The 70,751-nt window shown below is 41.0% G+C and overlaps 5 protein-coding genes and 2 pseudogenes across 6 annotated transcripts; 4 read left to right on the plus strand and 3 right to left on the minus strand.

Annotated features, from left to right (window-relative positions):
* Window positions 1-1,023: 1,023 nt before the first annotated feature.
* Window positions 1,024-3,340, plus strand: LOC115744114 (protein NEN4). Its single transcript, XM_030679212.2, has 5 exons — window positions 1,024-1,734; window positions 1,822-1,868; window positions 2,004-2,067; window positions 2,497-2,685; window positions 2,925-3,340. Exons 1-5 carry the CDS (start codon window positions 1,276-1,278, stop codon window positions 3,009-3,011), a joined length of 846 nt encoding a protein of 281 aa, XP_030535072.1. The 5' UTR covers window positions 1,024-1,275; the 3' UTR covers window positions 3,012-3,340.
* Window positions 3,341-14,748: 11,408 nt separating this feature from the next.
* Window positions 14,749-18,235, plus strand: LOC115744115 (probable glucan 1,3-beta-glucosidase A). The gene is made up of 8 exons (XM_030679213.2): window positions 14,749-14,943; window positions 15,389-15,499; window positions 15,601-15,792; window positions 16,635-16,793; window positions 16,886-17,055; window positions 17,154-17,303; window positions 17,458-17,810; window positions 17,886-18,235. The coding sequence occupies exons 1-8, from the start codon at window positions 14,761-14,763 to the stop codon at window positions 18,065-18,067; spliced, it is 1,500 nt and encodes a 499-aa protein (XP_030535073.1). The 5' UTR covers window positions 14,749-14,760; the 3' UTR covers window positions 18,068-18,235.
* Window positions 18,236-20,215: 1,980 nt separating this feature from the next.
* LOC115744124 (probable glucan 1,3-beta-glucosidase A) lies at window positions 20,216-41,878 on the minus strand. The gene is made up of 9 exons (XM_030679224.2): window positions 41,547-41,878; window positions 40,968-41,087; window positions 40,671-40,862; window positions 40,247-40,405; window positions 39,977-40,146; window positions 39,701-39,850; window positions 39,261-39,613; window positions 38,973-39,159; window positions 20,216-20,324 (listed from the first exon to the last, which is right to left on the minus strand). Exons 1-8 carry the CDS (start codon window positions 41,847-41,849, stop codon window positions 38,978-38,980), a joined length of 1,629 nt encoding a protein of 542 aa, XP_030535084.2. The 5' UTR covers window positions 41,850-41,878; the 3' UTR covers window positions 20,216-20,324; window positions 38,973-38,977.
* Window positions 20,343-25,879, minus strand: LOC115744077 (annotated as a pseudogene).
* A 5,247-nt stretch (window positions 41,879-47,125) lies between the features above and the next one.
* Window positions 47,126-50,102, plus strand: LOC115744125 (protein SOSEKI 2-like). Of its 2 annotated transcripts, none has more exons than XM_030679225.2 (4): window positions 47,126-47,575; window positions 47,701-47,770; window positions 47,836-48,696; window positions 49,828-50,102. In XM_030679225.2, exons 1-4 carry the CDS (start codon window positions 47,386-47,388, stop codon window positions 49,952-49,954), a joined length of 1,248 nt encoding a protein of 415 aa, XP_030535085.1. In that variant the 5' UTR covers window positions 47,126-47,385; the 3' UTR covers window positions 49,955-50,102. The 2 variants fall into 2 exon arrangements, with proteins under 2 accessions (XP_030535085.1, XP_030535086.1); XM_030679226.2 differs by having other exon boundaries at window positions 47,128-47,575; window positions 47,857-48,696.
* Window positions 50,103-65,046: 14,944 nt separating this feature from the next.
* LOC115744116 (type I inositol polyphosphate 5-phosphatase 5) lies at window positions 65,047-68,433 on the plus strand. Its single transcript, XM_030679214.2, has 8 exons — window positions 65,047-65,113; window positions 65,897-65,984; window positions 66,067-66,171; window positions 66,603-67,203; window positions 67,333-67,526; window positions 67,651-67,759; window positions 67,859-68,007; window positions 68,112-68,433. The coding sequence occupies exons 1-8, from the start codon at window positions 65,053-65,055 to the stop codon at window positions 68,338-68,340; spliced, it is 1,536 nt and encodes a 511-aa protein (XP_030535074.2). The 5' UTR covers window positions 65,047-65,052; the 3' UTR covers window positions 68,341-68,433.
* A 544-nt stretch (window positions 68,434-68,977) lies between these two features.
* LOC115744078 lies at window positions 68,978-70,137 on the minus strand (annotated as a pseudogene).
* Between the last annotated feature and the right edge of the window lie 614 nt (window positions 70,138-70,751).

The following is a 70,751-nucleotide window of genomic DNA, read 5'->3' on the forward strand; positions in this document are numbered from 1 at the left end:
AAAAAGTACATAATCTTTTGACTACCTTTTCACCTCTTTGTTTATATATATATATAAACATTACTATAGTTTTATTCAAGTATGTTTTTAATAATAAAAAATTATGACCTCATTTAGAATTATATCAAACTCATATTCCTGCTATTTTGACTTCCTAATTTATATATTTAACTACATTTTACTTCAAATTCCAGAGTTCGGACGAAGCAGTTTAATGACTTTACTCGGGTCCAAGTTACTAATAGTTGACTGGAAAAAAGAAATCACTTATTAGATGTTACTTATTGATGACATTGAACATTTACTACATCATCTTGAAATTTATTATCACCGAACTCAGTTTCGCCTTTCGGCAAACGGAACCACGTCGAACTTTCAAAAGCGTGTACAATTTGCAATTTATAGTCGTTTAACATTTCTGTAGATTTTCTTGAATTTTTTTTTTTTTTTGGGTCAAAGGTTTTCTTGAATTCAAAGTAATGTTTCTCTTCAGACAACAAAATAAAATAAAATGTGATAGTTTGTCCGTAAGCGAGGGGCGAAAACCCTAGGCAATACATTAACCCTTTCTAAAAGGTGGTAATCCCTCCTGAGAAGGATATCCCCTTCCTCTTCCTTGGGATCATCATATGTCCCGTCCAAGCATTAACCTTTCTTTCTTCCCCACGAAGATTGGAATCAATTCGCAATCCAAGCCAAGAGTCGAGAGCTTATCTGTTATTACTTGCCCAGAGTTTCCTCCACAATGTTCATTTTGGCTCCGTTTATTGCGCGAAAAAAAGTCTAATTTGAAAAAAAAATTCCTGAGAATGATAGCTTATTTAGTTAAATAAAAATATATGGATTGTTAATATCAATTCATGTCTAAATATTTTCGCGACGTTCATTATTTTCGTAAACGATACAATGAGTCGTTTTTAAAAAATATATTTTTTTAAATCATTTGTTTTTTGCTAAACAAATTGAGTTTTCATGTAAATTTTCATGATGGAGGGGAAAGTATTCTTCTCTCTCTCTGATATTCCAGACATTGCACAAGCCATCACCTGTGAATCTTTCGGACAGCTCACATCAATGGCCTGAAAAAGATGTATAGACTTGAACTACAAGAAAATCAATCTACCATCCGAAGAATTCTCTTCTTCTACCCGTACATTTCCTCTCTTTCTCTTCTTCCTCCAACTTTGATCATGTAGCCTCATCATTAACAACTATTTAAGTACTAATGACATGAACGGGGCATGCAAATCGCAGAGCTCATAGAAATATATTCAGATGGAGGCTTCTACTTCCAACCCATGCATCGACTATGGCACGACCGAAATCGTCTTCTTCGACCTTGAGACGACTGTGCCTAGGAAATCCGGACAAGGCTTCTCTGTATTAGAATTTGGCGCCATCGTCATCTGCCCGTGGCAGCTCGTGGAGCTTGAGAGCTACTGCACTCTCATCAGGCCTCGGGATATCACGGCTGTCGGGACAAGATCGAGTCGCCAGGGAGGGATCACTCGGGATGCAGTCTCGGGCGCACCGCCGTTTGAAGAAGTAGCTGATAAGATATTCAACATCTTGAATGGCAGGATCTGGGCGGGCCACAACATCCAGCGCTTCGACTGCGTCCGGATCAAGGAGGCATTCGCCGAGATTGGGAGGGATGCGCCAGTTCCCGTAGGGTTGATCGATTCTCTAGGAGTCTTGACTGAAAAGTTTGGGCGCCGAGCTGGTAATATGAAGGTAGGTCCGTTCGTCTTCTCAAGTCCATTCATACCTGACTACAACCTTGGTCCTGACCAGCGCGCTTTGTGTTCCTGATTGTATCAGATGGAAACCTTGGCTGCTTATTTTGGGCTAGGGCAACAAAAGCACAGGTAACTAAGTAGAAAAAAACCAGCAAATTACAAAAATAAATAAATAAATAAATAAATAAGTTTACGATCGATCCGAGTCCATTCAAGTTATGATGTCCAACCCTAATCCAATCCAAGACATCTTTCCTCGATCAGGAGTCTCGATGATGTCCGGATGAATTTGGAGGTCGTCAAGCATTGTGCGACCGTGCTATTCCTGGTATCGACATTTCTTTCGATTTTGTCAAATGCTTCAATTTCAAGTTCCTTCCTACGGGCCACATTTAGTTGGAAAATTTGATTTATTTTATTAATGCTAGGTTTACTAAAACATTAACACTGGTTACCAAACGTTGTTGGAGATGTTTTTGATTTCTTAGTCCAAAGGTGGAGAAAATGATAATGTTGCTACTTCGTGTAATTTCACAATAACAATCGCGATAATTAAGCTTTTTTATCCAAAAAATTTAGATAAAATGACATAAACTCTGAACAAATCAACTTAGATAATAAAAAAAATTGGAAAAGTTTCCTGCTAAATTGGTTGCAGTTAACGGTGTTATTATTATTATTATTATTATTATTATTATTATTATTATTATTATTATTATCAACCGCGTGTTTTATTATTGCTGAAAAAAAAAAAAAGGAATCGAGCCTGCCTAGCTTACTGAGGGGAAAATGGCAACCATCGCCAAGTATGATTACAAGAAGCAGAAGTCACAACCAACATAAGAAGACTTGCAGAGGAGAGGGCAGCAACGTTATCAGCCGTAAATCTCCAACTTCTCTTGGATATCAAAGAGCTGTCCCCTCCGGCAAGGCAAGCCTTGGAAAGGTTCGATCATTTTCCTAGTTCCGGTTTTCCAAATTTCATCTTCTTCCTCGGAGATTAGTGCGCGATACGGTTTTCATTTCCGTGTCATCAAGTGCTAATCAATCCCATGTTGGGGCCGCCCACCAGGGCTTCGATTGGCTCGGGTTCTTACTATGGTGACAAAATTACTGAGATAAATAAGAAGACTAACAATGCAAGATTTGATAAAAGTTGTTTCGTCTTTCTGGATGTTTCAACAGATGACAGAGAAAATGAAGAGTCTCTTGTACACAGCCCAGGGAAATCAACCTCTCAAGAACTTGCTCAAGCACTCTCTACTCAGATAGCAGAGCGACAAGTTAAGTTCGACAGCGACGCACGCTGCTGCCTTCAACATCAGAGAGGCGAGAAGATGGAGAACTATTCAGCTTGATTGATGGAGCAGGTTGCTGAAGACGGCAGCATCGCTATTCATTTCATATTAAGATTACTTGTTGTATAGAATTCGTGCCTGTTTTGCCGTCTGGGAAAATAATCACAACAATGCGGCGTAAAATGGCACGAGATCATCCTTTTAGTTGCGTTATCGACTGACCCTTTCGAACAGCGGCTTCCCAATTGAGTGGCTAGTGCGGCGGAATGGGTCAATGGCATGTATAATCACATCCTAAAACGGTCTTGGGAGTTGTAAGCGACACTGCAAAGCCGAAGAAAATCCGAACGCGTTGAATTTACCGAAGAAAAAACTCAAGTCGTCCGAAAGTAAGGGTGAGCATCGGGGTCCGGAAACCCGGAACCGGCTTAGACCAAGATTTCAACAATGGTCTACCGATTTATAAACATCTCAATTGCCACTTGACCAAGGCGTAATGATCCGAGTTTTCCACCAGCTTAAATTACGAGCAGATTAGCACTCATCAGGCTCGAGTTAACGGTAAAGGAGCTCCAAAAAGATTATTACTATGGTGGATTTATTATTTTAGGGATATTATGTGTTCGATTTAGGCCCCACCGAATCAAATATATGCGAAATTAGGATAACCGAATGAAACAACTACACATGGACACGTGGCGACCAATGTGTCAGCACGTGGCAACATGAACGGCCACGTGTCACCGCCACATGACACGTGGCAGATGGCAGTGCCACGTGTCAACACGGCGTGACCCATGGCATGCACGTGTCATGCTCCTTTCCGTCGGCTATGCTGACTGGTCATCTTTGTCTTTCGCTATAAATAGTACCTTCCCCTTTAGTTTCTGACAATAACGAACGCCCTTTCCTATTCTTCATCGCACCGCGCCTCAAACCCGACTGTCCATCCATACAAGCCGTGCGTTTCGCAAGCCATCCACCAAAGCTATCACGCCGATCTCATTATTGCCAAGTCGGCTCAAGGAATTGTGATGCTCAAGTGTTCACGCCCACGCCAGGGCTATTCAAGCTCGTTCGTTCATCGTTCCTACTTTGATTTTCTTCCAATAAGGCAAGTGGATCTCTACTCCTTAGTAGTAAATTTGCTATGGTTCGTCATTGTGAGTGTTAAGCTCTGATACCAAGCTCGGCTGTGATGTCTCGGACACGCCACGGCCTTTTAGGAATGCTTGCTAACCTCACCTCAACGCTATTGGCTTTAATCTCTTACTATTATATACGAAGTATATCTGGTGCATGTGGAAAACTTGATCAAAAATGATCGGGACGGCCATACGGATTACAAGTGTATATCAATCATACGGCAGGCATGCCTAATAGGGTATAGCCTTGTAGGTTTCAAGACATACATTCATCTCATAAGTATTCAGTTTTCAACCAACCTCTCATTTCACATAGTCATATGTACATTAATCTTAGGGACATCATTAGTGCATGGGAAGATCTTGATGATCCTGATTTCCCTAAGATTAAGTTTGAGAAGTTGGTTAGTACCCTGTCTGTTGATTGAGGTCCGGGCACGGCTCTTGTGTCGTTCCGTTTTGTAGCTATGTTTGTGCGTGGAGAGAAGGGGAAACTTTTGGGCTCTCTCCCCTTAGTTCCGGATCTTGACGAGGGTGGAGCAGGAGGCGATCGGGAGTAGTTTGGGATGATAAGGATGGAGTCCGGGCATGAGGACCTTTTCGTGCGACGGCAGTTACTTTTTGTGTAGCCGTTTAGCAACCGATGTAAGATAATGGAGTTTGATGCGGGTTGGTGGGTTTTGGGTCTCTCCCGGATGGAAAAAAAAAACTATTATGGTTGTAAATATTAATGTACAGATGACCATGTGAAATGAGAGGTTGGATGAAAATGGACTACCTATGAGATGAATGTATGTAGTGAAAACCATAAGGCCATACCCTATTAGACGCGCCTGCCATATGATTCATATACACTTGTAATCTATGTGGCTGTCCGGATCATTTATGATCAAGTCTTCTGCACGCACCAGATATACTCTGTATATAATAAGAGATTAAAGCAGAGAGCGTTGGGGTGAGGTTAGCAAGCATTCCTAAAAGGTTGTGGCGCGTCTAGGACGTCACATAAGACTAATTCAGACATCGGTTTAAGATCTCCACCTTTCTCCCATCTTTACGAGAAAAATGGATGGAAAGGCCCTTGAGCATGGCGTGAGACTTTCGAGTACTTGATTTAGGCGGGATCGAGAACGCGAAAGAGGAGTCGAGATCGCCTCGACAGGCCCGGATGTAGGTAACAGCCTGGGTAACCCACATTTTAGTTGGTTTCACATCTATTATCCCTTGGGCTGATTCGGACTTGATTTGCTGTCGGCCAAGTAGTACCCCTATGCTACCTTTGTTTTGGAATGATGCGGGCAGATTAGGTACAATCTCATGGAAATTTTCCCCTCTCTGTGGAATGTCTAAATCTCTCTTCATTCGGGTGAGACTTCTCTCCAATCTTGGTCCCAATCTTCCACATGTCCTTCCCCCGAAATCCCTCCATCAAACCTCACTCCCTCTTTGTTTCTTTCCCTCTAGACCCGTCAAATTGGTTGGCCGAGACAGGTTCGGATCAAGCCACAAAATGGTCCTTACCAAATTGGCCCATTTGATCCGTTTATGACCCATTTATTGTAAAACAAATTTAGTGATCCATAATTGATGAGACACATACTCAACTTATATCCGACCCGATCTATATTCGTAAAGCACTTTCATATTTAATTCAATTTAAGAAAATCGGTACCCAAACCGTGATGAGAGTATACGGTTGGCGAGCGGCAAGGCAGGATCAAGTGAAGGCGAAAGAGAACGAAGAGAAAGTGAGATATGAGTTGGGTTTAAATAAGTTGTAAACCCGCCCATTGAACACTCATATTATGTATAATTTCATTTATGACGCATTCGAAACTTATAAATTCATTCATTCAATGAAAATAGTGCCCACCGTGGGAGGATTCCAAGCCGTTGGGTTTGGAATGAAGAGATGGACCGGGTTACACAGCGGGCATGCGGGCTTAAGGCCGAGTCACACGGCTTTGGGCTTCGCATGAAAAGTAATAAGTAGGGCCTCATTCCACCACACCTCATTAATCGAAAATAATTCCTTGCTTTGTGGGGAAAAAAAGGTTCAGATGCAATTGCATATCGGGTCGGTTCACAAAAAATCGCCCCGAGAAAAATTGGTAACCTAGAAAAAAAAAAAAAGCAACGAAAAGTTGTTAAGCAATTTATATGAGAGCTGCTAATTTCAAAATCAGTTTGTAATGTATCCGGACAGAAGTTAATAAATCACTCTAATTTAGGTTGGTGTTTATAGAATCTATTCATTTTTAAGTGATCCAATACTTTTTTCTTTCCCAAAATATCCTCACTAAGTTATTGTATAAATATTCATTTAATAGACAACTGCGTAAATCAATAATTTTAAATTTTAAATTTCAATCTCCCGTATTCTATAAACGAACATACCAGATAATGCAATGTTGAAATAATATTCACTTTCCTATGCGTGTGTAATCTTTTCGAGTTGTGTCAAATTCTTTCCACTATTTAATAATTCGAATAATTTTCAATAAAACAAAATTTTTTAAAATTTTTTTGAATGGCAATTATTTGCGTACACGGAATGCCCCGTGCACTTTTATTAGTAATTAGTTAAATTCGAATTGGAATATGTAGCTAAAAGTAAGGGCAATTTGCATACAATTAGACAAAAAAGTCGATGTAGAACAACCGGCGTGTGATTTTTTGGAAAAATGTGATAGTTAGAAATCGGGTAGATTTCACTGAATTTGGGGTCGGCGACCTTGGATTGCGCTCAAATTTGGTCGGTTGAAGCGAAACAACCTTCTGATTAATACTCACAGTTTTGCTGTGACATACGATGGATTTTTGTGTGTCAGAGTCGGTCTAGATAGGTTTTCGAGTAGTTTTCTATTTTAGGCAACTTTGCGATATATCCGATCGCGATATTTATTTTGAATTCTGTTGATTTAGATTTGATTCTTATTCGATTAGGATTGGATTTGATTCGTATTTAATTTCTTAAAGGGGTCATATCTATATAAAGGACGCCCACCTATGTAATCAGTACAATTTTCAATCAATTTTCAGTATAGCCTTGGGAAAGAGTTTCCTATTACTATTCCTCTACGTCAAAAGTTGACATAAGTTAGTAAACCAACAATCTTTTCACACTTACCAATACTTACTGAAATGTCGCACGAGAAAAAGATCCTTACTTTTGAGACAGTAAGACCAAAGAATCCTGCATTTCATTGAGATGTGCGTAACTTGTCATCTCTTACCAGAGAATATAACTTTGCCCTTTTTTTATTCCTTTCTTCATTATCCTTAAAAAAAAGAAAAGAAAACCATTAACAATTATTTCTTCCAAAAATAGCCTTTAACGGTGGAACATAATCAACATAATTGTCTGTGTCCCCCTCGAAAGAGGCAAACAATTTATTTAGTTGTTCTTGGGATGAATTCGTGGACTTTCACATATATAAACATCGACAGATTATCCACTGCAATGGAAAAAACATGTGCAGCTGTTTGAGTCCGTGCAGCGTCCGCTGGCCGGCTGTTTCGTAGAAAGCACTACGCTCCACGCAGTGCGGAGCGGGCATGGTCAGATGGAACAATTTGGATCCGTCCATCTCGGCCGAGACCATCTGATGCTCATTTGCCTGAACCATCGATGCGGTGAAAAGATTATTGAGGAGGAGATAGCTTATGATGCGAAACACTTTGATACATCGATCTTCTTAGCGAGCATACTTCGGACATTACCAGAACATATGACATGACGAGGCCGAACAAGATAATGCCGATGGTGATGAAGGAGTTCTTCACGATGCTTGATCAGGTGCTTGCTTTTTTTAACGCAATAAAAAGAAAGTTCTCACGTTTTTCAGTTGTTCCCTCAACAGCGTTCTTCCTTACTGACGAAAGAGAACATAAGAAAACACATATGTCGTTTTGTCTTCTCTCCCGAACGCAAGAACAGTAGACCTACAGGAAGGACTCACTCTCTCGAGGCTACGAAGGAAAGCATTTAATCTATGAAAATCAAGATATATTCCGTCACGTGATATACTAATTTCGATCAATGATACAAGATGTTCATGGGCATATTTTCATGTTTCGTATGTGTTGTTTTTGGAATACGTTTTCTACACTCATCTAGCGGGTCATGTCATCAACTCATCATGAATACTAAGAATAAAAGGTTGATAGCTTGTGTACGGAATGTATGTATTATCAAAAGTTGCCATTATGGTGGCACTAATCGAATTAAATAAGATTGAACTTGAGCATGCTTCAACTACATTCCTACTTTACCGCCTTCCAATAAGATTGAACGTAACTGATTAGCCCATTATCATGGTGAAAACGAGCACATTCACAGATAAATAAATTCGACTCTACTTGGATATATTTGATTCTAACTTTGACTTAGTGTGTGTGTGATCTAAGCATACCCAAATGACAAATTTCCCTTATCGAGTCGCGCACATAATTGAGGTTTCAATATTTATAACCAAAAATCGGTTCCCGATGACCTTTATTTCCTACTTTGGTTGTGACAAATATTGAATTACGTGGGCTTACGTATCGCGTGTTATTCATTTAATAAACTTTCCTATTATGAAAATACAAAAAATTACTGCATTGCATTTATGATAGATTGCATTCAATTAGTTTTGTAATTTAGAATTGCATATTGTCGGAACCATAGTAATTAGGGGATTACCTAATTCATATTAAGATTTAATATAAATGATTTCCTAATTTAAGTTAGGTCATCATACACATAAGTAGTTTCCTATTTTAACTCAAGAAAATCTCAAAAATATGACTTGCACAAGATTAAGTAGTTTGAAAACATCCACGTCATTTAGTAATAACATGTTTAGGGTCGCTTCATTTAGATTAGTAATTGTCTTTCATGCATTGCATATAGTCTCTTATTTATTGAAAAAAAAAACACAAAAAATATTCTCACACGTGATTTAATATCAGCGTTTATTTCATGATCAATCATGTACCTCATGACATTAGATTTGTGTATATGTGGCATCGCATACATGTCATTTAGATTGCATGTTTATATTATAATTCACATAGGCATTTTAGTTAATTAAATCACGTTCATGTTAAACCAGGGAAACCCAAAAATAAATTAATTTTCATGGCATTTAGAAACCATGCCAGGTCATACATATATTAGGAAAATTTTCAAATAAGGGCATGAAGTTCCTTTATTTTCTCAAATAAATGCCTAAAGTGTATGTTATTTCAAATAAGAACTAGAAGTGGCCAAGTCATCTCAAATAAGGGTCTGAAGTGGCTATATAATCTCAAAAAAGGGTCCGACCTCTACCGAAAGGCATTTTCATCGTTTACCTTTTTTTTGAATTTTTTCCTTTTGTTCTTTTTCTATTTTTTTCCTTTTCTTTTTTTCTTTTTTCTTTTTCTCTCTTCCCTCTGCTAGCCATCATCGGGCCTCATCAATGGTCGACGGAGGTTGCCGGCGAGGGTGAGGGTTGTCCTGTTGGCGTCGGGTGACCCACGCCGGATTGACAAGGGCGACTCTCGCCCGCCCAGCCCAAGTGATGGTCGGGGAGGGAAAAGAGAAAAAGAAAAAAGAAAAAGGACACAAAAGTTAAAAAAATATTTTATTATGAAAATAAAAAATTCTTAGATTTTTTTACTAACATACCCTTCCCGGAGTAGTTACTGGCTTGCCCGCCAACCAAAAGTCCTTATCTAAGACGATTTGCTACTTCAGGCCCATATTTAAGATGATTTGGGCATTTCGTGCCATTATTAGTAAAAAATGGAGGCATTTCAAGCCGTTATTTGAAATTTTACCTCTACATTACATCACTATTTTTTTTTTTTTTGGTCCAAACATTACATCACTATTTGCTCAGTTAATATTTTGCAGAACCCATGTTGCAATGGACGATAATGAAAGTTTGGCTTTTGCTTGCTTAGCGCATCAAGATTCTTCAAATCATCTGTGGCAATTTGCTTATCGCTTCGATTTGTTGAGTGTTAAATTCTTGTTTGAGCACCCACATGGTCGCCCATCAAGTGTTAGTGGCTTAAGCTTAGAACTTACCAAGAATGCTTGCAAAATATTTTTGAAACAAAGAGAAAAAGAACAGAAATGCGTTAGATTTATCCGGCGTAAGTAAGTCCCCGTATCCATGAAATCTCTTATTCGCACAAGTAGAATGTTTTCCCACATTTTACTTGATTTTCTAATCGACCCGTAATAGATGAGTGGAGATTCCTAATTAAATTAAACTGAATGTTAAAGTGATTTAATCAAAACTCCGAAGCTACAACCGGTAGGGCTTGGGAGAGTCTGTCGCTAAGTGTAAACTTAGTAATCTATTAGCTTTTTCTTGATGGTTCACCTCTGCAAAAATCCCCGAATAAGATTTTTTGTTTTTGCATGCTAGTATTTCCCACGCATAATGAAGTCCGCGACTTAAGATTTCTTGGTTTTCGTACACCAGTTTCCTTCAAACATGCATTTGGATTTCCAATCAGTTTTCTTCGAACATGCATTTGGATTTTCAATCGACATAATATTTTTGGATCAACGGGTGATAACCTTAATTTGGTGTTTTAACTTTATGATTAGATTATCTGACTTAAGATTTGGAAAAACCCTAAGAACTGGGCTCTACTAGCTGGTTACACCTAACTAGGGGTGAGCAAACCGGACCGGACCAGCTCGGATCGGATTGGATGGGCCGGGTTGGTTCGGTCCTTGAGGGGGCAATTCGGTCCCCGATTCCTTGGTGCATGGGATCGGACCGGACCGCCTAGAATTTACACACACACACAAAAATACACACAATTAGAAAAAAAAATTAAAGATTTTTGAAGAACTAGTTAATCTAATTTTTTCATCTTCTGCTCAACACTCATTCCTCTCCTCTTGTTCGACGTTCATGTTTCGCCTACGCAATGCAGCCTGCGATCTTCTTTGTCAATATGCAGTCTCCGATCGTACTTACCATTCTAAACTCATTTATGACTCATTTATTGAATATAACTAGCCGATATAACAACCTAACCATCAAATATGGGTTAAGCAATCGGTTTATTACCTATTTTGAAGTGACCACCCCCACCGAAGTGGTCCAATGCACAGCCGACCACCTAGTTGGTCTTCTGGATCTCTGAGATCCGAGAGTTGGAGAGGGAAAGGTGGCCATGACTGAGGGGTCGGGACCTCCATGAGTTGAGACGCGACAGCTAAGACTCACAATGCGAATGCTACGACTCGCTACACAACGGCCCCTGCTCAAGATGCGACTACAGCGACTTGCCCACAGCAACCTCTCGCATTTTACATCTGACAAGGGTGAGAGGGGAAATAAAAATTTAACGAGAGAGAAAGAATAGAAAGGTTTACATGCCTCCATTGTTATGGTCAACAGCGGTTTTGAAGAAACAATTTGCAAGTCAGCAAAACTTTTATCTGTTGGTAAGGCTTCCATTCGTTTCACGGAAAATGATTTCATTTTTTGAGAAAAGAAAAATATTTTCCCTAATCTTTCCCTTCTTCAAAAGTAGAGAAAATGATTTCCTGTTTTTGAGAAAATAAGCATATTGTTCCTCATCTTTCCTTCCTCCACTCATTCACATCCATTTTTGTTTTACTTTTTTTTTATTATTTATTAAATTTAAAAAAATTCAATTTTTTTGTTGTTTTTTAACTTTTCTCTCTTTTTTTTTTAATCTATTCCCTTTTTCTTCTACCAGTCGCTTGCCTCGGAGGAATTACATAGGGTCAGCCTGAGCTCACCGGCCCTTGTCATGGCAGGTCCCTAGCTTGCTGGATGTCAATGAGGCCTGCGGTTATTGGAGGAAGGAGAAAAGAAAAGACAAAAAAATTGAAAAAGAGAAAAAGCTAAAATTTTGCATATTTAAAAAAATAAAATAAAATAAAAATCATTAAAAGGGGTGTACGGAGGAGAATCAAATCTGATTTTCATATCGAACGGCGGATAATATTTTTCAATTCATTTTCAGGTTTTAACCAAACACTGAAAAATATTATCATTTGCCTTTAAAATGACTTTCTAAAAAGTATTTTCAAGAAGCACTTCAATTTTCCCAAAAGGAACGGAGCCTCTCCGTAGGAGAATCCTTGTGAAAATGCAATTGAACATCAGCCCTTTTAGTTTTCTGCTTACCATGCCCAGTGTACTGTAGCTTTTTGAGTAAAGAGACTAAAATCGCCTTTTGCCATAGTGTCTCTGACGGTTCAAATAATATTGAAACCCGTACCATGCAATAACTTTTCGCAATAGATTATACTAGTAACTTTACACATATATTGTACACTAAAAACAGATATCTGACGCATTTCCTCATTGATCTTCGTCACATTATTAATTTGAATATCGTTTCTCTTATGACCTATATCAATTCTTCCAGTGATTGAAACAACAGCATCTTTTCCCCTTCTTTTCACAAGATCAGGATCCATCGGTACTGTTCATCTGTCAATCGACCATAGGTTCATCTTCCTCTTGGCGTGTATTAGTGAGCTCGATTAGGCTCGCGGTATATCGAGTACAGCAAATCGGTTCCAAATTTTTGCTCAAGTCGATTTAAGTTCCGATTTGCTGTTCAAGGGAAATTTCCCGAGCGATGATGTGTGAAGGGAAAGAGATACAAAGGTAGAGATGTTGGACACAAACAAATTTTTAAATTCTGAAAACAAGACAAGAAAGTTAGTGCCAAATTGAATATCAAGTGATGTGGATACAAGCTCTAATTTGACAACTTGATTCCACCAAGTGTATCTCTGATTCTTTGCTTAGCAGAAACGTTAATTTGAGTTTCTAAGAAGTTGATCTCCAATCAAACGGTGGACAATTGATCTCTCGAAAATCTCTGTGTCTTTGAAGCTTGAGCCGATTGAATGCGGATAACCAATGAGACTATCACAATATGGGTTGATGGAAAGCTAAATGGAGGCAGATCTGTATTACTTTCTCATATTGAAATTGTATGAGTACAATCCTATTTATAGTACATAGAATCTAATTAATCTAGGTAAGAAATATTTAGATAAGGAAATAGACGATTTCCTGATATAAAGTGTTCCAATAAATCAATTGAGGACAATAATATCAAATGTACAATATCAATCAGGGACAATGGTTCAATGGTATTTTCATCATATCAATTAGGGCAATGGTGTCACAGAGACTTAGGTGTTATTCATGTTCTTCGAATTCTTTGAATCCGTTACTTTTTTTAAATTCTCTACGCTCTTGAAACTTGACACCATTGACTCCATTGCAATATTTATACTTTAATCAAATTTTCATTTAATAGTTTAAACTTTTAGAGCTCTTGGCTGTCGTCCACAAAATCTTTCACAAGAAAATCCTTTCAATCCCTTATTGACTTCCCATATCACGTATTTCCATGCTTTAGTTTTAAACCAAAGTCCAGACAAGCGTAAAGCTTTTCAAGCAGCAGGCTGTAATCTCACAAAATCTTTGGGATTCTTCTTTTCAAGAGTCAGGAGTCCTCGTATATGTCGAGAGCTCTTATTGCCTCTTGATATATCTTCTGAACATGTCTTTCGTCTCTCCTTTGAATAACCCTACCGCTGACTCTTTTCTTTAAGATAAATAATAAATTATCATTCCTCAATTTCACGTGCCGTATGACAAACCAATTTCGATATACATTGTTAACACATCCATAGATCGACATAGACGTGCATAGATAATAGAAGGCTGTGAGAAAGAGGAAATTATAGGGCTAGTGGTGATCAATATCCGAGCGTGATCCACAACCACGTAGTTTAGCTGCACAATGAATTAAAAATCGCATGTGCATTAGGCTCACATGTACCCCGCTCACGTGCTCTAGGATCATGCAATAGCGGCTCACAATAAACTCCCTACCCTTCACGCTCTTAAGTAGTTTTCTTTTCTTTCTTTCTTTTTTCCCAATGACAAACTTGAATATCCCAAGGTTGGAGCAGTTGATTGGAATGTTGGGGAATTTCCAATTGGAGGAACTAAATGTCCCTTATTTGAATCTCATCAACTATATGTAAATTACTTTAAGTCAGAACCCCTTACATAGGTCAAAGATTTAGGTTTTAACCGGTGATGGATCTAGCATGGTGTTCCATGAAGGTAGTCAGGTCTCAAACTCATGTCTCTAGATGACCAAAAAAAAAAAAAAAAAGAGCAATTTTTTCATGATTTATAAAGTATAAGAACATATATCATCTGCATCATAGTCATGCGGGTCCAATCCCGATGCCTATGTGATCGACGGTCCATATGATTTAGTCTATATAGTCTATATCTTAGTGTTTCGAGTGCGTTTCGCATATAAGGTTATTTAATAACGGCACTCGTCTCAAATGCGTCAAGCCGTCGCACTACTAAACTCTTCTTACACTCTCGAATGAGTCAAGTCAACGCACCACCAAAGTCCGGACCCCTCTGAAATGCGTCAAGTGATGAACGCACCACCAAATTGATCCTTACTCTCAAGACTTCTCTTTGAAGCCTATAATAAGTCCGTTGGCTCCCTCTCTCCGTCTCTCATCAAATCTCACAGCAACGAAGAGAGTCAGAAATGGCACAATGTCATCACCATCCATTGCTGCTGCTTTGTTCTCTCTGCGCCTTCCTTCCCTCGATCCTCGCCCAGACCGTCGAGTTCAAGTTGCCTCTCAAGGCTGTGAACCTCGGGAATTGGCTCGTCACCGAGGGGTGGATGATGCCTTCTCGGTTCGATGGACTCAATAGACAGCTCTTGGTAGGTGCTCAAAGATAATAAGAGAAAGTATGGGCGATCCTCGTGGATTGTTATTATGTTGTGTCCATAAAACTATACATTTCACTCTCTCTAACACTTTTTTATTACAGTTTGGCAATTAGTATTCTCGGGCGATCACAAAGTTTATTCTCGGATCCAATATGATGTATGCGTGCAAGATATTTCAGAACCATACGGTTACTAAACAACGATGCAATTATACATGCAAATTTTATTTGGCATGTCTATATGAGTGTTAGTACATGATTCTCACATGACAACTAGTACAATTTGCTTAAATTACGACCACCAAATATCCCAAAACTTGTTTCTAATCAAACATTGTTTTTCATCATATTGCTAAATGAACTTGACGTTGGCTTGATCTGTAAATACGAACTCAGGATGAGCCAAATCCCTTTTTTGACGTTTGTTTTAATGGTAGGATGGGACTCAAGTGCAGTTCAAGTCGACGAAGCTGAAGAAATTCCTGTGCGCTGAAGGAACCACCATCGTCGCCAACCGCGACCGGGCCGCCGGCTGGGAAACCTTCAGGGTATCGCTTTCTGTGTTACAAAATCGACTATCGACTTGTGGACAAGCTCAAAAGGTTCACACGTCGTCCACCATGACTTTTGCTCTCTTTGTATGGTGCAGCTGTGGAGGATTTCCGACACAAAATTCAACATCCGAGCTTTCAACAAGAATTTTGTTGGATTGCAAGGCAAAAGAATAATGGTTGTAGCAGTTTCCAGTACTCTGAGTACCTCGGAGACTTTCGACATTTTAAGGAACCCGAACAATCCCAATCGAGTGCGACTCCGAGCATCTAATGGGATGTTTCTCCAGGTAGTTCCCCCTATTCCAGCTTCTATATGATTTCCATAGTCCCCGTTGTAATATGGCGTACACGCCTCATTCTTTGGTGCCGGGGGGGTCGCACGACCATTTTGTCGTGGCCCATACAACCGTTTACGGTGAGTGGTGGTTATCGCTTCGACGGTTGACGGTGATTTGTCATCCCGTGGTTGACGATAATTTCTTCACTCCGAATGTCCGGATTTTGCAGGACTAAGTTGTTGTGCAGAACAGCACAACACGTAGAAAGTCCTTCTGTAGATTATAAGGTACACTGTAGAAGTCACACGAAGCTATCTGTTGCTGATTTATTGCACCCATAACCCTAATATTAGACAAAGACCGGAATAAACTTCGACAAACATAAGAAACTATGTCACATGAACATTAGTACATGGTGTTTCTATGAAACAGTCACATGGCACTCGTGTCGGCATATACAATTCTAAGACGTTCCAGCATGTTACATGAACACTTTCTGTACTTTGTCGACGCTGCGATGACGTGATGAACAGCCCTAGTTTGTTTGTCAAAGAACAGCGACACCCCATGCAATATGACCGATATACTACACATCCTCCACAGATAATATATCCATATTTTACATTCGAGAAAGGCGACATAAAAAGAAAGGAACAGTCATTTCCAAGACAACATTACTTTACTCTTTAATCAAAATGAACTTTTGGACTAACAAAAGCATTTCCACTCCATCATCCAAAATCCCAGACCAAAATATAACAGAAAAAATCGCGATGCTCCTCGATTATTAAACGGATGCAGTCACATTGATTGATGTGATTTTTTTTTTCTAACGTTGTATGGATGATCAGGTGAAGTCACTGACAGAAGTGACGGCAGACAATACTGGTGATATGAGTTGGGACGATAATGACCCGTGCGTGTTCGAAATGAACACTGTTGGTGGCTTACAAGGCGAATACCAGTTAACAAATGGCTATGACCCCAGTGATGCCTCAAGACTCATGCGGGTAATCCTTCACTGATTAGTGGCAAAGAAAGCGTGTAATAAGAATACAGAGACGAAGTAGATCAACAATCTATTAACAAATATGCTTGGCAGGATCATTGGAACACTTACATTACCGAGCAAGACTTCCAATTTATGGCGGCCAAAAGTCTAACTGCCGTGAGAATTCCGGTAGGATGGTGGATCGCATATGATCCGACACCGCCAAAGCCTTTTGTGGGAGGCTCGCTGAATGTACTGGACAAGGCTTTCACTTGGGCAGCGTAAGCGACTTTTCAATCCTTTACATCTTATGCAAATAACTCCGATAAGAAAGAATCCTGTGAGTCCGACCTTGGATAATTTAATGTTCTTTTTGCAGGAGATACGGTATGAAGGTAATAGTTGATCTCCATGCTGCACCGGGATCTCAGAACGGGGAATCTCATAGCGCGTCGAGAGATGGATTTCTGGAATGGGGTGACTCTTACATTCCGGACACTCTGAAAGTTATAGACTTCCTAGCAGAAAGGTCTAGGAAATGAATTCTCACTTGGGACATATCACTCATGACATTTATCTCATTAGTATTTCGACGGATCGGATTCCTTGATACTGGTATAAATCATGCTATACCTTATCTAGTTTGATTTTCTAAAGCATGCTCACTTGTGATTGTCAAGCAGATACTGCAACCATTTGGCATTGGTCGCGATAGAGCTGATGAACGAGCCTCGAGCTCCGGATGTGAAGTTGGAGGATCTTATTAATTACTACCGGTTAGGTTACGAGGCCGTGAGGAGGCACACTCAGTATGCTTATGTGATCCTGTCCAACCGCTTGGGACCGGCCGACCCACAAGAGCTCCTTCAGATGGCGAGAGGCATGAGCCGAGTGGTGATCGACGTTCATTACTACAACCTCTATGATCCGAAGTTTAAGCAGTGGAATCTGCAGCAGAACATTGGCTACATCTATGTCGATAGAAAAACTGATCTGAGCAAAGTAACACAACCAAACGGCCCCCTGAGCTTTGTTGGTGAGTCCTAACATGTGGTCCGAAAGCAACATGAGCATGTCATGACCTTTGTGAGCTAAAATGTTGTTTTTGCAGGGGAATGGACCTCGGCATTGGACTTCAGTGGGGCAACAAAGGAGGACTCGCGGAAGTTCGCCAAGGCTCAGCAAGACGTGTACGGGCAGGCCACTTTCGGGTGGGCGTACTGGTCGTATAAGTGCCAGTACGATACCTGGGATCTTAAACAGATGATTGAAGGCGGTCTCATACATATCTAGCTCGATTCTATTCGGTAGTTCGTCATGCTCGTCAACCGGGTCATGCCATCATGAATGCTAAGAATAAAAGGTCGGTAATGGTTTAGGGAATGTATGTATTATCAAAAGTTACCATTATGGTGACAATAATAGAATTAAATAAGATTCAACTTGAGCATGCTTCCACTACATCCTACCTTGTTGCCTTCCAATAAAGATTGAACGTGACTGATGAGCCTATTATTGTGGTGAAAACGAGCACATTCACCGATAAAAGGTTCGATTCTCTTTCTCAATTGCGAAGGAAAGTGAAGCCCATGCCATGTTCAAAATCATAATCAGTTAAGATAATGGTGTTAGGGCATACAATACAGCTTAGAGGGGTGAATAGATTGTTTGAGAACTATGAAAAACTTTTGCGGAATATAACAAGTTAAGATTCACCAACAACAGATAAAGATTAACATAATCAAGTGTTTTATTAAACAACACGACCTACTTCATCAGGCATACATATTTTCTTGATGAGCAGACACGGATAATTAGGTGTGTTATTGATGACCGGATAGATATAATAATAGATATATAATGTTAATAATGAAGAGATAGAAAGTAACATACAAAGATTCGGCTTTATCTCCAAGCCTCCGTCCACTTCCAACACTATCAGCCATAACAAAGCTGGAAGCCACTAGTAATCTTCAAAGCAAGTTACAATCAGCAAGTGTTTCTCCTATCATTCGATAGATTGCACTATCAAGACACAACTACTGCTCTTACACTTGTACACTTGACTTTATCTTGATTATAACTCGGTAACCTCACAGAGACATTAACTATTTCCATGCTCGAGTCCTAGGCCAAAATCCAGACCATGCGTAAAGCTTTTGAAGCAGCAAGGTGTGGTCCACAAAATCTTTTAAATTTTTCTCTTCGAGAGCCAAGAGTCCTCATACATGTCAAAAGGTCTTGATGCATCTCCGGGTATCTTTTTAAATATGTGTGCCCTCTTTCCTTTAAATAACCTACCAGTGACTCTTTTTCTTTCAGACAAATATAAACCTATGATTTCTCGATCTCAAGTGTCATTTGTCAAATTATTTTCGATAGACAGTGTACGCATTGCATAGAAAGCAACCATTTATTTCAATGGGGGGAATTGATGCACGCCGATGTAGGAAATAAATCAGCAGGTAAAGCTCGCACGAGCCCATTAACACGTGATGCAGTAAGCAATAACTACTTTATTAATAGATTGGCATAGATGTACGTAGATATAGACGAGTAATAAAAACGATACAAAGTTGTGGGAAAGAGGAAATCGCAGCGCTAGCGGCAAGCATAAATCTAGTACATGTTCGCATGAAATGTCATTTTATACTTAAATGGTATAAAGCTTATACAGTTCGTCACATAAATATCACCTTCTACTATGGCTCAGTTTGTTTTGTGAAAAGTGTCTTTTGGAAAAATATTGTTCTCATTTTTCGGCGTTTTGGGAAAAGGAGTCAACGAAAAATGTTTTCCTAATCAACAAAAATCAATGCTTAAATTCAAGAAAATGGTTTTTTATTTAAATAACTGGCGTCAAGCCAGGGTCCATCAAGGCGAAAGATTGGGTCCAAAGAGGCTAGGCTCGGAACTATAGTGCTTGGGCTTAAAAGAACAACGGTGTTTGATTCTTGATCTCAACGTATAATTATTGAGATGACTTTCACTATATAAAAATATTACAAAGTCTTACGTAAGAAAACAACACAACAATGGAAAATAATATAAACCCACATAATCCAATATTTGTCACAACCAAAGTAGGAAATTAAAGTCATCGGAACCGATCTTAGGTTTCAAAGATTGAAACCTCAATTATACGCACAACTCGATAAGGGAAAATTCCTATTTTGGGGATGCTTAAATCACACACTAAATCAAAGTTAGAATGAAATACGTCGAATTAGGTATCCAGATATTATAAACAAATATTTGCTATTCGGTTTCCTCCGGGAACCGACTTCAGCATTGAGAGGGAAAATTGAACTTTTTATCAGCGAATGTGTTCGTTTTCACAACAACAATAGGCCTAATCGGTCACGTTCAATCTTATTGGAAGGCAATAAAGTAGGAATTTAGTGGAAGCATGCTCAAGTTGAACCTTATTTAATTCTATTGCTGTCACCATAATGGCAACGTTTGATAATACGTAGATTCCGTAGACAAGCTACCAACCTTTTATTCTTTGTGTTCATGAGAACATGACCCGCTTGATAAGCATGAGGAACTACGGTATGGAATCAAGCTAGATATTGATGAGACCGTCTTGAATCATCCGTTCGAGACTCCAGGTATCGTACTGGCACTTATACGACTAGTACGGCCACCCGAAATTGGCCCGCCCTTGCACGCCTTGCTGAGCCTTAGCGAATCACCCCGAGTCCCCCTTTTGTCGCCCCGTCGAAGTACAACACCGAGGTCCATTCCCCTGCAAAACCCGTTTTAGCTCACAAAAGGTCATGTTTATCTGTGTGTTCTGTATAAACATGTTCCTATTGCTTCCTGACCATTTTATGTTAGGACTCACCAACAAAGCTCAAGGGGCTGTTTGCGGGGGTTACTTTGCTCAAATCCGAAGCTCTAGCGTTATAGATGAAGTCAATGTTCTGCTGCAGATTCCACCTTTTGAACATTGGATCGAAGAGGTTGTAGTAATGCACCTCGATGACTACTCGGCTCAAGCCTCTCGCGAACAGAAGGAGCTCTTGCGGGTCGGCTGGCCCTATCCGGTTGGACAGGATCACATAAGCATTCGGAGTGTGCCTCCTCTCGGCCTCGTAACCTAACCGATAGTATTTAATAAGAACCTCCAACTTGACATCTGGGGCTAGAGGCTCGTTCATCAGCTCGATTGCAACCAATGCCAGATGGTTGCAGTATCTACTTGACCATTACAAGTGAGCATGCTTTAGTAAATCAAATAGATAACATTTAGCATGTTTTATATCAATGCTAAGGAATCCAATTCGCCGAAATGCTAATGAGTTATATGTCATGAGTGACCTTGCTGCTAGGAAGTCAATAACTTTAAGTGTCCTGAATGTAAGAGTCCAGATATCCATCTCTCGAAGCGCTATGAGATTCGCCGTTTTGAGATCCCGGAGCAGCATGGAGATCAACTATTACCTTCATTCCATATTTCCTGAAAAAAGAACATTCAATTACTCAAGGTCGGACTCACAGGAGTTTTTCTGTCGGAGTTATTTACATTGGATGTAAAGGATTGAAAAGTTGCTTACGCTGCCCATGTGAAAGCCTTGTCCAGTACATTCAGCGAGCCTACCACAAAAGGCTTCGGCGGTGTCGGATCATACGCAATCCACCATCCTACTGGAATCCTCACAGCAGTTAGATGTTTGTTCGCCATGAATTGGAAATCCTGCTCAGTAATGTAGGTGTTCCAATGATCCTGCCCAGCACATTTGTTAATAGAATACTGATCTACTTAGTCTCTGTATCATTATTACAAATCAACTAAGTATTACCTGTGAGCCCCCGAAAGCGTTCATTTCGAATATGGATGGTTCATTATCATCCCAACTCGAGGCTCCAATATAATCTGCCGTCACTTCCGTCGGCGACTTTACCTGATCATCCATACCATGTTAGAGAACATTACATCAATCATGTGACTCTATCTGTTTAATAAATTGCGGAGTATCGCGATTTCTTCTGTTATATTTGGTAGTCCAAACGTTCGTTTTGATCAGTTGTCGCAGAAATAACTGTTCCTTTCGTCATATTGCATGGAGTATCGCTGTTGTTTGTCAAACAAATTTGGGGTGTTCATCATGTTCTCGTAGCGTCAACAAAGCACAGAAAGTGTTCATGTAACGTCTTAGAATGGTATATGTCAACGTGGGTTCCAAGGATCTCCCAATATTGGGTAGTAGTGTACGCTAGATATGGCCAAATGGAACCGGGGGTCCGGAACCGGCCCGGAACCGCCTGTTCCGGGCCCGTTCCAACCCCTTTTTTTATAAAAAAAAAAAAAAAGGCTAGGTGGCCCGGGGGGAAAGAATGGGTATGATGTCGAGAGGGAGAAATGGGTACGGTGAGGACGAGCCGAGGGAGAAATGGGTTTGATGTCAAGAGGGAGAAATGGGTATGGTGTCGAGAAATGGGTATGGTGAGGACGAGCCGAGGGAAAATGGGTATGGTGAGGACCGAAGGGAGAAATGGGTATGGTCGATCCCGCTCGCGTCTCCGCCTTCGCTGGCTCCCGCGAGCTCTCTCCTCCCGATGACGCCTCCTCCGGTCCTCCAGCTCTCCTCCCTCTCTCTCCTCTTCGAGGCTCGTGCGGTGGAGTGTTGTGCACGGTTTCGGTTGCGACCGTGAGAAAAGTCGTTTCGAGGTTGGGGCGACGTCGGTCCCCGGGCCCGGAACCGGCGGCCGAAACCGGGCTGTTCCGCCTTTTCTACGAACCGAATCCGCCGATTCTCGTATTGGAACCGGCGGTTCGGACAAACTCGCCATGTCTAGTGTACTCCATAACACAATAGGAATGTGGAAGTCATAGGGCCTTTTTCCAAAGCAGGAGTAAAAACGAAAGTAATTATCAAATCAATCTTACCACCAAACGGCACCTGGCTCAGCATTCTTACAGTCGTGCGAGGATCGGGGGGCCCGCTTAGCGCTTAAACCGCCGAGCAACTGTCTCCTTTTCTTAAAAATTTTTTTTTATTGTTGCTCGACAGTCAAAGTGCCGAGCAACAATCTTTTTTCCTTTTTGGTAATTTTATTATTATTTTTTTTTGATCATTTTTTAATTTCTTTTTCTTGTTTTCTTTTAATCTTTTTTTATTATTTAATTTGTTTACATTTAATTATATTTTTTAATTTCTTTTTCTCGTCACTCTGCTGATCTGTTGTCTCGCTCGCTCATGCACCACGATGACGCGCCTCGACTCCGCGGCCACGACACCTCGCTCGTTCGTTCGCTTCCTCATTCTTCTTTTTCTTGTTTTCTTTTAATCATTTTTTATTTTTCAATTTACTTTCATTTAATCATTTTTTTACTTTCTTTTTCTCATCGCTCCGTCCGCAGCCCCATCGCCTTGCTTGTTCGTTCACTCGATGACGCGCCTCAACTCTGCGGCCTCGTCGCCTCGCTTGTTCGTGGTGCACGAGCGAGCGACGTGATGGGGCTGTGGAGTCAAGGCAAGCGAACAAACAAGTGAGGCGACCGGGCCGTGGAGTTGAGGCGCGTCATTGAGCAAACGAACGTGCGAGGCGATGGGGCCGCGGAGCGACAAGAAAAAGAAATTAAAAATATGATTAAATGAAAACAAATTGAATGATAAAAAAATGATTAAAAGAAAACAAGAAAAAGAAGAACGAGCAAGCGAACGAACGAGCGAGGCAATGGGGCCGCAGAGTCGAGGTGCGTTATTTTGATGCATGAGCGAGCGAACGAGCGAGGTGACGGGACCGCGAAGTCGAGGCGCGTCATCATGGTGCACGAGTGAGCGAGACAACGGGGCCACGGACAGAGTGACAAGAAAAAGAAATTAAAAAATGATTAAATGAAAACAAATTGAATCATAAAAAAAGATTAAAAAAAACAAGAAAAGGAAATTAAAAAATGATTAAAAGAAAATAATAAAAAAATTTACAAAAAAAAAAAAAGGATAGTTGCTCGGCACTCAAAGTGCCGAGCAACAATAAATTTTTTTTAAAAAAGGTCAGTGTTGCTCGGCACTTTAATTGCTGAGCAGTACCCACTTGAGCGGCATCTGGTCTGGTAAATAATTTTTTTTTTTTACATCTGATTTGATAATTACTTTTATGTTTACTCCTACTTCGGAAAAAAGCCTGAAGTTATATAGAAGCTGGAATGGAGGGGAATTACCTGGAGAAACCTCCCATTTGATGCTCGGAGTCGAACTCGGTCGGGATTGTTCGGCTTCCTTATAATGTCAAAGGTCTCCGACATACTCGGAGTACCGGAAACTGCTACAACCGTTGTCCCTTGGCCTTGCAATCCAACAAATTGCCTGTTGAAAACTCTGAGATGGTATTTTGTGTCGGAAATCTTCCACGGCTGCACCATAGGAAGAGAGCAAAAATTATGGTGGACGACGTGTGAATCTTTTGATCTGTCTACAAGTTGAAAGTTGACTTTGCAAGACAGAAAGCCATACCCTGAAAGTTTCCCAGCCAGTGGCCTGGTCGCGGCGATGGTGGCTCCACCACTGTTTTCAGCTCACAGGAATTTCCTCAGCTTCGTCGACCTGAACTGTACTTGAGTCCCATTCTACCATTAAAACAAACGCAAAAAATGGGATTTGGTTCATCTCATTGAAGGGATAACAGCATACATGCACATCCTGAGGGGAGGTAATAGAGTTCATATTTACAGATCAAACCAACAGCAAGTTCATAGTTAGATCTGGCAATATGATGGAAAGAAATGGTTGATTGGAAATGAGTTCTGGGACATTTGGGTGTCTTAATTTGAGTGAATTGTACTCGAGTCATGTTAGAATCATGTACTAACACATATAGACATGCAAATCATCATATATTTGTATCGTTGTTCTGTAACCGTATGGTTCCTAAATATCTTAGACATTTAAGTAACAATCACAGTGCACGCATATACTATATTGGACCTGAGAAATAAACTTTATGATCACATAACATTACGAATCGCGATACTATAATGAAAAAGTATGTTAGAGAAAGTCAAGGAAAATTACTTGAAAAGTCTTAAACTTACTGCGATTGTGCCAATTCAGTTCTATACATTTTATATTTGTGTCAATTCAATCCTTCCGGCCAACTTTGATTGGCCGACGTTGGTGTAGACGCCGGCTGGCACCGATGTGGCACCGACATGGCAACATTTAAGAATATCTTGATATTTTTTCAAATTTTTTATGTTTTTTTCTTTTTTTTTTCTTCTCCTTCTTCCTCCAGCTGGTCGCCAGATTGGCAATCGGCCGGAGACGAGGGCTGGTGAGACTCGACCATGCCGTCGCTAAGCGAGCTCGATCTCACTCAGCCATGGCAAGGTTGACCCTCGCGGTCGTTCGTTGAGCTCAGCCTCGCGGGCAAGGTCGACTTCACAGGCCCTCACCTCTCATCAATCGTCGAATTGATGACTAGCCGGAGAAAGGAGGAGAAGGAAAAAAATAAAAAGAAAAATAAAACATAATTGAAATATTTGACAAAATATTAAAATTTTATTGAAAATTGTCACGTTAGCGTCGGTTAGCCAAAGTTTTCCGAAAGGACTAAATTGGTACAAATGCAAAAATTAAAGACTGAATTGACAAAAAAAAAGTTTAGGATTGAATTGGTACAAATGCAATAGGTTTGCGACTTTCTTGGTAATTTTTTCGAGAAATAACAAGGAGACTGCTAGAGTAACCGTCCACTGCCAAATGGTAGTGGACAGTACTTTCGCAGCCACAAATTCTTTTGTGGCTGGCAGATAGCAGTAAAAAAAAAAAAAAGAAATGTGAAAAAATTCCGTGGCTTACATAACGCGGTCACATTGTCATTGAACAGTGTAACTGTCATGCAAGCATTTCCCTAACAACAATCCACGAGGATTGCAGATACTTTCTGTTCTTATCCTTAAGCACCTACCAAGAGCTGTCGATTGAGTCCATCGAACTGTGAAGGCATCATCCATCCCTCAGTGATGAGCCAATTGCCGAGGCTCACGGCCTTGAGAGGCAACTTGAACTCGACGGTCTGGGCGAGGATGGAGGGAAGGAAGACGCAGAGAGAACAAGGCAGCAGCATGAGTGGATGGTGATGACATTGTGCCATTTCCGACTCTCTTCGTTGCTGTGAGATTGATGAGAGACAGAGAAAGGGAGCCAACGCATTTATTGGCTTCAAAGAGAAGTACGAGAGTAAGGAACAATTTGGTGGTGCTTTGACTTGACTCTCGAGTCACTGGTACCTTGACTTGACTCATTTTAGAGGGTAAGAAGACTTTGGTGGTGCCTTGACTTGACGCATTCGAGAGGAAGTCCCGTGATTAAATAACCGCGTGGGAAACGCACTCGAAACACTAAGTTAGATAAATTATATTGCATCTCGTGATAGAATATTTAAATATTAAATTTTACATTCATCTAATAGCTTAAACTTTTAGAATAATTAGCCATTGGTCTCATAAAATCTCACGTGGTATCAAAGCGGGAGGTCTCGAGTTCAAATATTTTCGAACTTCCTTTTTGCTAAGAAACTTAAAGCAGTTTGCATATGATTAATGAGATTCAAATAAGTGACCTTTTGTTCATCCGATTGGCAATCCCACAGCCCTCCAATCAATGAGAAAAGTATTCACCGGTTTATCCTCACCACGTCATCAGCTAACGTGGCAGAGAATTTTTGTACGCTCATCCAGTTACCGATCAACACATATAAGTCGATGTTGAATTAAACACAAAACAAAAACTTCATTTCTCTCTCATCACGACTCTACGGGTGCTTCCCTCTAAGGGGGGAAGATTTGAGAGCCAACACATTTGTAGGCTTGCACAGAAAAGTCTTTAGAGTAAGAAGACATTGGTGGTGGGTTGACTTCACACATTTCAGCGGGGTCCAGACTTTGGTGGTGCGTTGACTTGGCTCATTTGCAAGGTTAAGAAGACTTTGGTGGAGCGTTAATTTGACGCATTTGAGATGAATCCCGTTATTAAATAACCGTTAGGCGAAACGCACTCGAAACTTTAAGGAAGATAGGTTATATTGCATTTGATCTATAGATTATGTAAACCAAATAAGATGGACCGTCGATCACATGGGCTCCAAGATGGGACTCGCTTGATTAAAATCCACATGGTATATGTTCATATAATTTATAAATCACGTAATAACTACTCGCTTGTTTTGTTGTTATATTATCAAGAGACACGAGTGCAAGACCCGGCTACCTTCATGAAACACCCTACTTTATCCATCAATAGGTTAAATCTAGACCTTCAACCTATGCGAGTGGCCCTCACTTAAAGTAGTTTGCATATGATTATTGAGATTCAATTAAATGACCTTTTTGTTCCTACCGTTGGCAATCCCTGAACATTCCAATCAATTGCTCCGACCTTGGGTTATTCAAGTTAGGTATTACAAAAAAAGAAAAGAAAAGAAAACTACCTATGAGCATGAAGGGTAGAGAATTTATCATGAGCCGCTATTGCATGATCCTAGTGCTTGTGAACGCGCTACATGTGAGCCCAATGCACATGCACTTGTGGATCTTACGAGCCTCACACAAGGCTAACCTCGTCGAATGGTACATGTGAATTGGGATCATGTGTACCGGATCATGCCGACATTTCTAATTCATTATGCAGATTGAAAAAATTCTACCACAAAAGATTTTTTGGGATAATAGGCAATAGTTCTGAAAGTTTTAATTATTAGATAAATGCGTGGTTAGGATTCTAATACTTTACGGAGTCAACATTGCCAAGTTGCAAGAACACAAAGAATTCATAGAAAGCAACGAACCTGAAGGATTCGAAGAACATGAATAACACCCAAGTCTCATCGGATCAAGCTTCCGAGCCCCGTTGTCTTCGCCGCCATTTGTCTGAATTCAATCGGCTCAAGCTTCAAAAAGGCGAACCATTTCAAATAATCAAATTTTCATTGTTTGATTGGAGATCAACTACTTAGACACTCAAACGAACGTTTCTGTGAAGCAGAGAATCAGAGATATACTTGTAATCAAATTGTCAAATTGAAGATTGTATCCACATCATTTGATATCAATAAACTTGGCACTTACTTTCTTGTCTTGTTTTTAGACTTAAAATTTTTGTTTGTGTACAAAATCTTTAGCACGTCAGGTGGGACATCTCTACCTCTCATCTCTTTTCCTTCACATAACATGGCTCAGAAAACTTCCGCTCGAGGAGCAAATTGCAAGTTAAATCAACTCGAGCGAGAATTTTTCAACCGATTTACCGTACTCGGCGTACTCTGAGCTTAATCGATCTCACTCATACCCGTCAAGAGGAAGATGAACCTGTGGTTGACTAAATACAAGAATGGCGAAATCTCCAGGTTAATTGCAAAGATCATCTCTCTAAACCCTCTCTCATTGCATGCGGGGCTCTGCTTCAAGGCATCAACCCAATATCCCTCGACGAATTGATGACAAGAGCTCATGACATCGATTAAGTGTCAAAGCTCACAACTGCGAAGATGACTCAACCGACGAAGGAGAAGATAATGCTTCCTCGAGAGGGACAGGAACGAATCAATAGACTTTATATCTGTCAAATCGAAAAAGAATGAATGAAATACCTCGTTGCCGATTGATTTAATCAAATGATATTTTAACAGCTTGGTTATGCAAATCTAGTTTGGAAAAGATCTTGAAATTGAGATATTTTCTGGAGATAACATGTGTGTAATTTTGAAAATATTTTGGTATCTTCCAAGTTGCAATTTTTGGGAATACAATTTTCTTTTTCCCAAAGGTGGGACATTCAAAAGACATACCTAGAACCATCAAGAACTCTTTCGCATATCGGCGAAATCTCGACTCTCAAAGAGAACAATGTTGGAGGATCGTCCTGTGTTTAGCCATTTCTTAGAAGGGTAGGGTAAAAAAAGGGATAAGAACAATAAGAGTGTTATAACTTTCATATGGCGCTCATCTAAAGGCCGTAACGGTTTTTTATTTATTTATTTTTTTTTTGCTCATTTAAGTGCCGCAAACTTGAAAAATTGATCACTTAAATGCCATCAGCAATTGGTGTCGCCGAAAAATCTGATGTGGACACCGACTATTCTACGTAGCACCGCCGACGCCGATATAGATAATTTTTGTGAATTTTGTCAATATTTTTATTTTCTTGGTATTTTATTATTTTTATTTTTAAATTTCACTTGGGAGTGAAAAATTAAGTAAAAAATATATTGAGGGACGATTTTCTGGAAATGGCACTTAAATAATCAATTTTACTCTGATGTGACACTTAAATGAGCTAAAAAAAATTATGACAATCAATTGAGCGTGGTACGAGAATTATCACGCTCTTGCTATTGGTATCCCAAACTTAACGTGGAAAAAAGTTTTAGTTCAATAATCTTAAAAAAATAGTAAATAAATATAAAGGATTACTAATAAAGACAAATAAAAGTTCATAGGTCAATTAAAAAGTTGGTGTATTAAAAAAAAATGTCGGTACTATTAAGAAGTGATTCAAAGTTGAGTTCCTTGTTTTTAGGAGGCAGTTAGCTAGTTCTAGTCAACAATGAATCAGTTTGTTAGCTGATTTTTAGGAGCCATATCTGGCTTAGTTGCTGGTTTTACGCTTGTGATTTCTATTTATTGTTGTTTTGTATTCTCAAAAAAGGTAGCTGAAAAAAAAGTCCTCCACTTTCATAATCTCCTCTATTTTACGTGTAGTTTATGTCTAGTGAGGTTGATTTATATTAAGTGATCTTCTTATTGATCCAACATTGTGGTATCAGAGCCAGGTTGAAGGTCTCTACCGCAAATCGACATGGCAGCAAGTGGATCCAACTTGCAGCAATCGATGATACCCATTTTCAAGGGTGAAAACTATGAGTTTTGGAGTATTAAGATGAAGACTCTCTTTAGGTCTCAAGACCTATGGGAGATTGTGGAAGATGGTGTGCCGTAGAATGAAGAAGAGGGCAGAACGCGGGAGTTGAAAAAAAGAGATGCCAAGGCTCTTTTTTTTATCCAACAGGGGCTGCATGAAACTGTCTTCTCTAGAGTTTCAGCCGCGGAAACAGCAAAAGAAGCATGGGAGGCTTTGAGAAATGAGTTTCGGGGGACAACCAAGGTTAAGGCGGTGAAACCGCAAACCTTGAGGAGAAATTTTGAGACGTTACGGATGAATGGTGGGGAGTCCATTCAAGATTTCTTTTCAAGAGGCATGACAGTGGTAAATCAAATGAGATCGTATGGAGAAGAGATCTCGGATGAAACCATTGTTTGCAAAATACTCAGAAGCTTGACAACAAGATTTGATCACGTAGTGGCAGCAATTGAGGAATCAAAAGAATTAACAACCATGTCTGTTGATGCCTTGATGGGTTCTCTTCTTGCTCATGAAGATAGAATCAACAGAGCTGGAGAGAGAATTGATGAAAGGGCATTCCAAGCTAACTGCAATTCAAGAGGAAATTGGAGAGGATCAGGAAGCTCGGGGAGAGGAAACGGAAGAAGTGGGACGCGAGGCAGAGGTAGAGGCGGAAACACACAACAAGAAATGAGAAGATGTTTCAATTGTAACAAAGTGGGACATCTTGCAAAAGATTGCAAGGCAAAGGTTAACCAGGAAGAATTTGCTGATGCTGAGGAACAAGAAGAGGAGGAAGAAGAGTGTTATCTGTTTATGGCACATGAGGAGACAACGCAGAACAAGAGGTCCATTTGGTTTGTGTACAGGGGCTGCTCCAATCATATGACTGGAATGAAAGAGCTATTCAAGGACTTGGATGAGTCTAAAAAACGAATGATTAGTCTTGGGAACAACTACAAAATTCAGGTGGAAGGAAAAGGCACAATACTTATCAAAACACATCAGGGAAGAAGCAAGTTGATCGGGGATGTCTTGTATGCACCTCAATTGGCACACAACTTGTTGAGTGTAGGCCAATTGCTGAAGTCAGGATTTATAGTTCTCTTTGACAACAACGCTTGCACCATCGGAGACAAAGAAGGAGGACAATTGGTGGCTCAAGTAGCCATGACAGAAAATCTTATGTTTCCTTTTGAGGTTACAGCAGTAGATGAGCTCAATATGGTAGCAATCGGTTCCTCGTAGCTATGGCACATGAGATACGGCCACCTGAATTATAGGAGTATGAAGGAGCTGTCAATAGATGAAATGGTCGGTGGAATGCCAACGATAGGTGACAAATACAAGCAGTGCGAGGAATGTATTTTTGCAAAACACAGCAGGAAGTCCTTTCCAAAAGAAGAAGCTTGGAGAGCCACCGATACGTTGGAGCTAGTGCACATGGATCTTTGTGGACCAATGAGTACAACCTCATTGGGTGGAAGTAAGTATTTCATGTTGTTGATTGATGATTTCAGTAGAATGAGTTGGGTTTTCTGCCTCAAAGTTAAGTCTGAAGCATTTGAAATATTTAAGAAGTTTAAAGCTTTTGTTGAGAAGCAAAGTGGGAAAAATATCAAAGGGGTAAGATCAGATAGGGGAGGTGAATTTCTTTCTACGTAATTCAATCATTTTTGTGAAGAAGCAGGCATAAAAAGGCAACTTATAGCACCTTATACACCGGAACAAAATGGTGTGGTGGAGAGGAAAAATAGAACAGTGGTGGAGATGGCCGGGGCCTTGCTAAAATCGAGAGACATGCCTAATCTCTTTTGGGTAGAGCGCGTTCATGTTGTTGTCTACATTCTAAACGTATCCCCAACCAAGGCAGTGACAAAGAAGACCCCATTTGAAATGTGGTATGGCTTTAAACCTATTGTTAGTCATTTGAGAATTTTTGGATGTGTGGCATATGCTGTGAAAAATCAGCAGGATAGAAAGAAGTTGGATGAAAAATCAGAAAAGTGTGTGTTCATTGGGTATTGTACGGAAAGTAAAGCATACCGATTGTACAATCCTGTAATCGGAAAAGTGTTCATTAGTAGAAATGTGAAGTTCAATGAGGAGGAAGGGTGGAATTGGAAAGGAAAGGAGAAGAAGGAAGTGATACAACCGATAGATGAAGAAGGTAATGAAGATGAGGAGCATGAAACTCAATCAGAAAGTGGACTCGCGCATAGCAGCGCATGTGCAGGCGGATCTTCAACAAGCTCGGATACAATGAGTTCGGATGAAACACCACTAAGGAGGATGACCACTAGAAGCTTAAGACGAATCCAAGAAGCAGCAACTTCTAGTTCAAAAGAGACACCTCCACGAAAGGTGCGCTCCTTGGGGGAAATCTTTGAGTCTTGCACATTTGCCCTCTTTTACCGATCCGGGCTCTTATGAAGATGCGGTTGGTATAAAAGAATGGGAAGATGCAATGAAGGAAGAGTTAGAAGCTATTGAGAGGAATCACACATGGGAACTTACAGATTTGCCACAAGGAAAACAAACAATTGGATTAAAGTGGATTTTCAAGACAAAGTTTCATGCAGATGGGAGAATTCATAAGCACAAGGCAAGGTTGGTGGCCAAAGGGTACTCACAGATCCCAGGTGTAGATGTAGAGGAAACATTTTCACCTGTAGCCAGATTTGAAACAAGAAGATTAGTCCTGGCATTAGCAGCTCATATGAGATGGAAGGTGCATCAGTTTGATGTCAAATCTGCCTTTCTTAATGGTGAGTTAATGGAAGAGGTATTTGTCACACAACCTGAAGGATTTGTTGTGAAGGAAAAGAAGGACAAAGTGTACAAGCTTCACAAGGCTCTATATGGTTTAAAACAGGCACCAAGAGCATGGTACTTGAAAATCCATGAATATTTCATGGAGTGTGGCTTTGTGAGAAGTTGCGGCGAACCAACGCCGTATGTGAAGAGAAATGGAGCCGCAGATCTGTTGGTGGTGTGTATTTATGTGGATGATATGGTATATTGTGGGTCAAATGCTACTGCAATTTCAGACTTTAAGCAAGCAATGAAAAGTAGATTTGAGATGACGGATCTTGGCCTTCTTCATTATTTTTTGGGAATTGAAGTTTAGCAAATGGAAGGTGGCATATTCATAACCCAGAGAAAGTATGCGAAAGATATGCTCAATAAATTCAACATGAGCAAGCGCAAATGGTCTATAACCCCTATGAATATGAACGAGAAATTGCAGATGGAGGATGGTTCACCAGGAACTGATGGAAGCATGTTTAGGAGTCTTGTAGGAGGGCTTATGTATCTGACTCATACTAGGCCCGATATAGCCTTTCCTGTAAGTGTTGTATCAAGGTTCATGCATAATCCTTCACAACATCACCTAGGGGCAATAAAGAGGATTCTTAAGTATGTTGCTGGCACCACTGATCTTGGAATTTTATACAAGCAAGGGTCCGAGTTGAAGTTGCTGGGGTATACGGATAGTGATTGGGCTGGGTGCGTTGAAGATAGAAGAAGCACATCCGGTTATTGCTTCACCTTGGGCTCGGGAGTAGTAGCATGGAGTTCTAAGAAGCAAACAACAGTTGCCTTGTCCACTTGTGAAGCTGAATATATAGCTGGAGCAGGAGCAGCTTGTGAGGCAATTTGGTTGAGGAAGGTCTTGAGTGAGCTGGGTCAGAAACAAGTAGAGTCCACTGTTATAAAGTGTGATAGTGCTTCAGCCATAGCTTTGAGTCGAAATCCAGTCTTCCATGGTCGATCCAAGCACATAGAGATTAAGCATCATTTTTTAAGGGAGCTGGTAGCTAGAGATGAAGTTAAGCTGGATTTTTGTGGGACAGAACAGCGCAGTAGCTGATGTGTTAACTAAAGCTTTATCACGTGGGAGGTTTGAAGATCTTAGAAGTCAACTTGGCGTAACCAACTTTGAATCAAGGGGGGATGTTAAGAAGTGATTCAAAGTTGAGTTCCTTGTTTTTAGGAGGCAGTTAGCTAGTTCTAGTCAACAATAAATCAGTTTGTTAGCTGATTTTTAGGAGCCATATCTGGCTTAGTTGCTGGTTTTACGCTTGTGATTTCTATTTATTGTTGTTTTGTATTCTCAAAAAAGGTAGCTGAAAAAAAAGTCCTCCACTTTCATAATCTCCTCTATTTTACGTGTAGTTTCTGTCTAGTGAGGTTGATTTGTATTAAGTGATCTTCTTATTGATCCAACAGGTACTCCAAAACTAGTTAGTAACTTAGTCCGACAAAAGTTAGCAGTCTTACTAATTTAAGTCGTATATTTAAGATAATATTTAGTAAATTTGAAGTGTAAATTATGCAATAAAATTTGCAAGTCATTCCAATATATTGGTAATTTGCAAACTATCAAAGAAATTGATGATTTCATGAAAAATATTGATAAATTCCCAACAAGCTATTTGAAAATAAAAACAAAAATAAATCATTGGTCATCTTTTTCATAATATTTTTTTTATTTGCTAACACTTGTAGAAAAAACACTTATTAAAATTAGCAAATACTGAAAAAATTCATGTTATTAGGCAATGAATACAAAGTTGTCGGCATAGTTATGTTTATATAGTTGATATGATGACCAAAAAAGAAATCCAGCTTCCTGGAACAACAAAAACATGAGCACTTTCAAGGCAGCAACTTACAAATTTTACCAAGACGGCGCTCATTTGAGGACCATAACATTTTTTTCCGCTTACTTAAGCACAACATCAAAGGAAAATCTATCATTTGAGTGCCATTTTCAGGCAATCGTCCCACGTGAATTTTTTTACTTAATTTTCCATTCTGATGTGAAATTTTAAAATATAAAAAAATTGAAAAAAAAAAGTATGTCCACTTCAACCCGGCAATGCCACGCCAGATTTTTCGGTAAGGCAAAATCATCGATGACACTTAAATGATCAATTTTTAAAATTTTTTGTACTTAAGTGAATAAAAAATATTATATTTCTCAAATGAGCTTCATAAAAAAAAGGGAAAAATTCAAAAAAGGGCCTCAAGTCCTCTTGTTTTTTCAAATTAGGGCCCCAAGTGAACTCTGTTGCAAATAAGGGTCCAAAATGACATGGTGTGTTTCAATTAAGGGCCTGAAGTGGCCACAGTATTTCAAAAAAGGGTCCGGCCCGAAGGGCACTTTCGTCATTTCACATTTTAATTTTTTTGTTCATTTTCCTCCTTTTTTTTCCTTTTTTTATTTATAATTTTAAAAAAAAAAAGGAAAAAAAGCCGCACAGGTGGGAGGGCTGCCCTCCCGCCTGTGCGGCCGCCGGCGCATCGCTTATGGGGGGTCGGCGACAGCGGTGAAGGCCGGCGTCACTAGCCAAAAGCGAGGTCACCGAGAGGGGGTCGGGCCCTCTCCCGGATCTGTGTGGGATCGGCAGGCCCCGCCCGCATCAGGGGGCGCGGGTCGTCGCCCGGGACCGGGCAGGGGTCACCTAAGCAATAGCATGGCCTCGGAGCGGCCGTGGGTCGCGACTACGAAGAGCGAGGGTGGTGTCGAGTCTCGTAGAGGGCAGCCGCGGGGTCCTCGGGTGGCGCGACGACTCAAGGTACTGGGTCGGGTGCGGATCCGAGCTTCTCGGGCTTGGATCCGGTGGCGAGGGGAAGGCGGGCCGGCGATTGGACAGATGGCTGGTGGCGCGAGGTGGAGTCGGTGGTTGAGTGGGTGGCGGTGAGCAGAGAAGGAAATAGGGGTCGGACCTCACCGAGCTCGTGGGTTCGTGGGTCTCTCGGCCTCGGGTGCGGGGGCTCGAAACGGTGGCGGCGGCGGCGAGAGGCTTAGACCGACGGTCGAGCGGCGCGGCTGTAGGTGGGTTGAGGTGGACGGCCGGGCCGGGCATCTACGAGATGGAGGGGTGGCTGTGAGCAACTGAAGGAAAGAGAAGGAGAAGATGAAGACGAAGGAGAAGAAAGAAAAGAAAGAGTAGGGGAGGGCTTGGTCGCATCGGGAAAGAAGGAGAAGGAGAAGGAGAAGATGAAGACGAAGGAGAAGAAAGAAAAGAAAGAGCAGGGGAGGGCCTACTCGCATCGGGAAAGAGAGAGAGAGAGAGTGAAGGGAAAAAGAGAGAGAGAGAGAGAGTGAAGGGAAAAAAAAAATAGGTGTAAAACAGATAAAAAAATTAAAAAAAAAAAGAAAATAAATCAAATAAATAAAAAGACGAAAATGCCCTTAAAATCGGGCCCTTTTTTGAAATTTTATGATCACTTGAGGCCCTTATTTAAAACAATATTCACTTCAGGCCTTTATTTGAGAAAATGAGGATACTTCGGGCCCTTATTTGAAACAGAGATCATTTGAGGTCCTTATTTGAGAAAACAAGAGGAGTTCGGGCCCTTTTTTGGATTTTTCCCTAAAAAAAATTATGATATTTCGATTGTTCTTATTTTGGAAAAAAAAAAATTTGATCCACGTGAATAACTATTGTTCCAAAGTCCAAAGTAGGCAGGCAAGGAGAAGGAGCAGGCACTTATCCCGTCAGAACCATTTTAAGGGTTTGGGAAATAGACAAGGATTTGACAATGGACAGAGCACATGGACGGAGGAAAGGTACAGGTGCGTAGCTAGCGCTAGCCTCGCTAGCTACGTCTGCACCCACACGGGTCGGACACCTCTCTTCGGCGCCTATTCGCATCGCGCATAAAGCCGACGATTCGTATTAAGATTAATATTACGAAAAATTTTAAATTAATTTATTTGTAATAAATTTACTTTAATTTATTTTTTAATTATAAACCGGTGCACTTTTGATAAATTTTTTTTAAACTGATTCACTTTTGATAAATTTACTCTCTATTAATTTTTGTTAAATTTTATTATTAAATTCTAAATTGAATGACATGTAGCAATTGCCGGATGTACACATTTAGGATTTTCACCCTCTACTTATTACAAGTGTATTAATTTGAGATTTTTCGTAGTATTAATCCAATTTAACGAAAACTAACATATGATAAATTTGTCACATGTGTATCAGTTTATGATTTTTGATGACCAAAATAATTAGTTTTGGATAAATTTATTACGGATGCACCAATTTGGGATTTTTGGTGGTCAAAATAATTAGTTTATGGTAAATTTATCACGGATGCACCAGTTTTGAGTTTTTGATGGTCAAAAAAATAGTTTTGGTTAAATTTATTACAGGTGTAGCAATTTGGAATTTTTTGTGATATTAACCATTTGTATTATTACGTTATGCTTTGTATCGACTATTAATGTCACGGTAAAGTTATTTTGACATAATTACAACTTAGTACTCACATCTTTTACTTATCCAAGAAGGATATGCAACAATTTCACTTGCGCTCACAATCTGCTGTTTTCAGTCATGATTAAGCAAAGCCAACACTAACTATTGATGAAGATAGCAAGGGGGTAGAAATCAATGGCTGTCTAGAAAACATTGTTATCCGTCCTGAATCTCGCTTCAATTACATGGATCCGATAAGAACAATTCATAAACAATGTCGACCGTCATTTCTCATCCCAATTTCCTTTTGCCCCTCCAATGGTTGCCGCCACCGAATCTAATCGATGCCGTCGAACACGGTGACCTGCTCCACGCCGCCGCGGCTGGCGAGCTTGTTTCCACTATGGAGCAAGGCCGGACATGGGACAAAAAGCTCCTTTTCTTTTCAAATAATATTTTCATATTTGTCAATTTTTATTTTATGTGTTCGTTTTTTTTATTTTCTTTTTCTTTCTTTTTTTCTTCCCTGCTCTTCTTCTTCCTCTAGCCAGGGACCGGCGCTCAACTTCGTCGTCATTGCACGAGGCCGAATCTCGCCTACCCGGATCTAGAGAGGTCTCGGTTGGCCTCGCCAAATCTAGACTAGCAAGGCCGACTGCAAGGCTCTCCCTAGCCAGTGACCGGCCAAAATTGTCGGATGGACTAAATTGATTTAGGACTTTTTTGGTAATTTTCTCGAAAATTCAAAATAATAACCTGAAATACAATCATTTTCACAAAAGAGAGCTCAAAGTGAACCTTATTTAAATAAGAGTCCGAAGGGGCCATGAGTTTCAAATAAGAACCTGACTCGACCTCGCCAAATATTTTGGCCGATCAATAGCATTTTCATCAAAAAAATTATCAAAAAAGTCATAAACTTATTGCAATTGTGCCAATTCAATCCAAAATCTTTTTTTTTTTGTTAATTAAGTTCTAAATCTCTTGTATTTGTACAAATTTAGTCTATTTGGTCGACCGGCACTAAAGTAGCATCAATTGTGCTAATGTGGATAATTTTTAATAACATATTCTAATTTTTTCAAATTTTTGTCATTTTTTTAATTTTTTTTCTTTCTCTCCCTTTTTTTTTCATCTTCTTCCTCCAGCAAATCGTCGGCCGGAGGCTACGGCGTCAGAGGCTACGCCGACCTCGCTCGCCACCGGCAAAGCTCGACCTTGCCCAGCAATGGTGAGGCTCGTCCTTGCCGGTGGGCGGTGGGGGCAAGCTTTGCTCGAGGTCGCCTTGCCGATAACCAGCTAGAGGAAGAGCATGGAAAAAGAAAAAAAAAGAGAGAGAGAGAAAAAAATAATTGAACAAATTTGAAAAATATCAAAATACTATTAAAAATTGTACATGTTAGCACCAAAGACGCCACGTCACCACCGATCGGCTAAATGGACTAATCAATTCGAAAAAAAGAAAGGGATTTAGGATTGTATTAGCATAGTCACAAAAGATTTATCACTTTTTTGTTAATTCTCTCCATTTTCATCCAAAGACAATTTTATTTTTTTATTTTTTTTCTCATTTCTTTCCTTTTTCTTTGTTGTAGCTAACGAGGGTCGCCGCCCCCACCAAATCGTGTGAAGGTGACCCTAACCCAGCTCTGTCCGGGCATTGCCAATGGCTGGCCCATCGTTTAAGATAAGCCAACGATGAAAAGAGAAGAAAAAAGAAAAGAAAAAGGAAAAAATCATTAAAAAAAAAATTAAAGGACGAAAATATGCTTAACCAGCCAGAAGATTTGGCAGGCGAGATTAGATCCCGTTTTTAGACTAATATGACAACTTCATACTCTTATTTAAAATAATATCCACCTTGAGCCTTTTCTTGAGAAAATAAGTACACTTCAATTACTTATTTGGAATTTTTCTCGATATCCGAGGCATACATTCTGAGAGGGGCATGGAAGGTGCAGACTGGTTTTGCTAATTTCGGACGCCATTAATGAAGGCAACAGCGACGGAGTGCCAGGCATTTAACATCGGGGATGCTTCAATGTGTCCGATGATCGAGTCCTTGATTTAAAAAACCTTCTTCTACACAAAAGCCCAATCGTCCTGATTTAACATCAGGAATCAGGCTAGACTTTTATGAGACCTTCCTCAATCATCCGTTTGAGATTCCAGGGATCGTCCTTGCACCTATAAGACCAATACGCCCACCCGAAAGTCGCGCGCCCATACACGTCTTGCTGAGCCTTGGCGAATCGCCCCGACTCCTCCTTTGTCGCCCCGTCGAAGTCCAACGCCGAGGTCCATTCCCCTGCAAAACCCCCGTTTTAGCTCACAAAAGGTCATGTTTATCTGTGCGTTCTATGTAAACATGCTCCTGTTGCTTCCTGACCATTTTATGTTAGGACTCACCGACAAAGCTCAAGGGGCCGTTTGCCGGGGTTACTTTGCTCAGATCGGAAGCTCTATCGTTATAGATGTAGTCGATGTTCTGCTGCAGATTCCACTGTTTAAACTTCGGATCAAAGAGGTTGTAGTAATGCACGTCGATGACTACTCGGCTCAAGCCTCTCGCGAACTGGAGGAGCTCCTGTGGGTCGGCTGGTCCCAACCGGTTGGACAGGATGACATAAGCATTCGGAGTGTGCCTCCTCACGGCCTCGTAACCTAACCGGTAGTATTTAGTAAGATCCTCCAACTTGACACCAGGAGCTCGAGGCTCGTTCAACAGCTCGATCGCGACCAATGCCGGATGGTTGCCATATCTACTTGACAATCATAAGGGAGGACGCTATTAAACACCCTAAAGAGATATGAGTCATATGTTCAAAGTGAGAATTCATTTGCTAGACCTTGCTGCTAGGAACTCCATAACTTTCACAGTGTCCTGAATGTAAGAGTCACCCCATTCCAGATATCCATCTCTCGGAGCACTATGAGATTCGCCATTTTGAGATCCCGGAGCAGCATGGAGATCAACTATTACCTTCATACCATGTTTCCTGGAAAGAGAAATATCCAATTATGCAAGGTTACACTCACGGGATTCTTGTAACTTTGATCACGACTGATCAAAATTTCTGCTGGAGTTACACGTTAAGATGTAAAACGATCGAAAAGATGCTTACGCTGCCCATATAAAAGCATTGTCCAGTGCATTCAGCGAGCCTCCCACAAAAGGCATGGGCGGGGCAGGATCATACGCGATCCACCATCCTACCGGAATCCTCACGGCGGTTAGACCATTCGCCGCCATAAATTCAAAGTCCTGCTCGGTAATGTAATTGTTCCAATGATCCTGCAGAGTGCAGAGCTCATTTGTTAATAGATTACTGACCTCCGTAGCCACTGTATCACTGTTACATGCTTCCTTTGCAACCAACTCATTAAGGATTTACCCGTAGGAGATTTGGGGCAGCACTTGGGCCATATCCGTTTGTTATTTGGTATTCGCCTTGTAAACCACCGACGACGTTCATTTCAAAGACCGACGGGTCATTGTCGTCCCAACTCGTGGCTCCAATATAATCTGCCGTCACTTCCGTCGGCGACTTTACCTGATCATCCATACTATGTTAGAGAAAATCACGTCAATCAATGTGACTGTATCCAATTAATACGCGGGGAGTATGGGGACTCTTCCAATCATCTTTGGCCAGGGATTTTGGATGACGAATCATCTTTGTTTCGGAGCAAAACAATTAGAATTCAACCGTCGAAGCGAAAACGACTCACTGTCAACCATTGCGGTCTCAACGAGATCGTTTGTACGGCACTGAAGAATCAGCTGAAGTAATATAGAAGCTGGAACGGGGGAATTACCTGGAGAAACATCCCATTGGATGCTCGAAATCGAACTCGATTGGGATTGTTCGGTTTCCTGGTAATGTCAAAAGTCTCCGTGGTAATCGGGTTACCAGAAACTGCGACAACCGTTGCTCCTTGGCCTCGTAATCCAACAAATTGCTTGTTGAAAACTCTGAGGTTGAATTTCTTGTCGGAAATCCTCCACAGCTGCACCACAGAAAGAGAGCGAAAAAACTATGTTGGACGGCCTGTGAATCTTTTTTTAGCTTGTCTACAAGACAATTGTCGATTTTGTGAGACAGAAAGCCACACCCGGAAAGTTTCCCAGCCAGAGGCCTGGTCGCGGTTGGCGACGATGGCGGCTCCACCACCGTTTTCAGCGGACAGGAATTTCCTTAGCTTCGTCGACTTGAACTGCACCTGAGTCCCATCCTACCATGGAAACAAAAGCAGGAAAACGGGAGTTGGCTCATCTCATTGAAAAAGTGAAGTGATGCTTTTATAGACCAAACAATAAACAGATCAAAACGACACCAAGTTCCTTAGTGTATGTCCGAAATCTGGCAACATGATGGAAAGAAATGATTGATTAGAAACAAGTTTTGGGACATTCGGCATCTTAATTTGAGTAAATTCTACTAACGTCATGCTAAAATGAATGAACTCGTACATACAGACATATACCAAACATCGTCATTTCGTATCTCTATCTTCTAACGAAATCGTGATTATATCTAGTTGTATCTAGTGCAGGCATATATCGTATTGGACCTGGGAAGAAACTTTGCGGTCGCCCGACAATACTAATCACGAAACCGAGATTAAAGAAAGTGAAGTAACAATCTTCAGACCATCTCTGATACTCCCTCTTTTTTATCTTTAAGCACTTACCAAGAGCTGTCCATTGAGTCCATCGAACCGAGAAGGCATCATCCACCCCTCGGTGACGAGCCAATTCCCGAGGTTCACGGCCTTGAGGGGCAAGTTGAACTCGGCGGCCTGGGCGAGGATCGAGGGAAGGAAGACGCAGAGAGAGCAAAGCAGCACAGATGAATGGTGATAGCATTGCGCCATTTCCGGCTTCGCTTCTTTGCCGCGACATTGAATGAGAGGGAGAGCCAACACATTTATAGACTTTGCACCTAAAAGTCTCAAAGGGTAAGAAGACTGTGGCTTTATGTTGACTCGACCCATTTCAGAGGAGTCCCGTGATTGATGACTAGTATGCGAAACTCACTCTACACAGTAAAGTTAGATAAAGAGTATTGCATTTGGTCTTAAGACTCTGGAGATTAGACTCATTTGGACCGTTTATGACATGAGCTCCAAGATGCGACTCGCATAATTAATGTTTCAGATGATATGTGCCCAAATTTTTTTGTAGATCAAGGAATAACTTCTTTTTAGTTGTTTAATTATCCAGGGACACGAGGGTGACACCCAGCTACCTAGAGGTCCACGCCCGCAAGACTCATTAACCTCTTAAATCCAAACTTTTGATCTATGCAAATAACTTTGATGTAGAAGGAAAAATTACCAAAAAAGTCCTAAACCTATTGCGATTGTACCAATTCAGTCCTAAACCTTTTTTTTTTTTTCCGATTCAGTCCTAAACCTTTTATAATTTCGCTAATTTAGTCTATCCGGCCAAATTTGACCGGCGGCTATGACGTGGATACCGGTCGGTGCCGGCCATCCGGCGACATAATATTAATTTTTTTTTAAAAAAATTTCTTTATCTTTTTCCGTTTTTTTCTTCTTCTTTTTTCCTTCTCTCTTCATGTTCTTCCTCTACAACGAGCGACTTTGAAACTCTGCAAGTTAAACTTGTCCTAACAATGTCCACCACAAGCGACTTGAAAAATTACCAATGTCCCGACAATGAACGTGAAATCCACCACGCCGGGGGCTAGCCGGGGACCGGGCGAGGCTCACCTCACCGGCCCGGACCCGGTGAGGTCTCGCCCGCCTTGCCCGACCATGGTGAGGCTCGACCTCGCTGTCGCTAGTCGAGGTCATGGCATGTCTCACTCGGCGACGATGAGGTCGAGCCTTGCCGGATTCGCCTCTGACCAGAGGAAGAAGATGAAGAGCCAGAGGAAGAAGACGAAGAGGAAAAAAAAGAAAGAAAAATAAAAATAAAATAAAAAATAATAAGCAATTCAAAAAATATTAAAATAACATGTCGACGAACGGCACCCACGTCAACGCTAACAAGTCAAATTTGATCGGGTGGACTGAATTGGCACAATTGCGAAAGATTTATAACCGAATTGGCTACAAAAAAAAAAAGATTTGAGATTAAATTGGCACTATTACAATAATTTTAAGTCTTTTTTGATGATTTTTCTTGGTCTCAAATGGTTTGCACACAGTTTGTGAAACTCAAAATGAGTTTCCTCCGATTCCTCCGGTTGGATATCTCCCAACTGGCCATCGAAAATCTCCCAACCCTCCAATCAGTTACCCCAACTTTGGATGTTCAAGTATGGGCTGCATATGAACATGAAGAGCGGGGAATTTATCGATGAGAAGTTATTGGACGATCCCGACACTCGTGAGCCTAAAGCTCATGCACCACCGGATCATACAAAATCCCATTTGGGATCCACCTTATTTGACAGTGCATCTAAATAGGGTTCACATGCACCGATCATGCCCGAACTTTTTTCACTCATCGCGCAGCCAAAATTCGTGGTTGTGGACCTCTTGCATTAAATGAGGCTAGCGTTTACTAGGAGGCAGTAAGCTGGAACCAACCAACCCTATAAGCCGTGCCATGAATATGCACTCCACTTGGAAGAAGCTGGCGAATCTTATGAGATACTCCAATGATCCGTTTTGTTCTTGTTTTTGCTTAGAGGATCGTTTTGAGGTTAATGACTTCTTAGAAGGGAACAGGAGAAAGAAAGAATTACTATTTGAAAGTCCAAAGTAGGCCAGGATAAAAGGACCAGGTACTTATTACATCGCCCCAAGATTTAGAGGGTTTTGGGAAACAGGCAAGGATTTGACATAGCACATGGAAGGAGGTACCCGCTACTTGCTAGCGACGTGCGGCCATACCCATATGGGATGCCAGTTCCCATTCTAATTAGGGCCGACAATTCGTGTTTGTATACTGCGCTCGTGTAGATTGTCGCCATTATAAGAATACTTCGATGCAACTGCAAAATGTGATATTGCCAAACGTATCAATTCGTCTGAGTTTCTGCTTAAGTCTCCCTTATCGAGATTTGTTATTCATTCTGTAAATCCGTTCCCTGTTCATGTTTGCGTTCTTGCGTCGTGTCGGGGATCGCCTCCCTAGTTGCATGTTGGATTTCGATACTTTAGATGGTGTCGTGGAATAGTGTGCGGAAAGTCTTAAATCTGAATATTTTAATTTATTCAATTGAGTCTTGGACCTTTGTTCAAAAAGTACGATAAAATCCTTTGAATGAGTTATTATATGAAAATTCCTATGCATCACTCAAAAATAACCTGCATGGCATCTTTGAATTGCACTTTTCGACATAAGCTTTACAACTTAATTTCATATAAAAAAAAATTAGGAATGAATTGAACCAATTGAAATTTTTAGGACTCAATTAGCCTTGTTGTTAAATGTTTAGGACTTTATTGAACCGACTCAAGAATTTGAGACTTGATTGCAAGCCATACATAAGATTTAGGACTTGTAGTGCAATTCTCACAATTGTGTTGTTGTGATCCGACCATTCAACTATGTCCCTAATAGTGTAAGTGATACCATGCATATAATGACAAATTTGATAGAACTATTAGATCTTAGAGGGAAACGTCCATAGTTTTACTTCCAAAGTATTATTTCTTGATCTCGTATAGTCATTACTCGTTAATAACTTGATTATTTCTTCGATTGCCGAAAACTCATCCATCTTCAACAATCTCTTCACAGTTAGTGAAGTATTTTTAATTATTCCCTTTATGATTATTTTGTTCAAAAACAGCTACAACTAGTTATTATATACCTTTCACTTAATATTTAACAACTTAATCTTGATCTTGAGCATTTCATGCAAGTTCTACCTCATGCTATCTAGAACAAAACAAAATCTTTGCATTGTCCTTTTGATTTCTTTTTAGCCACCAAGTTAATACCTTTAAGCAACTGATCACTTCAAACATACTTAAAATTATATTTGGAATGGAAAGAGATGTGAGTATTTGACAAAAAAAGACAACGAAGAGTGATAATTGCAACGGGATTGGCCATTGTCAATAAGAATAGCTTGGCCATTACAGGAGCCCAAAATCCATTGGGGAAATTGGGCTTCTTTCTACTATGATGGATCTCTATTTAGTATTCCTACAAAGGGTCAAATTTTCTAAAAGTCCATGCCTTTAGATCCAATCTCAATTTTATTTCGATTTTTTTTTGTCTAAAAAAGAATCGCAACTTTCACTCTAATTTCAAATCTGCACATCCATTCAAAAATCGTCACTCTTCTTCAAAGTTACCAACATTAGGGTAGTTAGAGGGTCATTATTAGAACTTGTCTCGTTATCAAAACTCGCGTCTTCGTCAATGCCCTTGCGCTCGTATAGAAAAATAGTTGTAGCTTTGATATTGATAGTCTTGAAGAAACCAATGGCCATTTTGGATGGATAGGCAGAGTTGAGATTTGAGTGAAAGTCGGGGATTTTTTTAAATAAAAAAAAATTAGTGCGGAATTGAGATTAAAACTAAAGTTGGTGATTTTTAGGGAATTAGCCCTCAAGTAACCACATCTTTCTCAACTTTTTATATGACTACGCTTAATGTATGACAAACATGATATTAAAGAGTGAGAAAGGAAATTGAAGCTTAGAGAGCTAGGGTTTAATGTCATTACTCTAAGATTTTCAGCATTCCATGCACATTTATTAGGAGATTGTTCATATGCTCTGCAATCAGCAAAAGAAAAACCAAGCTATTCATTTTTCAATCCATGACATTGTCAAGATGTTGCGTGAGAGCTAGGGCTCCGTTTGTTCCACGAAAAACGAATGATTTGCAAAACATTTTCCTAAAAATGATCTATCGAATCGCTTGAAATAATTAGCCTATGAAACAAATTTCATTATCAACAAAAATTATGTCTAAGCATTTTTGTAAATGATGAAAAAGTCCTTTATTAATTCATTTTTTCAAGCGATACAAGAGATTTTCTCTTTTTTAGGAAAAATTCAGGCTTTCTTTGTTTTACGAAAAATATGGAGTTCTTGGAAAATATTTTGCAGAAAGTTGTTTTCTAGGAAATTTTTGATAATTTTTTATATTTAGCTAAAACTTGAAAAATGAACTAGAAAACATTTTTCGTTGTTTGGTATGAAAAATCTGATTTGATTTTATGCGTCACCATTTAGTTAGAAATTGATGACGAGAACTCACCCGTCTTACGTGACATGGCTAGCTCCAATATAGACAATTTTTTTAAATAAAAAAATTCAAAATTTTAAATAATTTTTTCTATTCGTTCTTTTCTCTTTTCTTATTCTTTCTTATTCTTTTCTTTCTACCTTTGTCGGATGACGGCCACAAGAGAGGTGCTGGCGAGGCTCGAGCTTGCGGGATTTGGCGAGGCTTGTCCTTTGCCTGTGGCCGGTCGCCGACGAGCATTGGAAGAAGAAGAAAGAGAAGGAAAAAAATTGCATAATTAAACAATAAAATAAGAAATATTAAAAAATTATAATTTTTTTAATTATAGCTAGAAAGAAAAGGAATGTGAAAGAGCATAGGGAAGAATGAGGGTGGATTTTTCTATTTTTGAAGGAATTTTTTTATCCAAAAAAAAAGTCAATCGGTGAAAAATGATTTCCTTGACTAACTTATTTTTCATTAATCAATTATCAAAAAGTTTATAAAAATATATATTTTTTAAAATATAACTTTTTGCAAAGGGAGATTTACTTTGTTATGCTAAATTTGGGGACTTGGATAGACATGACCAAATGGAAGCGTGGACCCGAAACCGGCCCGTTGACCGGGCTCACGATTCCAACCCGGAACTAGAACCGGTCCTCAAGGGGCGGTTTCGGTTCCATAATTATCGGAACCGGTTTGGAATAGCCGGTTCCAACATTTTTTTTTTTTTTAAAGGGAGAGGCCCGAGGGGGAAAGAGCCGTTGGGATCGGGAATCGGAATCGGCCCAAAAATGCCGATTCTACCTTTTCGTGGAACCGCCAATTCCTGAATCGGAACTGGTGGTTCGGCCGAACCGGCCATGTCTAGACCTGGATGCGATTAATGAAGGCGATGGCGACAGGGAGCGCAGGCATTTAACGTCACGGACGCTTCAATGTGTCGCAGAATCTCGTCTCTCTATAAGACCCTGGCCTGGCAAGTGGTGCCTGCACAGTGCACAGTGCACACCACCTTCCTCCCTCCCTTCATCTCTGTAGATTTTTCCTTGACCTTTTTCTCATTTTTCTCCCTTTCCTAGCTTTCGAATCGGGATCAGAGCAAACCCAAAAGTCAACCACATCACTCCTCTCAACATCAAATCTGACCCCCCCCCTCCCCCTACTCCCCTTTCCCCCCACCCTGTCTCACAGGTCTTGTCTCAATCACCGGCGTCTCCATCCACTTTCCCAGTTTCGAGAAATTCTCGCTCCGATTTGCGAGCGTGAGTGTGTGCGTGGTCGTGCACCGGCGTGGTTCATAAATTCCTTCAACAACCGAAGAGAGGAATACAGCGAACGCGAGAGAGAGAGGAGAGGAAGGAGATGGACGTGCGTCCGAGGAGAGGCGGAGAGATGAGCTCGAACAGAGCCAGGGCTCCCCTGCATCCGAGAGATCAGAGGCCGCAGCTCAGAAAAGTTCAGGTCGTGTACTACCTCACCCGGAATGGCCTTCTCGAGCACCCTCATTTCATGGAGGTCTCTCTTCTCGCCGATCGCCAGCTTCGTCTGAGAGGTATCGCCAACGGAATGTGATTCCACTCTTACACTCTGTTTTCTTTTCTTTTCTTTTTTCTTGGGGGTCCGCTTCTGCCCGACCAGTACTCTGCTTCTTGCTTTACACGTTGTTGTCGTCCACAGATGTGATGGAGCGGTTGACCGCACTCAGAGGCAAAGGAATGCCCTCCATGTATTCTTGGTCTTGCAAAAGGTATGGGGGAACTAGTACTAGTTACTCTGTTCCAAGTGGTTTGACCATAGACAAAACCTCGAGAGTTTCTTGATCTCCTTACGCAGGACCTACAAGAATGGATATGTCTGGAACGACCTGTCGGAGAATGAAGTCATCTACCCGGCGGAGGGAGCCGAGTACGTGCTCAAAGGTTCGGAGATCATCAGCAGCAGCGGACCAGTCGGCAGAGAACCGGTTCACGTCCATTCGAAGAGGATCGCGCCGGCCTCGACGACCCGGAACGAAGAACAGGAATTGCGCTGCTCGAGGTACGACGAGGGAGTCGGCTTCGAAGTCGACGTGGAAGAGGAGGAAGAGTGTGAGCTGGCCGATGAAGAGAAGGTCAGCTACACGAGCTCCACCACGCCTGGCTCTCGCTGCTCGCGAGGCGTCTCCACCGACGAGCTCGACGAAGAGCGCGACGACGACAGTGCCAATAAGCTCCCTCGCGACACACATGACCCGGACTCGCCTCCGGCTCCGAACTCCACCGTCGCTGAAACCCCCGGAAAGGGCGGCGAGGGGTGTGGCGGCGCCGCGGTTCATCTCGAGGACGGCGACCCGGCTGCGCCGAGCAGGAGCAGCTCGGTGCTCCTCCAGCTCATCGCGTGCGGCGGCAACCTGGCCGTCCCCAAGACGAAGACCGCACCACCATCTAGCGTCCCCAGAAGTGGCAACAAGGACTTGCACAGAGGAGCGCTGTGCAAGAGCGCGACGAAAGCGGCGGCGGAAGCCGAGAGGGACGACGAGGCGGCCATGATACGCTGCATGTCGGAGAACCCGCGGTTCGGGAACTTGCAGAGCGAGGAGAAGGAGTACTTCAGCGGGAGCATCGTGGAGTCCACGAGCGAGGACCGAGTCGGGGCGGGTCAACTCAAGAAGTCCAACTCGTTTAACGAGGAGAGGTAAGGGTTGACTCAGTCCGTCCGTGTTGGTACTCTCCTTAACAAGTTTCCTCATTTTCATTTCTATCGTCACTATAAATATTTCGATTTCATTGCGCACTTACTAAATACCCTTTTGATTACACAAATTGTAGTAATCAATGCCAGTACATTCCTCCTGCATTGCTTGTAATGAATACCTTTTTTGAGTTTTTTTTTTATTAAGTATACTTGACAAATTCCCGGAACAGTTTTTGTAAGACCCATATATAATCATAGGATAATAATGTGTTTTCCAATATTGGAAGAATTAGGGCAATTTGGTAACGCTCCATGAAGAACATAAATCTATTTAGTAACGTCGGTTAATTTTTCTATTCCTAAAAACATATTAATAGCCGAAGATCAGATTTGGATTAGAAATAAGAAGTTAAAAGAAAATATTTCTCTCTTCCTATAAATAGAATTGTAAAAAATCATTTCTATTCAGAAATTATTTTCGAAAATAGAATTGTTACCAAACATATTTTGGTATTTTTCAGATTCGATTGATTTAAACGATTTCTTACTCAGGCACGAGACTTGTCGGCACATGAGGTCATCTGTTGACATTTTAGGTAGTAAAATGCTGCCATGTGATGGTGAAAATCCGTTTCCCTTCGTTTGAAGTTATCCCAGTTTCCATTTCGTGGTAAAACTGACACATCAGCCATTTCACCCATGTATCATCATTCATCGGTCAATCACATGAGCACAGTAATATAGAAAAAAATAAAATAGTACAATGCAAGTTTAGTCTGATGGATCTATAAATAAGTTCATAGATTCACATGAATCACTTGTTTAGATATTCATTTATAACATATTAGATTGTTTTAAAGATGAGTTTTTCTCTTTAACGGGTGCTTGAACCTAGATCATTTTTTTTTTTCTATAAAGTAGCTCCATCTTCGTTACATTCATCTGATCATGTGCGATTCATCTAAAACAAAAGAACAAAATACGAATTTCACTGCATGCAAAAGAGCGGTTACGCACTTCGTTAGAACGATTGACATTCATAATGTGGAGGATAATTTCGTAATTAAATTTGCAAAACCCCTTCCCTCCATCTTTTTCAAATTTGCGAATGTGTCTAATTTTGTGCAACAGGAGCTCCAAGGCCGGGGTGGGAGATGCTGTGAAGGAGGAGAAGAGGGAGGAGAAGTCATCGGCAAAAGGCAAATGCATTCCCCGGAAAATGTCAATGTCCTCCAGAACCCATAGAAAAATGCTGTAGTTGTTGCCTTTCTATCACAGTTTTAATTGGAGAGGATTGTTGGTAATTCAGTAATTACTTTGCATGCTAAGTGGTGTTTGGTGGGTGGAGAACCCGATGCATATCTTTGGATGCTTAATGGTAATGATTAAGGCAAGGTCATTAAGCATGATGAATGGATTACTTCGGAAAGGTCTCTGCTTTTGGTGATACTAAGTAATTTGAGCACTTTAATGATGTTGGTCACAGGCAGTTGAGTTTCCCCTATAGTCATGCACTTCTTTATATATGACGGGAACGCGACAACTCACGACGGATTAGGATCCGATGAAAAGTAGGTCGAATTTGGAGCACATTGTTATGATTGGGGGAGGGGTTGGATTCGACTGGATCTAGGTATGCTGGATTCTACTGAACACTTAATTTATGAAGTTGGTAATAGGTAGTTAACTTTGACATGTAGTCAAGCACTACCTACATCTGACGGGCAATATAACGGGTTTTGCTTATTAATTAGATGACGTTCATCACCTTGTGGCAGTTCACGACTCACTAGGATTTTAATGAAGAACAGACCAGATCATATATGCAGCATACTCTTACAGCGGCAAGGAGCCTGCCAGGTCTAGTTCTGATGGATTGGGAAAATTATCAAAAAAAGTCTTAAATCTATTACACACTTGAGTCAATTCAATCCTAAACCTATTGACAATTGCTCTATGATACACAGCCGATGCTTGCCTGGAAAATTATCAATTCAGTCTTTATGATCAATTTTGCTTATATGAATATCGGTTGCTCTATGATGCACGGCCGATGGTGACATTGATATTTTTCAAGATTTTTTTGTAATTTTTTATTTTCCAATTTGCTTTGGTATGTTTTTTTCCTGTGCTAGCATGGGTCACAGAAGACCTCACCGGCCATGAAGGCCTCGCCCAAAGCAAGGACCTTCTCGTCCGCGGTTGGCAAGGTTGTGGATGCCCTAGGTGAGGCCATCACGGGCGAGGACCTTCACGACTCTACCGATCGTGGATGAGGCGGCCCCGGCTAGTATCCGGCAAGGGCCTTTGCGCCCTTGCCTATGGCTTGTGAGGTCGCGATGGCCTTAGGTGAGGTCTGCGTAGCCTAGGCTCTACAGCCCCACCGGCTTTGGTCAAGGTGGCGATTGCCCCATATGGGTGAGGCATTTGCGTTTGGCGAAGATCGCCGGTGATCTTCACCAGCACAAGACAAAAAAAAAAAAAACAAAGAAGAAAGGAAAATAAAAATAAAAAATAAAAAAATCAAATGAAATTATAAAAATTATCCATGTCAAGATCGACCTTACCAAATAGGAAGACTAGCATCCTCATTGTTGACACCTGATTTTGATCGGTTTTTCTTTTGAAAAAATCTTTAAAAATCCATAAAAATTCATAAAATCGAAAAATCAATTTTGGAAGCCTTGGCCAAGCTTAAGGATCCATTTTTGAACAAAAAATATTTTTCGATATTTTTCACATTTTTTAGTATTTTCCGTATATTAGAAAAATACACAAAATTACAAAAAATAGTATTTTTGGCCTAAAAAATATGGGAAAACATCCAATATTTTTCTTTTAATTCCCTCTTCATTTTGGCCATTGAAAAATTGGAAAATTCAACTTGGGGTCACATGAGTCTTCACAAATGTGGACCTAAATTGAGCCAAAAAAATCATTTGAGGTCTTTCTTTTATTTTTCTTACTTTGAGTCAGTTATGACATTTGATTCTTACACCTTTAATTGCATTTTAGTCCAATCAATTTCAATTTTTGAGCAGATTGCAAATTGTGCTTCTTTGCATTTCCAATTTAGTCCTCGATTTTCAATTAGGGTCAAATTGGTCATTTTAAAGGCGAACCCATACAGAAATGAACGTTGACCCACAAGTTTTTTGGTGTTCTAAACACATTGGTGAGGTTAGATTGACAAAAAATGGTCAATTAGGGCCCTAATTGAGCAGATTTTATGTTCGGGTCGAATTTGAAATTTGGGGCTTTTGCATGAAATTGTACCAATTTGTTTCGAAATTGACATTCATAAAGGGTATCCATATTCTAATGTTCAATTTTGACATTAATTTCATGTGAATTGGTCAAATGGACAGTTAATTGGACCAAAAACTTGAAATCGGGTTGGGTTGACCAACCGGTCAACCCATTGACTTTGTTGACTAAGAGCCAAAGAACTCATTTTGCAGAGTCTTCTTGGCACGCCCAGTTGTTGCAGAAGGAAGACCCAAGCCACAATTTTTCACCAACGGATTACCCATTGACTTTGACGCCGTTGACCGAGAACCACGGAAGCAGCTTTGTTCTGCAAATCTCTCGCGCACACGGGGACAGGAGAGAAAAAACGAAAAAAAATCTGTTGAGGGGGGGTTCACATTTCAGTTGCAACAGATCCACAAGAAGAACAAAAAGGAGAAGATTCGAGGAGAGCTCGGGGACCATGGACGTTCATCAGAGGTCCTTCGCGAACTTTCACTCGAGAACTTCATCGAGAAAGGAAATACGAGACAGAGATCAAGAGGACGGATCATCGTCGCCGTCGCTCGGATGAACACAGATTGGTCTTCGGGTGGAGTTAACAGAACAAGGAGGGACTCCAACAACCAGGACATAACAGAAAAGGGGATAAAAAGGGAGCTCGCAAATAAAAGAAGGTGGGAGGACTTCAAGGAGGGGGGAAAAAGAAGACGAGAGAGGGAACGAGAGAGCAGAGGAGAGTAGGAGAGAGAGGGAGTAGTCGCCAGCGAGGGTGGACGGCTCTGCTCAAAGGCGAAGAAGAAGGAGCTCGTCGCTGTCGGGGGACGATCGGCACGAGTTCGAGCAATAAGACCGCTTCTTTCGAGTTCATAGGAAACGCCGGGATCACCGTCGATCGTCGTCAAGCACCGCCATCGCCGCCGTGAAGGTCCGTTCCTTTTGATCTCATCATGCTCTGTTTTTTGTTGGATTTACTGTTCAAATCTGGCCATGAGTTGTTAGATTTGTTTTGGCGTATCTCGCACTTCGTTTAGCATCTAGAACGGCCGCTAAGCTTCTCTATGTCTTCCTTGTTCATTTTTCTTGCATTGAAATGAACCGAACGTCGAGATTGACCTCCGTACGGACTTCGCGGGAGTCGCGATTCGTGAACGTCGATGGACGATAGTCGCTGGCCGAGATCGCTCAGGTAAGTCCTCAAACTCTTTTGTGATGTTAGTTAAGGCTAAAAATTGCGAAACGAACGGTTGAAATGCGAAAACTAGAGCTCGCCGGAAAAGTGCATTCTGGCCGGACCTGTTTGGCCTCTTTTAGGATAGTTCCTACGGTTAGACCCCGCTGATTTTCGGATATGTTATAGATGACGTCGAGACGATTCCGTCGATACCTAGATCGCCCAAATCGGACGAGATTTCACCGTTGGATCGTGCCGGGAAGTCGTCGGCCGTCCATCTCGTCGGAGTCTAGAGGTAGGAGACGAGCTGACGTGGCGGTCAGCGGGTCAACGGGCCTATGTGGCACTGACGTGGCGCACACGTGGCGCCACGTCAGCGGGTGGTTACAACAGAAATAACAAAAAAAAACGAAATTGATCCGACGGGTGAAATGATGCCACGTGTCGCGATCTCTTTTTTTTGAAAAATAAAAATGATTTTTCAAAATATTCAGATTTCAAAAAAAAAAAAAAATCATTTTTGTAATCCGCGGCCCAGGTTTTGCCACGTGTCACCATTCCGATCGTTGGATCATATTTTTCGAAAATCTGAATAATGAATAAATCATTTTCGGAAAATAAAAAATGCTTAGATCTAACGGTTGATTTTTAGTCGCGCTACTTAATCTAGACCGTTGATCTTGGAGTTGAGAACGTGCGGTGGAGATCAAGTCTCCCTTCAATCTAAGCCGTCGATTTTAGTCAACAAATCTGACTGTCATCCTCTCGCCACGTGGCGAATTCCTAAGCGTCGATGGGTTTTTGGGCGGGATTTTGATAATTCGCGCGCGCCGAGACCCAAACGGCGCCGTTTTGGGGAACACCGGTCCGGGCGCAGGCCCGGACCGGGCGGAGCGTCCGTGGACCGGGTTGACCGGTCCGTTGACCGGGTTGACCGGTCCGTTGACCGGGTTGACCCGGTCCGATTAATAAATAAAAAAATAAAAAAAATGGAAAAATCATAGAAAATCCAAAAAAAATTAGAAAAATTGTAGAAAATTCCCAAAAATTCCAAAAATTCTCAAAAATTGAGGAATGGCTACAATCAACTAGCCAATCCTATTTTTGAGATTTCTTCTCCCGATCTTTCCAAAAATGACAATTTTACCCCTCAAAGGGTAAATTGTCCCCAAAAATTTCATAAAAAATTTTTTTTCCGGAAAATTCCAATAAATGTCGGAAATTAGGAAATGGGTCAATTTAGGTGGCCAATCCTATTTTCAACATTTCTCACCCCAAATATTTTCCGAAATGACGATTTTTCCCTTTTTGGCAAATCGTCCCAGATTTTCTCAAAATTACGATTTTGCCCCTCATGGGTGAATCGCTTCCAAATCACTCATGACCCCCTCTTATACTTTGAATACTCTTTCTCTAAGCCAATAGGGCTATATTAAGAATTCTATGCCGATTTGATGCGCTTTATCCGCATGTTTTGGATTCTCCGATTTGCGCATTTACTTTAATTGATTGTGATTTGCTAGGGTAGTCACTCCCATCCGCATGAACTCCTAGATTAGGATCCGTACCCCACTCGTCCGCATGAAATCTAAGGTTAGAAAATTCAGTCAACTTAGGTACCGAAAGGGCGTCAATTAGGATAATTGACGTAACTAAGTCCCCGAACCCACTTCTCTGGTTCTCTGAGAATCGAATAGAAACTCCCGACTATTCGATAGGGTTTCCAATCGTACCTTCCACGAAACGATTGGTGGCGACTCCGAGGCATGCACATGTAGCACATGTCACTAGACCGCACCGTAGGTCGATCACGTTATCCTCCGTTGCGATTTGGGTAATGGGCCTTGGGAGAGACCCGCGTCCGAAGGTCCACACGCAACCGGGCCAGAAGGGCGACCCATTAGCCCACGATCTCCCGCCGACGAGATCGAGGGTCGCGACACTCATAAGCGATTTTAGGCCAAGATGAACTAAATGAACTCAATTGACAAATTGTAAAAATGATTATGACTAAATTAGCCAAATAAAAAAAGTTTAGGACTAAATTGATAAAAATGTAATAAGTTTAGGATTATGTTTATAATTTTTCTATAGTGGATTAGTCCATCATAATTAGTGATCACGTGGGTCCTTAGTATAATAACCTGGTATAGACGAGTGTTGGCTGGGTTTACTCCTATGTGGAGGAAGCCCAATGAAGTACAAGTGTGACGGCCTAACTTTTTACCATGTTAGATTAAAAAGTGGAACGATTAATGTTAATTAGAGCAGTGGATTACTAAGCTTAAGGCTACAATTGGGTGCGATGAAATTAGGAATTGACGGAACATCAATCGCCATTACTTGTTTTGGTCTTTGATAGAATAGTTCGTGTGAAATTTGGTTCGTGGTTGAACCGCAAAGCCTTTGGGTCGGCCCCCCACCACCTCAAGACCCTTATATTAGGGGCTCATTCTCTCTCATCTCCCTCATTTTCCTTTGCTTTTTTGTGGAACACCCCCCAAACGCTCTCTCCTTCAACCTCTCGGATCTCTCTCCACCGCGGCTCTCTCTCTCTCTCTCTCTCTCTCTCTCTCTCTCTCTAGTTCTTGTGCTTGTGACTCAATTATTCAACGATGGTGGTCCACGAGCTCCTCTAGGTCCCGCATACTAGCCCTAGACGCCGCTCATACTTCTTGCTCGCCCTTGAACCCATGCGATGCCTAGGAGGAAAAAGGGTCGTTTGAGCTCATTTCTTTAGCGAATCGAGCTTCGTTTTCTTCATGCGGCCACCGAGGCAAGTATACCTCTAGCCTTACTACTAGACAGTTCGTTGATGGTTTGTTTGGGCGCAATTCACCGACTTTGGTTGTGGGTATTTGAAGTGGAACTTGTACTTGCATGGATGGGGAAACTCTCTTAGATGTTGAATCTGCAGCTTGGTTAGTGTCCCTAGTTCTTGGGTAACCCGAATATGCGGCTTGATCATCTTGATTTTCTTTGGGTATACATGAATTGGAAATTGAGTTTTTGGGAGAGTATTCAATCATTGACTATGGGAAGGGTTCTTTAAGTTTTGTTGGGTACATACCGGCTAAGGTAGATAGCCTAACACCTCGAGACCCCGAATAGGCGTTATTGACACATGGATTGATGTGAATATTATGTTTTGACGAGGAGAAAGGATTGAGACAGAGATGGGGTTGGCCGTGACTCTCGAAGAGCTCTATTTGGAAGTTTGTAGTTCAATTGCCATCCGAAGGCATTAATTGAGACCACATGAACTTCGGTCGTAAGACAGGGAAGGAAGGTTCAATGGATTCACGTGGCTCCTTCATGTTCTTTTTGTGTCTTGTGAACCTTTCGTGCTTATGTTTCGTGTTGCTCTTTGTTTGGTATCCTAATGCTCTTTGTTTGATATCCTATTGTATTGTGGCTTGCTAAGGTCTTCTTGACGGATCGAAACAGTGGATTGCCTAGTGGTTTGGTCGGATGTTTATTCGCTGAGCTTTTAGCTCACTCCTTGTGGTTTAACTATTTTTCAGTTTAGTATTGAGGATGAGGCTGCAAGTTGGTGGTGAAGATGAAGCTCATCGTTGGTGCTGTTATATTGGGAGTAGTTATCATACCTTATAATGTCCCAATAATCTTTGAACTTTTGTAAAGAATCAATTAAAAGATATATGTATATGTAGATAAACTTAGTATTTTCTGAGTTTGATGCTTGAGAGTTATGCGTTATTATTAGGTTGGGGAACCCTATTAAGGCCATACCCTTTAGGCGTTGTGTTTGCCGATTGTTTCCATGCAATTATATGTGATGTATGGCCGTTGATTGTTTTTAATTTTTAGTCTTCCACATGCGCCCACTATTATGTACTTAATATTATATTAAAGCAGAGCTCGTTAGTAATAAGTACGGCAAACGCCCTAGGACATCACAACATGCCCATAGGCTTGAGCCCATACGATGATACATATGGAGAAATAGGATTTCTCACTATTATTATGTCATAGCCACAAAGTAATGTTGTTGCAAATGTAATAGCAAGAAAGAAAGAGAGAAGAAAATCTAGAAAGAGGGTGCCGTTCGATTTTCATCAATCTAACATCATAGGTCGATTTGTGGTCCAATTGCTCGCGATATGTTGTTCTCGAATATGATCGGTTTGATTTTCATTTGGATCTTCTTTCATCGGGTTTTTCATGGGTAGAACCGAACCTGCGTTTTGGTGAGTTTTATCTTTGATCTCTTGCGAATTCACGTGTATTGCTAAGAATGGGGCTCTTGATGTTGTTGTTGCTATGTATCTCTAATATTAACTAGAGAAGAATATTGTTTACCCAATTCGTTGATAGTGAAGATTTTAGGTGGACTCTGGTCTTGTGGTTTCCTATCTCCTCACATTAGAGAGATTTTCCACGTAAAAATTCCCTTGCGTTCATGGGTGTTTATTATTTATATATTTTGGCTGATATATTACTATATTATATCGTCTTTTATTAGGTTTGCACAAGAGGGGAGATTGCTTTATTCCGCTGCGCATTGTTCGGATTCTCACCGATCTCCTAATAATGTGATATCAAAGCCTAGGTTACAACAAGTCTGGTTCCTATAGACACACAGGAGCTATATGGGTTGTTACGACTCTGACCCAAGGCTCTATATGTGAGGTGGAGATTGTTCGAGTTATCTCACATCGGTTGTGGAAGGGACTGTTGGTCGGTTATAATTGTAAGGGAAAGCCTCATCCTTTATGCTAGCATTTAGGATGAGAAAGGACCAAGACCATCGGTAAAGTGGTATTAGAGCGTTGGTTCTCGGTTGATTTTTTGTGCCTTGTGTTAAACAATTGAAACGAATATGAGTAGAATGGTTACATTGAATGATTCAAATTGTCATATATGGAAAGGAAAAATGGAAGGCTTTTTATATCTGAAGGATTATTATTTATCCGTGTTTGCTAATGAGAAAACCATGAATAAAACCGATAATAATTTATATGTCATCATCAAATGTATGGTTATATTTGACAATGGGTGGATGATAATGTTTTGGATAATATCATTGCAGAAACACATGCACTCAGTTTGTGGAATAGACTCGAATAATTATATGGTCGAAAGATTAGGAATAACAAGTTATTTCTGATTAAAAAGATAATGGCTTTGATATATCATGATGGTACTCTTTTGACTAATCATTTAAATTCCTTTCAAGGAATTATAAATTAGTTGGTTGCGATGGGAATCATGTTTGATGATAATATATACAAACATTATGGTTGTTTCATACTTTGCCGGACTCGTAGGAAACGTTACGAATGTCTTTATGTAATTCAGCCTTGGATGGTAAGATTACCATGGATTTGACCAAGAGGAGTGTTTTGAATGAAGAGATGACAAGGAAGACATAGGGATCCTCTTCACATTCTGATGCCTTGGTTGTTGAGAAAAAGGGAATAAGTGAGACTCGAGGTTCATGGAATAAAGATAAAAGTTGAGTTAAAAGTAGAGGCAAATCTAATAAGTTTGCAAATATTGAGTTCCATTATTGCCATCAGAAGGGACATATCCGGAGGTATTGTCATCGGTTGAAAAGAGAGAAACAGAAAGAGAAAAATAAAGAGGCGAAAAGAGATAATAACGACGATGGCAATTGTGTTGCTGCACTTTCAAAAAAATTTCCCATTGTTTTTAATGGTGATATAGTCAATTTTGTATGTCATAAGACTAGTTGGGTAATCGATAGTGGTGTATCTATTCATACTACATCTTGTGGGAGTTTCTTTACATTGTATCGGGCAGACGACTTTGGATCTATGAATATAGGAAACATTGGGCTTGTTGAAGTTGTAGGCATTGGTGATGTGTACCTAGAGACTAGCAGTGGCACGAGATTAGTGTTGAATAATATTAAGCATATACCTGATTTTCACTTGAATTTGATTTCCATAAGTAAGCTGAATGATGAGGGGCATTGCAATATCTTCAGTGATGGTCAATGGAAACTCACTAAAGGTTCTATAGTCGTAGCTAGAGGCAACAAATATTCTTCGTTGTACATTATGCAAGTAAAATTGTCCACAAACAAAATTAATGCAATAGACGGCGAAGAAAGAGTTGATTTATGGCACAAGAGGCTCAATCACATTAGTGAGAAGGGTTTGTCAGTATTGTCCAAGAAGAAGCTCCTTTTAGGAATGAAAAGTTCAGCATTGAAGAAATGTGCTCACTATTTAGCAGGAAAATAAAATAGAGTAGCATTCAGAAGCTCTCCTCCTTCAAGAAAGTTAGGTATACTTGATTTAGTGCATTCTGATGTTTGTGATCCTATGAAAATAAAATTGCTTGGTGGCTCTCTTTATTTTGTTGCTTTCATAGATGACTATTCAAGGAAATTCTAGGTTTATACCTTGAAAACTAAAGATCAAGTGTTACATACTTTTAAGCAGTTTCGAGCTTCGGTTGAGAGACAAATTGGAAAGAAGTTGAAATGCCTTAGAATTGATAACAGGGGAGAGTATACTAGACATTTTGATGAATACCGCAAACAACAGGGTATGCAACATCAAAAGACACCTCGTAAGGCACCTCAATTAAATGGATTAGCTAAGAGAACGAACATAACAATGGTATCAAGCCCCAAATTAACAATAAGTCTAGACCCAATAGACACAGAGAGAGATATGGGTTGTTGTAGCTCTGACTTAGGGCTCGATGTGTAAGGGGGATATTGTTGGGCTATTCCACATCGGTTATGGAAAAGTCTAGTGGTCAGTTTATAAGTATAAGGGAAAACCTCATCTTTTAAGTTAGATTTTAGAATAAGAGAGGCCCAAGACCACCCAACACTAATAATCTCCTATTTGTAATGAATAAGTTTCAATGAGGATGATGTCATATTAACAGGACAAATGAGAAAGAAAGGCAACATCTCCCCCGAGTACCTTGGAAATCCTTCTATATATATTGGAAAATATTCAATTCGAAAACTAACGGGACTTGACTTTAATGGCTTTATGCATAAACCATATGCTAATAACTTTAGGTATATCATCGTAAAACTAATAGCACTCACCACCATAGTCTTTCTTTTTATATTCATATATCCAATTATCCAACTATTGATTAGCAACCACTAATATTAGTAGAGCGATTTTTACGCTCTCAAGAAATTTGTGATTTCCTAGTTCTAAGCGCGTATTCGGAAACTAGACATGAATTGCATCGATTGGCTCGATCTTACACGAAGACCTCTTACGAAGTTTTTCAAACTTTTCAAGGCCTAGTTAAGACTTTTGACGAGTGGAAGCTCCTCAATGATTAAAAACTTCACAAATACCTTATGCACGGTTTATATTTTTCTTAATGATAAGCTCAAATTAGTCTCATATTATGTCATATCTCTGAATTAAATCACTCGAGATTTTGTCCGCTTTGGCCGTCCCATATTGAACCTCATGATTTTATCTTCTAGTAGATCAACAATCTTTGTAGTGCTCCTCCAACAAGAAAAGGGTTAATAACATACTATATTATCAAGAAAATCATGGATCAAGGTAAACTTCAAGACGTGCGATTTTTACATAATCTTACTTTCAATTTTGAAGTCGTCGGAAAGCTTTGAGCTCAAGTTTCCAAATACACAATGATCATGCAATTCGAATGTGAAGTTACTGTTTCAAGAGAAAGAGCGTGTACCGTAGTGTGGCCTCCATGTCCCCGCTCAAAAGCCAACTTTCAATAGCGTCTCAATCAATTCTCAATCGTCAATGCAAAAAAAAAGGAGTCAAATCAGCAATAAATATATATATTGAGACCACCATAAAAATAAAAATAAAAAGCCATTGTGTAGTATGGAGAATGGCGAAAGTCGGGAAAAGTACTAAAAAAGTCATAAATCTATTTTATTGATATCAATTCATTTTTAAACCTTTTCAATTGGATCAATTTAGTCCTAAACCATTTTGTATTGGTACCAATTCAGTCCATTCAGTCAATTTTGGTCGGAAATCCTGACGTGGACGCTGGCGATGCCAAGTAGGACTGCTGGCTCTAACGTGGACTTTTTTAATAATAATTTTTATAAAAAAATATCTTTTTAACCATTTTTTCTTTTTTCCCCCTAAACTTTTGCCCCTTTCCTTCTCTCTCTTTCTCTGCAACTCTCTCTCTCTCTCTCTCTCTGCAACCACTCTTGACCTCCGTCTCTGTTTCTCTTCTTTTTTGTCTCATCTCTTGATCCCGAATTCGAGCTTTTATTTTCTTTGAAAATTGCCGAAGTTAAGGCTAAGATTCAGCCGTGGTATCATAGTATCACTGCGAAGACTGTTGGGGACTCGTGCTCACTAGAAACGCCAAAGAAAACCTGCAAAAGAAGTCGTCTTTGAAAGAATCCAGATCAGGTTTGGGTTATAAACTTATAACGTCTGTGAAAGAATCCAGCCACGATGAAGATGTGAGAATGTAAGGGGCGGACTGGTGGTGTGTCGGTGAAGCCTGAAGAGGTGCAGCGGTGGGAAAGGCAAGCACAGGAGCCTGCGCGTCACTAGAAATTGTCGACGTTGGACCGAGCGTTGCGGAGGCCTCGCCGTGGATTGAACTGATCTGGGCTCGTACGGTCAGTAGCTATGGAGGTCGCCGGAGGTTGTAGCTGAATAGCGGCGCTCCCAACGAAAGGAAAGGGGCAAAAGTATAGGAAAAAAAAAAGGCAAAATAATTTAAAAAATAATTTTGTTAAATAAATATTATTTAAAAATATTCACGTCAGCGAAAACTCTCCTACGTGGCACCGCCGACGTCTACGTTAGCAATTTCCGACCAAAATTGGTCGAATGGACTGAATTAGTATCAATGCAAAAAGGTTTAGAACTAAATTAGTTCAATTGAAAGGTTTAGAACTGAATTGGTACCGATGCAATAGGTTTATGACTTTTTTGGTACTTTTCCCGACGAAAGTCATTGATGAAATAAGTCCAGAAAAAAAATTTGCATGAGAATTTTGCATAAACTTAAATAATTGCTTTACTCAAACACGATAAATGCAATTTTAGTTCATTACTTGATTTGCTCCTTTTAAATTAAATAAAACTAACAGTTTGGAACTTCGAAATCAATTCAAGGTTATTATATATATAAAACTAGTTGTTCTAACTATTACTATCTTTATCCCTCGACGCTAGATAAGAAAGAAATTTTAGCTTGAGGCTCCATTTGTTTTATGGAAAATAAACGTTTGAAAAGTATTTTTTTCGAAAGTAATCGCTCGTATCACTTATGGAATTGAAAGAAAGAAAAATATTGTCGTCATCCACAAAAATCTTTAGATATGAATTGCTGACAATAATGAAATTATTTTTTATTAGCTTATTATTCAAACGACACAAATCGATCTTTTCTTAGTAAAATACTTTTCAAATCATTTATTTTTCATGAAACAAACGAAACCTGAAACTGAAGATGAGATTACTTTTTTTATGATAGAAATTACTAATTATTGACTAAGATTTTCTCTAATATATCTATATACTCTACGTAAAATTTATATTCCTTAAATTCTCTCTTGTTTGATGTTTTCAGGTGTGATAGCCAAGAGCTTATATAGCCTTCACAAGAGCCAAACTTAAAAATCGTGGAATTAGGTTATAAGCCTCTCTCATTAAGTGTGGGAAAAATTATCCAAAAAGTCGTAAATTTATTGTACTTTTGCTAATTCGGTTCTAAACCATTTTAATTTTTTCAATAAATTATAAACATTTTTCATGTTTGTCAATTGAGTTCATTTAGCCAATTTTAGTCAAAAATCATTGACGTAGACATTGGCTATCCTATGTGGTATGATTAGCATTGATATGGATAATTTTTTAATATTTTAATTTTTTTACAAATTCTATATTTTATAAAAAAAATTTCTGTTTATATTTTTATAGCTGTGGTCGGCGAGGGCTGTGAGCTGCTCGCTTGCGATTAGCAAAGGCGTTGCGGCCCCCTCCAACCAATATGAGAGGTTTTCGGCCCCGCTTGGTTTTGGGCAAGGGCCGTAACGACCTTGCCCAAACCAGGTGAGGGTTGCGGGCCCTTGTTTTTGGTCGGTGATGGTCGGCCGACCACCTCGTCGACCACGGTTATAAAGAAAAAAAAAAAAAAATAAAATAAAATATTAATTAAAAATTATCTACGTTAGTGCTGGCCATATCACGTAGGACGGTTGGTATTCAAGTGAGCGATTTCTGATCAAAATCGGTCGTGATGACTTAATTGGCAAAACATGAAAATATTTAGGACTCAATTGACGAAATTAAAAAGATTTAAGACTTTTTGGACAATTTTTCCTTTATAATGTGTGCCAATTAGCTTCTATCAAAAGCTTACTTACAGTCTGTCTTCTCTTATCTTCATTTTACTTATCCGAAGGCGTGTCAGTTCCCTCGGCCTGGGGTTACGACCCCAACCTCTGTCATTTAAAATGAATGTCTAGTCGTAGTTATACTAGTTTCATCTTAAATATCAGATGCATCGCAAATAGTGCCTAACTTATCCTAAATTATGCATGCTTAGTGGTTAGTAACCCCGGAATTGGACGTTGAAATGCATGTTTAATGAGACCATTGCCTATGTTGTTCATTTCTAACAACTCATGCTAAGTTATCATTAAGTTTTCTAAATAATGGACTTTCCATTTTCATGTTTGTCCGACTTAACTCGAAATAAAGATGGACTCCTCAAATATAAAAGGATAACGAGTCAAATGGTCCATGAACTTTGATTTAATGTGCAATGTGGTACCTCAACTTTTAATTTGTTCAATGCGGTCTCTAGACTTTTGCGAGATGTTCAATGTAATATCTCAACTATATGAAAAAGAACGAAGTTGTCCCTCTATTTATTCAAATTTAGGGACAACATTGATTATTTTCATATAGCTCATGGATTAAATTGAACATGTCCGACAATGACATTGTACAACCTAAAAATTCAGGAACGGCATTACGCATTAGACTAAAATCCAGAGATCACTTGGACAAACTAAGAATTCATGAATCATATTGAACAAACTAAAAATTCATCGATCATATTATATATTGAATTAAAATTTAAGGATCATTTACGTCATTTTCCCGAATATGAACTCTGTGCAGGCGAATTGGCGGACTCGATGGCTTATCCACTCTGGCCCTCCACCTTCTTCTGTCATCCGAAAGCGTTGGCGCCAATATCTGATCCACCCACAACAAACTATACAATCGTTGCAACAATTAAGAAATAAATTTTTTTTAACGAAATAACACATAGGAATCAGAAAGAAAAAATTACAATTTATAATAAAAAAATTATGTATCAAAATTCTACACCAACCCCAATTGGACACTCTACACAAAAGGAACATAAGATCGACGCCGGAGGGCCAGATTGTTTCTTGTTTACGTAAATTCAGCATTCTCTCTTACCGATCCAGCCAAGCCATAGATGAATGTCGTCAAGATCTGGGCGTCCTCAACCGGATGTCTACGCGGAGATGACCAAGGCCAAGGCCGCCCGCCCCACAACCGCCGCATCATCCTCACCGGACAGCTCCGTCAAGAACGATAAGAAGAAGAAAGTAAGCGCCTCTTCCCTCTCCTTTCTTTCCATTGATTTCCCTTCGATTAATTCTGTTTCAATTCTTCGCTTTTCGCATTCGAATTATTCATTTTGCTCAAATCGAGTTTGATTTTGCTAGTTTTTTTCCCATTTTTCTTTTGAAAAGTCCATCATGCCCAAGATTTTTGGCTCCAAACGAGGGGGCAAGGGCTACTCCGACGACGGTGACATCTCTCTCTCTCTCTCTCTCTCTCTCTCTCTCTCTCTCTCTCTCTCTCTCAAAATCTAATCGTTCGAAAGGTACAGCATAATACTAGATAGATCTCCCTAATTTTTTAAAATTATTTTTTTGGTCGGCAGATACGGAAAATATGTCAAAGATACGAGCATTCATGGAGGCGTCGTCTCCTCCCATGAGGAAAAGTTTCTCGGGTGCATCTCCGCTGTCGAGCAATTCATTAATCCCTAATTTTGTCATGTGTTGTTGATCAATGGGATAGACTACAAATAATTAAAGACTGAACTTATTAAATTAGGCCTAAGATAATATAAAGTACGAGGATTTGATTAGATTAGTGCTACACAGTGATATCACCTTATGAAAAGTATTCGATTCATGAACCTTGTGGGCATATATTAGTGGTCCATTAGTACGGAACTAACGTGAATTTAATGAGGGAAAGCCACATATCCTTATCCAAAGAATGGCTAGGATCTCCGTAGCTTCTCTTGAGTGATTTTGGTAGCTCACCTAACATGATAAAATTTTGGTCAAGTGGCCCGAAATTTCCCCAAGAAGAAGAAGAAGATTAATGGAGGAGGAAATAATCAAAAGATATGATAGAGTAAAAACTCTCCACGCTTCTCGACCTAACTCGGTTCGACCATTAAGGATGGAATCTATTCCTATGTGTGGATTAGGCGCACAACACAAGTTCGATTTCCACGCGCCAATGGGTGTCGATAAGGATGTCCCGGTCTTTGATTAGCTATTCGAATTTCGGGTCGCGCCGTGTCCGGTTCGTCATATTAGCGATTATCTTTTTTTCAAGTTAGAATTAAGAAAGTTGGATTTGTTTTCTGGTGGATAGGAAAAAGAAAGAGATCTTCATGTCACATCTTGACTTTATGAGCATTGGACTTATGAAAATGTGATGAATGGAACTTACCATAACATCCTATATAAACTCGTCACATATGCTTGTCTACTTCTAGAGAGACAGACCAACACAAGAATTGAAGGCCTCAACCTTTCCAGCTTTGAAGTCTCCATGGCACCAGAAACCGAAGCTAGAGAACTCCGGTAACATTATCGTCCTTTGCCCTTCTTATTACAAGCATGTTTTAAGTATTCATGAAAGTGATTAGGGTTTCGGAACTTGCAGAATATTTGTGGGGACGTGGAATGTGGGAGGGAGGACACCCAACAACACTCTCAACTTGGAAGATTTTCTGCAGGTGGAAGGATCTTCGGACCTGTATGTCTTAGGGTACGATGCGTTAACGTGTTTAAGTCCTTGTTAACATTCGACTTTGATAGCAAATCTTGTCATGCCTTTTGCTCTCCTGTTTTTTGTGAATTCCTTACGCAATGCAAATGCTTAGAGACTCTCAATTTAAGTCAGTCATATCAATCTTAACCCTACCTACCGAAATAACAAATTGGATGACTTGAAGGGTAATCTTATCTCGTTCTAGGATCGCCTTTGGAAAAGAAGAAGAACAAGTCCAATGTTCCACAAACATCCAGAAATTATGAGACCCATGTCCTATAAAAAAAAAAAAAAACATGACTTTTATTGGTCTTGTCCACCTCAGTATTCTTAGAATGAGTCTACCTATGGCTGTTTGATTATATAACATTGTACATGCTAAAAGTTATGACGATGATGTTCTACTAAGAGCTTCTTTCCTGATCTAGGTTTCAGGAAATCGTTCCCCTGAGCGCCGGTAATGTGCTAGTGGTCGAGGACAACGAACCCGCAGCGAAGTGGCTTGTCCTTATAAACCAAGCCCTCAACCGACCGTACCACAACTCCGACTCATCCGGCCATGGCCCAAAACGATCAAACAATTCCTCCAGGGACTCGGCGATGAGAACCACCCCGAACGCCGTCAACTTCCTCCAGAAGCCGTCCCTGAAAGTCCTGCGCAAGAGCTTGAAGGCGAACAAGGCTCTCCTCAAATCCTGCAACTGCAGCATAGAGTTGTCGCCGATAGTCAGAGAAAGGCGGAGGCAGAGCAAGCTCAGCGACACCATGGACCGGCCGGAGTTCATGTCATTCCAGTACCGACGCGAGAGCTGCACCGACGACCTCTTCCAGGGCGCGGAACTCGATCCACATTACTCTCCTTCGTCCCCGGTGCAGAGCGTGTACGATATGAAGTACAAGCTCGTGACGTGCAAGCAGATGGTTGGGATCTTCCTGACCGTGTGGGCTCGAAGCGAGCTGGTGCAACACGTCGGCCACCTCCGGGTGTCGTCCGTGGGAAGAGGGATCATGGGTTGCTTCGGAAACAAGGTGAGCTTTGAATTGCTGTGTAGATGGTGAATGCTTACTCTCTCATATTTGAAAAGAATAGAAATGACGGGGTACAAGTTTTTTGGTACTTTATATGAGAGATAATAGTGTAATTGATGTTCTCTTCAGGGATGCATATCCATAAGCCTCTCGTTGCACCAAACCAGTTTCTGCTTCGTGTGCAGCCATTTGGCCTCCGGCGAGAAGGAAGGAGACGAGCTCAGGCGAAATGCTGACGTCTGCGAGATCCTGAAGAGCACCCAGTTCCCCAAAATCTGCAAGAAACCCGATCGGAGAGACCCCGAGAGGATACGGGACCACGAGTACGTGCTTTTATCGTGTGAAAATGGATCTTAGTATTCTTAAATCTTGTGGGAAAAATATGAAGTTGAACTGATGTCAGTCCAAAAAATTGATATGTCTTGTGGCACTTTTGTGACGATACAGCCGGGTGATCTGGATGGGAGATTTGAACTACCGAGTTTCGTTGAGTTACGAGGAGACGAGGTCTTTGTTGGAGGGTAATGACTGGAACACCCTCCTCGAAAAGGATCAGGTTTGTCTCTCTATAATAAGTCTGCACAATGTTCATGTTTCATCCTAGATGTCTGGTTTATGCTCATATGCTGAGCTGAATTCTGAAAATTTAGTACAGTTGAACATCGAGAGAGAAGCTGGGAGAGTCTTCAATGGGTTCAAGGAAGGACGGATCCTCTTCGCCCCGACCTACAAGTACTCACACAATTCGGATTCCTACGCCGGGGAAACCGTCAAGTCCAAGAAGAAACGCCGCACTCCCGCGTGGTCTCTCCCCAGAATTTCGCTTTTTTTTTCTTTCCCTTTTTTATTATCTAGGAAATCTTGAAAACATTGGAGTCGCGACTCAGTATTGACATGATGGATGACAGGTGCGATAGGATACTATGGAGCGGAAACGGGATAGAGCAGCTGTCTTACATTCGGGGGGAGTCCGCGTTCTCCGATCACCGGCCTGTATGCTCGGTGTTCGCGGTGGTGGTGGAAGTGGCGAGGAGCAGACCGATAGCACGGTTCAGGAAGGGGATTTCGTGTGCTGGCTCTAGAGTAGTAGATTATGGTGAGTGCATACCCCAAAGGCATAGCTTGAATGAATTCTGAAGACTAACTGACAATCAAATGCTTGCGTTTCAAATCTCTCTCTCTCTCAGACTTGCATGAATTTGTTCTTTTTTACTGGTGATACACATGAAAATGGTGATTGCAAAAATCTTGCACAAGGGAACTATGGCGATTGTCACAAAATTATCATGTCCGAGAACTTGAAAGTCACCCTGGCTGTGCCAATTCCGACCGTCTCCAAAATCCTCAATAGTCCGTGCGGTTCGATCGCCATCGTTGTACGCCGAATTCAGAGATCAAAATAGAGACGTGAAGATACTAAAGATACACATTTGACTCTGATAACTCTTAATCCTTAGGCATACTTGATGATATATTGACCAGACAGCTCTATATGGGGATACAAAAATCTGCTTCCACAAGGCATACTTGATGATCATTTGATCAGCAAAAGAGGAACTCTCTGAATCTCAGTCGGTGTCTACTTAAGATCCCAAATAGAAGCTTGCTCATGTTCATTATCCTGTAGAGCCGCCGCTGCCAACACAATCTCTTTCGAAGAGGGTTCCCATTCGAGTCCGAATCCTGTCGATGCATCTCGAAAGCATTGTGCAGCATCAAATCCTCTAACCCACCACCTGTGCTCCTCCAATAGCTCATGTGGTCTCGGTGATCGTCACCCTCCCGAAGCACCGTATGTAGGTCCTACCTCACTTGAATGGGAGCCACCGCCACCACCGCCACCTTCCTTATCAGCCTTGTGTGACCCCAAACTCATCCACTCATCCAGAGTCACCATTGCACTTTGCATCAACGTGTGATGAGGACCGTGTGGCCTGCTCCCGTACTTGGCCAGTTCAGATCGGCTCTTGGCCTCGGCCAATTCGAATTGACCCTTGGCAACATTACCCACTTCAATGCTACCGCCACTGCTGTTGTCATCGTCACTTCTGTCGGTTCGGTAAACACAGCGTGACTAGTGATCGGTCCTCGAATTTCTGTCGACGAACCCCGACCTCAGCTGGCTCTGCAGGCACTTGGCATTTTGGCAAGCGTACAGCGTGGACTCATCGGCCTCTCTCGTGTTGGATGCGCACTTCCTCTTCTCGGAGCTGCTCATCATCATCTCCCTGTTCTCTTCCTCTCTCTCGTCTTTGGAAGGCGAGATCTTGAGGCACCTCCGCGTCTGGAGCAAGAGGGCCTCCTCTTGGTCGACAACCTTCGACCGGGTGGCGATCTCCTTCGCTGATATCTTGTCCAGCAGGCACTTGGAATGCCTCACGAGCGGCCGCATCCAGTCCAAGTTCGGCAACATGTGCTTGGTGACGGCGGCCAGAACGCTCACTTTCCAGGCCATTTCGGATCGTGGTGCTTCTTATACAGCAGCGGCCCTCGTTCTTGTGCGATGCCTTGGTTGCCCCACCAGAGCTCGGTTCCGGTGGGCCACCATGGAGGAGCCAGTCCTTTCTTCATCGGGAACTTCCTCTGCGGAGGAGAGCACAGTGCTGGATGAGAGCAGGTAGGATCGACCCGAGCGTCGTGTCCTGCGAGGAGGGATGTCAATTTTTGACAGAGACTGTAATTCTGCAAGAAGTGTACGAGAAAAATAGAGGAGGCTCTCCGAGGAGCCGGTGACCGGCTTGCGGTGCTCGGGGACGATCCCGTACACGTGCACACCTCCATGATCTTGACCATGTACTTAAGGATCAAGTCCTGGGCCTGCGCCATCGTCTTCCTCCGGGACTCCTCCTGCTTGGCCAGGGGATCGTCCCGGCTCCCGGCGGCGACGCCATCCCACTTCTCCTTGAGCCTCTGGAGGCGCATGCGGTCCTTCATGGCTGATCTCTCCCCCCTTCGGGTCGCCACCATCCTGGTCTCAATCCGGATCGCCACCCGGACTCCGCGGCTCGATTCCTTCACCGTGGACTTCGACTATGTCTGCGTTTTTCTTGAAAAGCTGAAACCCTGAAACTTCTCTCAAGGGTTTCTCCTTGTGCGGCGGCTTGTGTATGTGGAAGGTGAGATCAAAGGCGGTGTCGGCGGCGGAGAGAAGTGGGATCTTGTAGATGGGAGGTGATGCGATCGCGGGCATGAGTACACGTGAACGTCTCTGAAGCATGCCCCCTTGGTGCCACCTCATTTTTCCCATTGTCCATTTAATGAACGACACGTGTCTAATGGATCCCGCATTTCCACTTTTCAGAAATCTCTTTTTCCCTCACTTTCTCTCTTCCATAAACGCCCCTCCACCCTCCCTCTAATCTGCAGCGCTCCTCCCCCTTTCTTCTTTCTTTGTCTTCACTCGTCTTCGATTCCCCTCCCCCCGCCCCAACCCCCCAAATTCAACAAAAATACGGAGAGTGAGAAGGTCTATCCCAATTTTTTGTTCAGCAAGAAAATGCACAAAGCCCCGCCAGCTTCGTACCTCGTTCTCAGCCGCCGCCGAGCTG

This window comes from Rhodamnia argentea, chromosome 11, assembly GCF_020921035.1.
Source record: "Rhodamnia argentea isolate NSW1041297 chromosome 11, ASM2092103v1, whole genome shotgun sequence".
In the NCBI taxonomy this organism is placed as follows: domain Eukaryota; kingdom Viridiplantae; phylum Streptophyta; class Magnoliopsida; order Myrtales; family Myrtaceae; genus Rhodamnia; species Rhodamnia argentea.

Coding starts and splice junctions, on each gene's coding strand:
- LOC115744116 (XM_030679214.2), top strand. CDS start 65,053: ATGTCAAAGATACGAGCATTCATGGAGGCGTCGTCTCCTCCCATGAGG. Junction 65,114..65,896: donor CATGAGGAAAAGTTTCTCGG/GTGCATCTCCGC, acceptor GTCTACTTCTAG/AGAGACAGACCAACACAAGA. Junction 68,008..68,111: donor AAACGCCGCACTCCCGCGTG/GTCTCTCCCCAG, acceptor GATGGATGACAG/GTGCGATAGGATACTATGGA.
- LOC115744124 (XM_030679224.2), bottom strand. CDS start 41,849: ATGGGTCGAGTCAACATAAAGCCACAGTCTTCTTACCCTTTGAGACTT. Junction 40,147..40,246: donor CTGCCCCAAATCTCCTACGG/GTAAATCCTTAA, acceptor TGCACTCTGCAG/GATCATTGGAACAATTACAT. Junction 39,614..39,700: donor ATGGAGTTCCTAGCAGCAAG/GTCTAGCAAATG, acceptor ATTGTCAAGTAG/ATATGGCAACCATCCGGCAT.
- LOC115744125 (XM_030679225.2), top strand. CDS start 47,386: ATGGACGTGCGTCCGAGGAGAGGCGGAGAGATGAGCTCGAACAGAGCC. Junction 47,576..47,700: donor TCGCCAGCTTCGTCTGAGAG/GTATCGCCAACG, acceptor TGTCGTCCACAG/ATGTGATGGAGCGGTTGACC. Junction 48,697..49,827: donor AACTCGTTTAACGAGGAGAG/GTAAGGGTTGAC, acceptor TTTGTGCAACAG/GAGCTCCAAGGCCGGGGTGG.
- LOC115744115 (XM_030679213.2), top strand. CDS start 14,761: ATGGCACAATGTCATCACCATCCATTGCTGCTGCTTTGTTCTCTCTGC. Junction 14,944..15,388: donor GACTCAATAGACAGCTCTTG/GTAGGTGCTCAA, acceptor TTTTAATGGTAG/GATGGGACTCAAGTGCAGTT. Junction 17,304..17,457: donor ATAGACTTCCTAGCAGAAAG/GTCTAGGAAATG, acceptor ATTGTCAAGCAG/ATACTGCAACCATTTGGCAT.
- LOC115744114 (XM_030679212.2), top strand. CDS start 1,276: ATGGAGGCTTCTACTTCCAACCCATGCATCGACTATGGCACGACCGAA. Junction 2,068..2,496: donor GTGCGACCGTGCTATTCCTG/GTATCGACATTT, acceptor AAAAAAAAAAAG/GAATCGAGCCTGCCTAGCTT. Junction 2,686..2,924: donor GCAAGGCAAGCCTTGGAAAG/GTTCGATCATTT, acceptor ATGTTTCAACAG/ATGACAGAGAAAATGAAGAG.